At 43.3% G+C, this 72089-nt stretch overlaps 2 protein-coding genes across 3 annotated transcripts in view; both read right to left on the bottom strand.

Moving 5' to 3' along the window:
* Positions 1–579, bottom strand: part of LOC308096851 (caspase recruitment domain-containing protein 19-like) — a 10512-nt gene extending 9933 nt beyond the window's left edge. For both annotated transcript variants that reach the window (XM_080444322.1, XM_080444323.1), the window contains exon 1: positions 440–579. In XM_080444322.1, coding sequence (XP_080300448.1) covers positions 440–446 — 7 coding nt within the window. In that variant the 5' untranslated portion in view covers positions 447–579. The remainder of the gene's footprint in view (positions 1–439) is intronic.
* Positions 580–23222: 22643 nt separating this feature from the next.
* On the bottom strand, positions 23223–42595 carry LOC308097502 (uncharacterized protein). Its single transcript, XM_080445311.1, has 10 exons — positions 42462–42595; positions 41551–41609; positions 37545–37635; positions 34991–35069; positions 34115–34216; positions 33940–34008; positions 33465–33533; positions 33258–33326; positions 33056–33124; positions 23223–24314 (listed from the first exon to the last, which is right to left on the bottom strand). The coding sequence occupies exons 3-10, from the start codon at positions 37599–37601 to the stop codon at positions 23557–23559; spliced, it is 1272 nt and encodes a 423-aa protein (XP_080301437.1). The 5' UTR covers positions 37602–37635; positions 41551–41609; positions 42462–42595; the 3' UTR covers positions 23223–23556.
* Between the last annotated feature and the right edge of the window lie 29494 nt (positions 42596–72089).

The following is a 72089-nucleotide window of genomic DNA, read 5'->3' as shown; positions in this document are numbered from 1 at the left end:
GCGGCTGCTGCCCCAAATCATAAGCCAGTGCTTCCTAAACCTTAATAGCTGAAGACGACAAGACCCAAAAGATAAATCAGAATCAGATGTTTGCCTGGGACCCAAACTTGTAAAAATAGCAGATCTTCAGTACTTCTTAAAAATGTGTTTTCTAATTCATGGATTTAAAAAATATATATCTTTTATTTATTCATGAAATTCTTTTGGGGAAAAAAAATCATTGAACTTGTTTTTAGTCTAATTTTTTTATGTTTTGAAATAATGATAATTATAAAACTAAATGTAGGAAACAAAATATGAAGTGATAGTAAGGCCTACTTGTGACCCATAAAAATGTGTCCTCGACCCACAAATGGGTCCCCGACCCACTGTTTGTGAAACAAACTAGGCTGCTTCTACAACTCAGAGAGTGCCGTAAAGTGTCTGTCAACACACTAACCTGTCATGTCGATCAACTGGGGTATTAGCCTATATTCTTTTTTGATCGATGGTCTCTATCTGCCGCCCGGGTAGAACGTCCAGCTCTTCCTAATGGCACGACCTGTTCTGCCCAGACTGCCCATAGAGTTATTCCTCTGCCCACCACACACGTCATGTCCTCGTATGAGTGAATAGGGGAAGGGGACAGTGGTGGAAAGTAACCAAGTACTTTTACTCAAGTACTGTTTAAGCTCAATTTTGAGGTATTTGTACTTGAGTATTTCCAATTTATTTCCAATACTTTTACTTCTACTCCACTACATCTCAGGATCCAAATATTGTACTTTTATTCCACTACATTTATTTGAAAACTTTAGATAGGCTACTAGTTACTAGTTAAAACATACATTAAAGGGATATTTCACTTTAAAAAAAAAAATTGGGTCATTTTATCATCTACTCAGGCTTTTGTGAGCCCCCCAGACCATATTTAAGTTGCTTGATTCAGTATTTAGATATTTGATATTCATTTTATCAGACACTCCCCCTATACAAACCCATTATAACTTCAAACTCCATTTTTAACATGTTAGATTCATCGAAAACACCCGTCCTTGGTTCTGCATGGTGACTCACCCTGCCCTCCTAATACGCGAGGGGGCCGTGTTTTTTCGATAACTTTTTTCATTTATTTTTAATATTCTTTTTGGAAAATGAAAAAATTTTAATACAATAAAACATTTAAATAAAATAAATGAAAAAAGTAATCGAAAAAACACGGCCCCTCACGTATTAGGAGGGCAGGGTGAGTCACCAGAACCAAGGACGGGTGTTTTCGATGAATCTAACCACTTCTGCCCTATGCTATACATTTCGGCCATTTGAAAATAGCAGATCTACAAGCTCACCAAGGCGTTGTGATGTGATGCATTGTGAGCTTGTAGATCTGCTATTTTCAAATGATATTTATACATTTGAAAACTTGAAATGGGACATTCTGCAGTACTTTTACTTTTGGTACTTTAAGTATATTTTGAATTCCGGACTTTTACTTGTAACAGAGACGTATTTCTATATAAAAATGTGAGTACTTTCTCCACGCCTAAGACCGCCGTCTCCATCTATTTCTCTGTGGTTTCCCCAAATCCCCAGTCCGTTCCCAAATCACGCGCCACGCGTAGGGGATCAACTTCACGTGATTCCCTTGTTGTTTGTTGTTTGACCTGGCAAACACTCGGATGTGTCTCAAAGAATGTGATTATTGGCAGAATCGCGGAAAGTTTAGAATATGTGGCGGTCCCGTTTTCATTTTTCACAAGAGCGGTGGTTGTTGCAATGACCTGCACTACAACACTTCACCATATGTTGCGCTATGACAAAATAAACCCATAATGTATAACATGTAACAACGTGTGCGTTCCGTCACCCGGTGAAGGAATGGGGATTCGGCCACGCCCCAAAATACCCATATGTGTGTCTCAAAGAATAGCCTATATAGAGGGCGGACTGCCCCGCCCCCACCAATTCATTTCAATGAAAGTTGCTCACAAGTGCAAGAAGCACCCGGAAGCACATCTACTTCTTGGATTGATAGATAGAGTTAAAATAGAGCACCATAGAGCACCGAAGTCTGACGTAATTTACACATCCTAGGTTTGTCTACCTCATTCGAGGTTTTCCACCCCCATTCTGAATCCCCATAGACGTATTTAATATCGCGTCAAATAAGAACTGTGTTCCAAAAATAAACAAATGACCCTGGCGGTTTTACTCTTATGGATATGAAGCATCAACTGACGGTGAGAAAACGCTAATGTTACTTCCGCCGAATTAGTTACATTTTTGCCAGAAACAGACTGTATCAAATATAAGTGACTGACTATCATAAACGATACAGAACCTCCTCCCTGACAATATCGCCAAGACAGTTTGTTTATTTTTGGACCACAATTCTTAGACGATTCTATGATGACCCAATGTTATTCTCCATAGAGAAATTACTTTACCAACCTGGGGATGAACGAGTGACGTCAGGACTTCTGTACTCTATAGTGCTTGCCAACGTGTCGTCACCACGGGGGGCGTGGGAAAGGGCGTAGGGAGGAGTTTAAGTCCCTCGAGCCCAGAATGACGTAGTTCCGGTGGCCATCTTGGATAACTATAACAACAGCTCGTATCAACAACAACATTGACAGTTACTCACGACGTGTCCTCAACGCACAGTCAAGTGTACAACGAATTTATTGGTAAAGGACAGAAGATGGACCGGGCATTGCGTGACAGAGACATACCGTACAGAGAGAAGCTGAACGCGGACGCAAAGGCACGCTACGTGGAAAAAAAATCATTACATCTGTGCCCCAGATCATGTAATGACGGTGCCCAGTCAGAGTCACAATCATTAATTTCATAGTTTACTGTACCTGAACATATCCATGTTTCAATTTGATTTTACTATACTATTTTGAGATGTGTCGTGATACAAAACAAAATCATTGTTTTTTTACCGTGCAGTTATGTGCAAAATATGTGATTTTGGAAGTGGCAATGAGAGGCAAAGAAATACAACTTTTAACTTTTAAATATGAATTATAAGTGATTTCTTTTTAATGATGACTAGATATATAAAAAATGTTTTGCCATGCAACTTTGAGGTGTGAGAGAGAGAGAGAGAGAGAGAGAGAGAGAGAGAGAGAGAGAGAGAGAGAGAGAGAGAGAGAGAGAGAGAGAGAGAGAGAGCATGACACTTACTTGTTTCATGCTCTCTCATTGGTTCTTCAGGTTCCTGTTTAATAGAAACTCCTGGCCTCTAAGCCCCCAGAACCCAGTGGTTTCATTGAAGCCAAATGGACATGGTGGCCATTCATGGTAGTGCAGGCGCGTGCAGGCCTGGGGCCTCAACACATGAACGCGAAAACGGTTTCGACCAATGGGCTCGACTCACGAGCATGCGCACGAGCTTACGCACGGGGCTGCGCGCTTCTGTGACGCAAAACGCGTCACTGTGACGCAAAACGCGTCACAGAAGTGACGCGTTCGGAGCCCCAAATAGGCCGCGCCCACCAAATTTCCAACCCGGAAGAAGGGTTCAATTGAGCCCATGCGCTGGGTGAGCAACTCAATGCAAGTGGATGGGAGGAGATTTCTGGTGCCCTCTCTATTATTTTTAACTCTATGCCTGGCCTGCACTATAGCCTGGCTCCACCCCTTGAATCGCTTGCCTCGCATTCAGGGTCTGACGGTGTCGAAGGCGGGGGTTTCTCGGTTGAAAATCTGTACGACGAATCGGGATCGGGATAATCCAGTATGAACCAATCGCCAAATAATCCAATTTTGGCCCCCCACCTCAGAACCTCGGCTGCACTGAGAGGGCTTTCAGACTGAATAATGGAGTGAAACGAAATGAAAATTCAGGCTGAGTGTCAGGCTAGGCTGGCACTGGAGAACTCATCTTCACCTGCAGGCTGGACTCCTCATTCTGGTCTGGAATGAAAATATAATGAAGAATTTAATAATAAGGACTTAGATTTGACATGGGTGTAGATGAAGGTTGAATGTTAAACAGAGGGAACAGAGGGTGTAAAGTTTTCTTCTGATATTTAACACCACCAGGACAAAGGTTATGTTTGTTTTTGTGTCTGTCGGCAGCAGTCGCGTAACGAGGCAACAGTAGGCCCCGCCGCGAGGTGGTCACAGCGGGCCCTCATGAACGCGCACGCGCAAAGCGGTTATTAGTGGTTTTTCGCGGGTTTGTGACGGATTTCGGGTACATAAACAACGGTTTTGTAACCGACCAAACATTACTGAATGAAGGAAAAACACAGAAAACGGCCATAAAAGACAAACATCTATATAACGGTCATCCCCTCCTCCCATAAAATTAACGTGACAGTCATGGTCCGAATTTGAGATATTATGTTGCGACTTAAAATCAACCTTGGTTAACAATTACAATGTTAAAGGAGAATTTTGGACTAAAGTTTTCTTACCTTTTCTATGACGTTATGATATCTTAGGATGAATGGTACAGTAGAAAATGTTCATAACTCCACCCCTGAGCCGCCACAGCTTAAAAGGTGAGCGGATAGGCCTTAGGTTAGATCACATATTTTAATAGCTTTTTTAAATTATTTTTTTGGTGAGATCTGACGTTCATAGTGACAGAACACTATGCAACCAAAAAAAAAACAGAAGTCTCGCTAGACGAGATTGAAATCTCGACATTTCAATCTCGTCTAGCGAGACTTCTGTTTTTTTTTTCTTTTTGTTTTTTTTTGGGACAGTGTTCTGTCACTATGAACGTCAGATCTCACAAAAAAAAAAAAAAAAAAAGCTATTAAAATATGTGATCTAACCTAAGAAAGAAAAGGTAAGAAAACTTTAGTCCAAAATTCTCCTTTAAGGGGCCCACCCAGGTTTATTTTTTAATACATAATACATTTTTCAATATATATATATATATATATATATATATATATATATATATATTTTTTTTTTTTTCTGGGTGGGGAGGGGTGCCCCCTAACGTCATGGGCCCCAACGCAACCGCGTTGTCTGTGTGACGGTAGTGACGCCCCTGGTCGGCAGCAAAATCTCACAAACTAGAATACAGCACAACTTGTTTCTGATACTATTTTGTAGGAACTATTCATGGGATGACACTAAGGCCTCAAAAGCCCTTTGGACAAGTACAAGGTCACTTGCCCGAAATATAAATGGCAGATGACAAATGAAAGTATTAGAACAACAAGAGCACCCTTAGGGTGTGAGCACACTTTGTATGTGGGACCTTACCCTGGATCTGTACCCACTGGTGTTGCATTATTGTTTAAAAAAGCATTTGTTTGAAAGAGTAATTGTGAACATGTAGTCAGCAATGTAGCTGTGTTTTGGAAAAACAGATTCATTAGAGATGATTAAAACACATATCTATTGAAAAATACGGACTAATACAGTGCACACAGGTTCCTAATGTCGAGTTAACATCCAGGACTACAGGGTCAGACTCAGCACTTATATATATATATATGTTTTTTTTTAACATGTACGGAGAAGTACAGGCTTTCCGCACGGATGTCCAGTGACATTTGGGGGGTAAAGCCCAAGACTATCATAGATACAAAAGTAAAAGTCAGACACGATAAAATACAAGCTTCGAAGGTCGAAGAAATATGGTCCAGAGATATGGTCCAGCTTCAAAACCAAATTCCTAACAGCATTAAATAGTTTGGCACCCAAGAAAACCATCAGGGTTAAAGGCCGCTCGGAGCCATGGATGAATAGGGGCATACAGATTAATAGGAAATTGAGAAACAAAAGGTGAGGTTCGCAAATGTAAATCTGAGCTTGTCAAATGCTACCGAGGATCTCAAAACCCATACTGTGGAACTCCAAAAACGGAGCAAAAACTAAGAAATAAGGTACTTGACTTGATCAGAACTTCCCAAAATAAACTAACTCTGACAAAATTGACGAAAACAGAGAGCTCTGGAAGTTATTTAACCAACAACTAGGCTGCAGTCAGAAACTGAAAACCAGATTTGCAAGCATCAACATTAATTCGGACGACACTCTCATTACAGACAAGCTGGATGTGCCTAATCGCTTAAACAACTTTTTTACAACCATAGCCACAACACTGGTTAACATACTGCCCTCTCACTCTGGGCGTTATGGTGTAAAGCACATCCAAGCGTTCTACAAAAATCTAGATGTACGCAAAGATGATATTAAACTCACCATGGTGACAACTGATGATGTGTTTAAAAAACTGAGCGCCCTTCAACAAAACAAGGCCACTGGCCAACTACTATTTGATCGACCACATCAAACATGAGGTGGACGCGGGCAATTGCGGAATGGTCATGGTGGACCTCCAAAAGTAATTTGACACCATAAACCACTCTATACTGCTTGATAAGCTGAAAGCAATCGGTTTTGATAGCACTGAATGCAGTCCTATCTGGAGGGGAGAGAACAGGTGGTGGAGGTGAACGGAACCACGTCCTCGCCCCTCCCAGTGAGCTGCGGCGTTCCTCAAGGAAGCATACAAGGGCCTTTACTGCTCCTAATATATGTGAACAACATGACATCAGCATGTGACTGCAATTTGTTCTTTCGCGAATTACTCGGCACTCCTTGTCTCGGGCAAGGACCAGTTGCAGGTTGAAAAAGCCCTTGGCTCTGATCTCTGTATAATCTGCACCTGGCTCGCTGATAAGAAATTATCATTGCACCTGGGTAAAACTAAATCCATTCTCTTTGGGTCCAGAATAAACCTCTGCAAGGCCAATGGCTGAGTGACAATGTGATCACAAGGAAAGTAGAAATTACCGACCTGGGTTGTATTTTAGAGCAAAATCTTTCCAGTGAAAAACATTTGTTTGGGTTATCCTTTTGCATAAATCTGCATTGTGATTTTTTTTGCAAACTGTTAATAAAGTATTCAATCAATCTGTTGAGTTATCATTTGTAGTAATTATTTGTTTTATAAGAGGCAAACGTAATGATGACTGTTTGTGCTGCCTCTAAATGGCAGATTGTTTAAGATTCAAAGTTTAAAAATGTTTAAATAATTGTCATTTAATAAGTCAATAAGTTATGCTAAAAAGTGATGTTCTTTGTAACATATCATAGTGTTTATACTGCCATCTAGTGGTGGAGGTAAAAAAGTATAAAAACGAAAACGAAAGTAAAATGCACTCAGTAAAGCCAGCATTTCTCCAGTGAACAGTGAGCTGTGCTTGTGGTCTGCTGAGAATTAATCTTAAAACGTTTTTGCCTTGGATATTATTTGTCTTTTAAAAAAATACCCTGCAGAGACTTCAGTAAATTACCAAGAAAAGTCAAGCCTTGTTTGTTTATTGGAGGATCCCAGGATTGTTAACTAGCTGTCTAGCTTCACATAGGCACGTGTTGCAAGGGCAGTATAGTAAAAAGACAAGAAGCACGGCGGGCTCAACCACACAAGATTATAATCAGCAATCATGAGTACACGCTCAGGAAAGAAATTCACAGTGGATGCTAATGATGATCAAGAAGAGGAGAAGGAGGATTTGGAACTCCTGACACTAACAAGACAACAGGAGGAGCATGAGGCATCCCAAGCAGATTCCGTCAAGTCTTCTCACAAGTTGTCTCACAAGTCTTCTCACCAGTCTTCTCACAAGTCGTCTCACAAGTCTTCTCACCAGTCTTCTCACAAGTCTTCTCACCAGTCTTCTCACAAGTCTTCTCACCAGTCTTCTCACAAGTCATCACGATCCTCAATATCGTCTTCATACCTTAAAGCAAAGGCTAAGGCAAAGGCTGCTCAGGCTGAAGTGGCATTTGCTGAAGAACAAGCCGCAGTGATGAAACACAAGGCTGAACTTGACAAACAGATGGCTGAACTTGACAGACAGAAGGCTGATCTTGACGCCAATCTACATGTTCTCCAGTCTCAGAGGGCTGCTGCTGCTGCCTCCGCCGAAGCCGCAGCCTACAAGGTAGCTGAGGAGAGTCAATGCGGGGAGGAAGACCAGGAGCCCACTGTTCTACAACTTCCTCAACCAACCCTAATCCAGTGTGACATTGTTCCTGATGATACGACGGAGATACCCTCACCAGAAATCGCACATTATCACTCCCACATACAGCCAGTTGCCGAGAAGATTCATCCTGTGGACCCAGGATGCCATCTGTGATGGCCGTGTATTATGGAGCTGATTTGGGTGTGGTGTTCGTTCAATAAAAAACCTCACTGCTAGGTGAGGGCAGCTAGTTCCTTGAGAAGCTGTGTATGAGAAAGCTCTGTGTCTCCTGTCTCCATATCTATTCTTTATTTATTTCCCCTGTGAGTTCGGTGTTATTATGTGTTGTATATGGTTCTCATGCAGAGACGTTGCAGTTTGACCTCTGCTAACAGGTTATGGGCCCAGAGTAAACCAACAACACTAGACTAGACGCGTGTTGTATAGCACGCTGTGTCGTGGCACCATGAGGAGAGCAGCCGAGCCAAGTAGCCGCTGGTCAAGACTTTTGTTTGACGGGGATGAAAAGAATTACGAACTATGGGAGATTACGTTTTTGGGCCACCTTCGCTTGCAAGGGTTGAAAGAGACAATTTTAACAGAACCTGACACTGGAGGAGAAGGAGCAGAAGAAGGAGCAGAAGAAGCGCTGCAGGTTGACACAACGAAAAATGCGGAAGCGTATGCGGAGCTAATCCAGTTCCTGGATGATAAAAGTTTATCGCTGGTGATGCGAGAGGCATCCGACGATGGTTTTAAAGGGGCTCCCTGAGTCTTTTAAACCGTTTGTTATCCATGTCACGCAAGCAGATGAGCCAATACTGTTTGCTGAATTTAAGACGAAGCTGCAGAGCCACGAGGATACGGAGAAGATGCGTGCTCCAGTCGAGGAGGACAACGTGATGACGGCGTGAGGACAACAACGGGCAGCGAGACCCAGAGCAGCAGCAGTTCCAGGTGAACGTGGAGCTGAACGGGCAGCAGCGGACGTGGTGTGCTACAGGTGCGGCCTGAGAGGACACATGGCCCGTGCTTGCCAGCGCAAACTGTGGTGTAACCACTGCAGAAGCACCACACACCGAGACACGACCTGCAGAAGGAGACAGCGCCGAGATGACGCACGGAAGGTTTCCGAGGAGGCGACAGATGACCAGGACGAGTATGCGTTCCGGGCGAGCGACCGGGCATCAGACTTCCAGCCAGGCCGGGGCGTCGATGCGAGGGGCCTGATGGTCGACTGCGGGGCAACCTCGCATATTATTACAGACCTTGACAAGTTCAAGAAGTTCGATGACGAGTTCCAGGCCGAGTCCCACCGTGTGGAGCTGGCCGACGGCACAAGGTGCAAGGGCGTAGCAGAGCTCCGAGGGGACGCAGAGGTCCGCCTGATGGACAGCCGTGGGCGCCACCTCAAAAACAACGCTGAAACAGGCGTTGTATATCCCCTCCTATCCACAAGAATTTTTTTTCAGTGAAAGCAGCTACTGCCAGCGGAGCGACCGTGATCTTCAAGAAAGGGAAGGACGTCTGATACACAAAGACGGTACGAAATTCCACATTCACGTGCACGATAGATTGTATTATTTGCACACTGTAAAAGATGATGCGAAATGTGATGACCAAGTTAAGGGCTGTTTTGATTTGCAAACTTGGCATGAAATATTAGGGCATTGTAACTATGATGACGTTCAGAGGTTGCAAACTGTTGTAGATGGCATGACCATTAAAGGTTCAACAAACAAACCTCCACATTGTGAAGTGTGCACTCAGGGCAAGTTTACCCAAACTAGAAACAGGGACCCTGATGTGAGAGCTACTACACCATTAGAGCTTGTACACACAGATTTGGCAGGACCTATACAACCAGAGTCCAGAGAGGGGTACAAGTATGCACTGTCATTTACTGATGATTTTTCCAGTGCAGTATTTGTCTATTTTCTTAAAAATAAAAGTGACAAAGTGCAAGCCACTGAGAGATTTCTTGCCGACACAGCCCCATATGGTAAAATTAAACGTCTCAGATCTGATAATGGCACTGAATACACTGCAAAAACTTTCAAAACTTTACTGGTTAAAAATGGTATTCGACATGAGACCTCAGCACCATATTCTCCACACCAAAATGGAACAGCTGAGCGAAATTGGCGTACACTTTTTGATATGGCACGGTGCATGTTAATTGATAGTGGGCTTCCAAAATGTTTGTGGCTGTACAGACTGCAGCAGTTATTAGGAACAGGTGTTTTAACAAGCGCACAAAGAAGACACCAGTGCAGGTGCTGACAGGGAGACGACCCAACCTGTCCAGAATGCAAAGGTTCGGATCAGAGTGTTTTGCATACAAACAGGACAAGAGGAAACTTGATCCAAGGTGTGAAAATTTTGTTTTTATCGGGTATGACAAAACCAGTCCAGCATACATTGTCTATTTTCCAGACAGCAGAAAAGTGCAGAAAAATAGATTAGTCAAGTTTGTTTCCAAGACTGGTGTAGAGCAACAGACTCAGACTAAAATTGCACCTGATGATGATGATGATGATGTTAATCTGAAGGTGGAGTACAGGGCCAATACTAGGCAGAATGTAACTCCAGAAAGTGACCAGGTTCCAGTCAATGAGGCTGGAGAGAGTAGCCAACCACAGGCAGTTGAGGTTGAAGCTAAACCTGAGCCAAAAAGATACCCTTCTGGTAGACTGAGGAGAAAGCCAAGTTACCTACGTGATGTTTCTAAGGATGCATCAGATGAGGAAACTGATCAGGTCCGAAGTAACATTGACTATTGTTACAGAGTGACATGTCACATACCTGTAACTTTCACAGGAGCCTTAAGCTCAGATAACTCAAAAGAGTGGGTCCATGCGATGGATGAGGAAATGCAATCGGTTAAAGAAAATAACACATTTACCCTAACCAACTTACCTGAGGGTAAGAAAGCAGTGGGGGGTAGATGGGTCTATGCTATGAAGAACAACATTGATGGGTCTGAAAAATACAGAGCTAGGTATGTGGCTAAAGGGTACAGTCAAAAGATGGGAGTTGATTATGAGGAGACATTTTCTCCTACAGCTAACTTAACGAGTATCAGAGTGTTGATGCAGAAAGCAGCACAGGAAAACCAGATTTTGCACCAAATGGATGTTAAAACTGCCTACTTGAATGCACCTATAGATTGTGAAATTTATATGGAACAACCAGAGGGTTACAAGGTGAAATCTAGCACCAATGAAAATTTGGTTTGTAAGCTAGAAAGGTCATTGTATGGGCTAAAACAATCTGGCAGAAATTGGAACAAGGTTTTGCATGAATACCTGACCAAAATCCACTTTGTGCAAAATCAAGCTGACAATTGTGTGTACACCAGAGAAACTGAAACTGAAAAAGTAATCATTGCGAACGCAGCAAGTGGAGCTTACTATGAAACCGTGCTCGGGTTGTGTGTGTGTGTCTCTGTGTGCAGTATTGTGTGCGTGCACTGCCTGTGTGCAGCCGCCAGAGTGCGCCAGAGTGCACTACAGTGTGGCTGAAATCCACCTGCCCCATACACTCCTCTGAGAGAAATATAGCAGCTACAGTCAAAAATAACAAGGGCCATGAAGAACGCAGGAATGTAGACAATGCTCTGATTAAAATGCACAACAGCCTGCAACATGCCTAAACCAAACACATTTCAAAAACTACAAACACAAAAAACATTCTTATTGTTATTTTCGAGCTGCGTTCGCTTCCCGCGTTCGCGCGTCTTACTTGTGATAATATGGGTTGATGACTTAATCATTGCTGCAAGTGATGAAAATGCTCTGAGAACTGTGAAGAACATGCTTGCTTCAAGATTCCAAATGAAAGATTTGGGCAAACTTAGACATTTTCTAGGTATTGATTTTAACCAAATTGATAACTGTGTAAAAATGTCACAAGCAAAGTATGTGGAAAAAATCCTAGAAAGGTTTGACATGCAGGATTGTAAGCCTAGATCGACACCTTTTGAACAAAAACTAAATTATACTGATGGTGCCGACATGATGCCTGATGTCAGAAAATACAGAGAGGCAGTGGGTAGCCTCATTTATTTAACTGTCTGCACAAGACCTGATTTAAGCTATGTTATAAGCAAACTGTCACAGTACTTTACAGAGCCAATTGATGAGCAATGGGTCACAGTTAAACATGTACTGAGGTATCTTAAAAGTACACTTGACAAGGAGTTGTGTTACAGAAAATCTGATGAGACACTAGGTCTACAAGCATACAGTGATGCAGATTGGGCGGCTGATGATGACAGACGTAGTACAACCGGTTATTGTGTAAGCCTAACCAAAAAAGGCACTTTGGTTTCATGGAAGACCAAAAAGCAACCCACTGTCGCACTGTCCACTTGTGAGGCAGAGTATATGGCTCTAGCCGCAACAATACAGGAGTGTCTTTACCTTAAACAACTTCTAGAAGGTCTCGATGAATATGAGTATGCACTACCTAAGGTTTACGAAGACAACCAGGGTACAATTGCTTTGGCAAAGAATCCTGTCAACAGACAGAGATGCAAACACATAAAGTACCACTTCATTAGGTCTACTGTGAATGATGGTAACATTGTATTAGAATATTGTCCAACTGAGGAAATGGTAGCAGATGTGATGACAAAACCTGCTACTACATTTAAGTTACTTAAGTTTGCTGAATTTATGTTTGGAATGTGAAAGAAAAAAAAAACTTTGTACAATGTTCATGATGATAACAAAGTGAGAACAAGTGGACGTGTTGAGTTATGCTCTCATTTGTAGTAATTATTTGTTTTATAAGAGGCAAACTTAATGATGACTGTTTCTTTATGTTGTATGATTTGATTATTGATACTGATTGATTGAACGATGCCATCTGTGATGGCCGTGTATTATGGAGCTGATTTGGGTGTGGTGTTCGTTCAATAAAAAACCTCACTGCTAGGTGAGGGGCTGAGGGCAGCTAGTTCCTTGAGAAGCTGTGTATGAGAAAGCTCTGTGTCTCCTTTCTCCATATTTATTCTTTATTTATTTCCCCCGTGAGTTCGGGACGAGAGACGTTGGGACGAGAGACGTTGCTGTTTGACCTCTGCTAACTCAATAAAAAAAAAACCTAAAGCAAGTAAGTGAACAAAATTAAGTCACTCCCACATCTTGCGTTAGTACCTACACGCTGGCTGAACACAATGGGGGAGGTGTACTGTGGTAATTGTAGTGACTTGACACACACACACACACACACACACACACACACACACACACACACACACACACACACACACACACACACACACACACGTTAAAGAAATGAAATTAGCTGCAGTATTTCTTAGCAAGTAAAGCAAGTTAGTTAAGTAAATTCAATAATTACTAAGCGTTTGTGCCTGGCTGCTCGCGTCCGAAAGTCCAGGTTTGTTTTTTTCCGTGGCATGCCTTTGTAGTGGTGGTAGAAATAAGTCTGTGGCGTGTTGTTTATTGCAAACAACACGCCACAGACTTATTTCTACCACCACTACAAAGGTGAAATATCTATGTCCGCTAGTATGTTTGCACAAAACGTCAATAAAAGTACGATATGATACAGTACCTGTGTTCTAGCCTTAGATCAAGACTATCGTAGTCGTAGATGTATTTTCGAGTATGACTTTTACTTTCGTACCTACGACAGTCTTAGCGACCCCCCCCCCCCAGTTTGCCCTGAAATGTCACCAGTAAAGCCCGTATTTCTCTGAACATGTACAAATGCAAAATAGAAGGTGCTTACCTGCTTGCCCCAAATGTTAACTAGGTGTCCGGAGTATTTGTGCAATGTATTAGTCCATATTTTAAAATAAAGAAGTGTTTTAATCTCGTCTGTGGCCGATTCTGTCGGAAGTTCCCAATGGGCTGTAGTAGCTGTAGTATACAACCCTCGTAGACGTATCTATGATTCTGACGTTTTCAATCGAGTTGTAGGGTTCACGCCCCATGGAGACATGGACTTTCTGCACTATGCCCCGCAGATACTCCAAACGTGTACAAATTGAAAATAAAGGTGCTTACCCCCAAGCCCCAAATGTTAACTGTCTCTACACGGTAGTAGTTTAATGTAATAATCCATATCTTTCAATAAAGAAGTGTTTTAATGCCGTCTGTGGCCGATTCTGTCGGAAGTTCCCAATGGGCGGTAGTGACGGGTTGTGACGGGGCGCATCCGGTGAAACCCGGAATTACACTAAATGTAAACAGGAAGTAAACGACGGTGAAAAAATGGCGTTCGGCCACAGACGGCATTAAAAGACTTCTTTATTGAAAGATATGGATTATTACATTAAACTACTACCGCGTAGAGACAGTTAACATTTGGGGCTTGGGGGTAAGCACCTTTATTTTCAATTTGTACATGTTTGGAGTATCTGCGGGGCATAGTGCAGAAAGTCGATGTCTCCATGGGGCGTGAACCCTACAACTCTCGTAGATTGAAAACGTCAGAATCATAAATACGTCTACGAGGGTTGTAGTATAGCTGTTTGGCACTAAAAATTGTGCACTTTTTGGTAGAAGGCTGAAAGTTTCAGCATAGTTAGTAAATACCATAATATAAATTTTCAGACGGGGAGGGAAGTCAGATTTGGCCTCTGAGAGGTCAAATCCAAGATGGCCGCCAGTCTACTGGGTATAAATGTCTAAATACTTTAAAAAATACATTTAAGGCGTTCTTTCCAACTAAGTTGGGGTTGCCCATTCATTTGATGATATGTTGGAGATTGCCAGAACCCAAGAACATACATTAAGTCAAGGTCAAGGTCAAATTACATAGTAATAAGTATATTTAAGCTTTGACACTGGGTACTGCAATATAGTGAAACTGTTTTGTGACAATGGGAATAATACAAAACAAATGAACAGATTAAACCTATGGTGGTAATCTATTTTAATACTAAATTCATGGTAAGTAATCAAGGTTCAAGGCTTCTTTATTGTCACATCTTGCGTACAGGAAAGAGAAAAACAAGACCAAAAATAAGTTGTGATAATAATGATAATGATAATAATCAAAATTTAACAGTCTCCACAACAGAGGCACAGTGCAGTACAGTACATTAAAGAGCAGCTTTGGCACACTTGCATCGTCCAGTACACCCTTTCGTGCAGCGACAGCGGATTAATTCATGGCACGATTTGGATGCTTCAGAGAGAGTGGTCCAAAATGGTTGCCACCCAGTTGTTTCCTTTGTCCAGCCCCATTCAGATGGCTCTGGCTCTGGTTCCAGTACCAATGCCTGGTTCCAACAGTTTGCCTGGTAGCAAGTGCGCTTGATGTGTTGCTTGAGTGCTGCCTGGGTTGGAGGAATGCTGTCTAGTGTTCTTGACTTCTTCGTGAAGAGCTGTTTCCTGGCATCATTCACTTCCATGCACTCACTGGTTCAGTCATACATGAGCACCACAAATCGCTCTAGCAGGAACATTGATCCTTCACTGACCTCACTTGGCAACTGTAGGAGTTCACTGAAAGCCTCATTCACCTCTGGGAATGACTTCCAAGTTTCCCAGGCAGTCTTCTTTCCTCTGCCAGCAAACGCAGATACAGTGTCACACCCGGTGAAAGCGTGAAAGACTGGGAGAGTCAGACACTGTGTTGGAGTCATTGTGGCAACCATTTCATGTACCGAAAGCTTGATTCAACACCAAAGGCAACCCACAGCTCATCAGGACCTATCTTGATGAATGAAGCCACAGCCAGTACTACCACATCAGTATCAATGTGGTATGGTATGGTCACTTTCTTACACCCCTTTTGCACAGCATCTGCATCTCTTGCGAATATGGGGCAAGGCAGGCCAACTGAGGACTCCAATCCCATTGGTTGCATGAAGTTCCTTGCCCTCTACTAGAGGAATGTTAATAAATTAATTGTCTGAACCACATCAGGTGTGTCATTGTTGGTGTTGCCTATATATGAGACCATTGATTGTTACACTGCCATTTGTTGATTCTGAGGAAATCACTGAATTTTTTGGGCACATTTTTACCTTGACCTCGACCTAATTGCATTTCCTTGAAATCTGGTGATCTCGATAGTATTACCACATGAAAAGGCATCCCCTATTTAGTTGGAAATGATACTTTAAACGTTTTTCTACTGTGTTTGGTTCCAAACTTAAGTTGGACTAGCGGCCATTTTGGATTTGACCTCTCACGGTCCTCAGAGGTCAAATCTGACTTCCCTCCCCGTCTGAAAATGAACATTATGAGCATGAGCATATACTAACTATGCTGAAAGTTTCACGCTTCTATCAAAAAGTGCACGATTTGCTCAAAAACGGGAGTTAAACAGCTATACTATTGTATACTACAGCTAGGGCTGTAGTGACGGGGCGCATCCGGTGAAAGACGGAATTACACTCAATATTAACAGGAAGTATACGAGGGGGAAAAAATGCCGTTCGGCTACAGACAGGATTAAAACACTTCTTTATTGAAAAATATGGACTAATACATTGCACAAATACTCCGGACACCTAGTTAATATTTGGGGCAAGCGGGTAAGCAAGCACCTTACATTTTGCCATGCGCGTCAATCCCGGGGGGGACGGGGGGGTTTCGTCCCCCCCTAGCTTCAGATTGGACCCCCCCAAGTCAGATTGGATCCCCCCAGACCCCCCCCAAGTAATTTAGAATAATAAATACTTATTTAATAGAATCTGAACCCACTTTTGAAATCATGCACTGCACTCATAAACACGATGTATTTTAAAGGATTTATTTGCCCCCCCCCCGTGTAAATCCCAAAATGGTTTGGTCCGCAGCACCGCCTTCCTTCACTGCACGGGGAAAAAACACTCGCCCCAAAACACACTCGCCCCTATTTTTTTCGCCGACCGAGGCCGCCGGATATACCCGGGGCGAGTGTGTTTTGGGACGAGCGTTCTTGTATTCTATACCGACCATTCTATACTTTAATTACTTTTTTTAAAGACTTATTACATTGCTTTCAAAACAGTGGTTTTTAAAACAAGTAAAAAAATAAAAAAATACCCTTTTGCTACTCACCAAAACAAAGACGGTTTTATGGAGTTGAAAGCCTACTTTACTAAATGGGAACACTGTGAGCCCCCACCTCACGTCTAAAATACAGTTTTTGGCCAGAAAAGAAAATATTTCACCGGAATTAAAACCTGTTTTTGGTTACTCCACAGTGCCCTCTACAGATATGGTCAATGGAATTTTCCTATTGACCAGATTCTTCCTTCCGGTGAAATATTTTCTTTTCTGGCCAAAAAGTGTATTTTAGACTCAGAGTGTTCCCACGTAGTAGAATAGGCTTTCAACTCCATTAAACCGTCTTTGTTTTGGTGAGTACCAAAAGTGTATTTTTTATTTTTACTACAGACGAGAGGCTGGCTACCGCGGTGCGAGGGGAAAGAATGGAAAGTACCATAACGTTAAGGAGAACTCCTTCTAACGCTATGGACCAGAGCTAGACAGGGATAACTTTGTAGCTCTTGTGTCCTCTGATAAGCGATTAACCCTTTCACACTCCATGGCTTTTCTCGGGTAGCCTAATGTTATGCAAAGCAGCCAGGTTGAGGCCATTGTTTAAGGTGTTAAAGACGGCTCGCCCCTGACGGTGCGTTGTTGTGTTAATGATTGACGGCTCGCGGGCGGCTGACGGTGTGTGCTCGCGCGTGCATGTGGAGCTGCTCGTGCTTGTGGAGCACGCGCGAGCCCCCAGCCCCCATAGTGTCAGAACTAAGGGGTCGCCGACCCCCTGAGCACCCCCTAGAGCTCACCCCTGACACCGACCACGCAGCAACATGTGGTTTCACCGGTTTGTTTACAAGTTGAATTTGGGGAAGAAAATAATCAGGAGCTCAACAACATAATGAGAGGATACAAGAGCTATCTGTGCTAGTAGCCCCTACGGAACCTCTCCCTCCGCTAAGTAGCTCCGAGATGAGGTCCCTCTTTAATTCCTGCCGGCTGCGGTAGACATTTTCGCACATTTTCCAGTTTTACATGTTTCTTACCCCTTTCTGCACATCGTATCCAAAAAGCAAAGCAATTGCGCCACTCTCTCAGATGTTTTAAGCTCTAGCGGAACATAACAGCTTCCAACGTGTTGAAGAAAGTATTTAATTTGCCTCGGTTTTCATCCGGTTCCATGTTTTTAAGACATTGCGCAAGAGTTGCGCCCGTAGAGATAACATTACTGATTACCCTACTGGTCAAATGTTGAATTGCATCTTCTAATGCAAAATATTATGGAACCGGATGAAATCCGATGCAAATTAAATACTTTCTTCAACACGTTGGAAGCTGTTATGTTCCGCTAGAACTTAAAACATCTGAGAGAGTGGCGCAATTGCTTTGCTTTTTGGATACGATGTGCAGAAAGGGGTAAGAAACATGTAAAACTGGAAAATGTGCGAAAATGTCTACCGCAGCCGGCAGGAATTAAAGAGGGACCTCATCTCGGAGCTACTTAGCGGAGGGAGAGGTTCCGTAGGGGCTATCTGTGCTAGCTGCAAAGTGTGCATATTTAAGCAAGTATTTTAAAACAGTGAAAGCTACCGAGGAAAAAGAAACAGAAAGTGATAGACCCCCGCTGACTCAAACTAACGACCACGGGACTGACGGAGTTATCATCAAATCCAAAGATTTGTTGTGAATAATTATAGGTAGTTTGACCAAAATCGAAGTGAAGAGGAGGACACGGAGAATGTCGGTCATCAGTGATCAAAGGATTGATTTAGCAGCTGCAATTTTGATAATGTTAGGAGCAATGCAATGGACCTGGACCAGCCCAGGCAACAGTGACACTACGACCAGGTAGGGTCCAGTGTTTCCAAATGGACTGCAGTCTGCACAGAACCCTATCCATCAGATCGAAAGTAGACTATTTTTTTGCGCCCAAAAGACCATGTATTATGCAAGTACTGTACATAATGAAGTTGACCAAAGTTTCTCAGCTGCATTATATTTGTTATTAGTGTTTGTCTATCCTGAAACAAACCAACTCCAAGTGCGGCTGCCTGGTGATGAATAAATTTACTAAGTTAATATAAAGCAAACTTCATGTTCTGATCAAAACTCACAAGCCTCTGTGCCAAACCTTCTATTAGTTATACTTTACAGTAGCTATTGATAATCGTAGATGGTTGATGCTCAATTCCTCTGCTCTGCTCATTATTTGAAACAGCCAGTGGTGGGTAAAATAAATTTTATATTACTCCTACTTGGCAGTTGGCTGTGCCTCGGCCTGTGTTTTGCCTTGAGGTGATCAGGGCTACTCATCTCCAAGTCATTTAGAATAATAAAAAAATTAATGTTAAAATAGTATTTTGATATTAAATCAGTAAAATTAGGCAAAATAACATAACCCTAACCTAACCCTAAAACCAAAATAAAGTAACCAAAATCCAAGAAAGAAACCTCCCAAATCCGCCATATAACCAAAATGTTTCGCTTCGCGCGCGAGGGACCCCCTCCAGCCTCAAGACAGATTGACGCCCAGGCGCGTATCGTCATTGGGGCCAACGAGGCCATGGCCCGGTCTGTAAACCCAGCTTGTCCCTGTGTAGGGGCAAGATCCAGGGGAAAATAACTAAAAATCAACATTAGCAGCCCCTCACCCTATTCTGTTGTAGCCGACCACAGAAAGTCTCCTTTGTTTTCAAATGGGGCTCATTTGCATTCGGCCGAATTGTTAATGAGTGGCCATTAAAAACCAGTTTAGCCGTCAAACCGGTTCTGGCCCGGTTCTGGCCCGGTCAACGTTAGAATCCACCAAACGCCACTGTTGACGCCCCTGCATTTTGCATTAGTACATGTTCGGAGAAATACAGGCTTTACTGGTGACATTCAAGGGCAAACTGGGGGGGTGGTCGTTAAGACTCTTGTAGATATAAAAATGTAAAAATCGATACATCTACGAGTCTTGATCGAAGGCTACCTGTGTTCAGGCTCTGCTCTGCCTGTGCTTAGACTTAGAGTATGTATGATGCATGTATGGTATCCAGGACTATATCATTTATTAAGGGTTAATAACAGAGACAGCAGGATGGCAAATCTATTCAAGAATGACATTGTTTCAGTAAATTAAGGAGGAAGCCGGAAAAGTACTAGGGTTGAGAAATAGACTGTGAGGCGCACAGCCTTGCACCTTATAGGGTAAGAGAAAAAGCACAGTTAGATTCAAGTTAAAATAGTGCAGTGAGACCTTTTGCTCTGAACAGGTGCCCCTATAGGAATATACCCCTTGAAGCTGCGACCACTGTTTTAGGATGAAAGGTAAATAGAGAATACCCAGAGTCACAAGGACAGCTGACTCAACCAGTTGCTATGATTTGACCTGTTCAAAGTATTAACATCTCTTTTTGTCTAAATCATTCATACAAGGTTGAATACATATATGTGTGGTCTTATATTGAAGCTAATAAGATGTTAAACAATGATTTCATAATATGAGCTTGTGTAAAAGTGCAGTTTGATAGATAAATGTTCTGTGTTAAAACCAAGACAGATTGTGTGATCCATTGTGTTGACTGAGAAGGACCACCCCAAGAAGCCATCTGCTTCTAAAAACCTGTTTGTAAGTGGTCAGGAAGGAGGACTGGGAGGAGGTCCTATGTCAAATGTCTGTCTGTATAAAGTACAATGTTTTGGTGATTTAAGTTACACTCTGTGGATTGGCAATGCAGGTGTCACGTCTGTGGAAATAAATACATTTCTATGGACAAACCCTCTTTCAAACTGGATTCTTGTGTATTCTTGCACTTAGGGAATAGTTATGGAATAGTGTTTTTTCCTGTCTGATCAATGGACCATATACGACACATGTGTTGTGCAGTAGTCGCGGTTATTATGGAGACTATCTGCTAGCCTGGCTGTGCTGTAGGACCTTTGCAGGCTAACAGTCTGTGTTAGAGGTGGCAGGTTTAATTAATAAATGTTGATTTAACAATACTGAGATAAATTAGAACACATCTCTACAACAAACCCGTCAACAATTCTCGGGAGCATGTAGGCAAAATAGAAGGTGCAGTATTGTTCTTACACAACTGCAGCCTGTGGTTTCCACGTCTCCTGCCTCCATTACAGTATCTCCACCCACACATTGTACCAAGAATTAAGACATTGCTTGGTTTAATACTCAAAAACACACAAAGCTAAGCTATCATGTTTGTAGGTTAGTACACAACCAACTTTGTTGCTGTGGAACTATTGGTACGCTTCTGAGCCTTTCAGATTTCCCATCAATTCCACTAAGTATTAACACATTTTGCTGTAATTTATTTTGGGCAATTTTGCCACGTCATCCTCACAGGTGCGTATTACGGGTGTGGGATAGACAACACTTCCCATATCAGTTAAGTCACTGAACATTCCCATTTGAATGGGATTGCAGTTAAAAGTTAGCAAAAAATAGGGGGCACGGTGGCACAGTCGGTAGTGCTGTCGCCTCACAGCTAGAAGGTCCTGGGTTCGATTCCCGCAGGGGACGCTGTAGGCACTGGGGGTGTGTTCTCTCCTCCGCGTCATCAGTGCCCATACCCTAGGTGGGGTTGGCGAAAGGGCCTTTCTGTGTGGAGTTTGCATGTTCTCCCCGTGTCTCCTAGGGTAGGTACCCTCACAAAAACATGCAGTAATCCTGGTCACTATACTGCCTCCCCCTGGCCAGCCGGGGCGCCTGATGGAGGGGAAGAGAACTGGTTGGAATAACGTGTTCCTTCCACACGCTACGTCCAACCAGGGAAACTCTCCCCTGTCAGGTGACAAGAAGGTCAGTTGGCTCTCATGCATTGAAGGAGGCATGAGCTCGGCCCTGGCCTCCCTAGGTTGGCAGAGGTTAGGTAGTGCCCAGGATTACATAGACAATTGGCACTGGGTGTAAAAAATAGGGTTACAAAATCGTGGGATAAAAATGTAAAGAAAAAAAAAGTTAGCAAAATTATATATCTTTGAGTCTGTAGCAACAGGATAGAATCAGGTTTAAAATCAAAGCCAAGGCATGTCCAACTATAGTATTGTATAGCACATTTCATACAAGGGGGGAAAATCACAGGATATATACAGGTATTATACAAATGAATATTGTTTTATATTGAGATATAAAGATATACAAGATATAAAACAAAACAACTAAGATGGCTGAAAAGATGATTCTGGACATTGATATTATGGGGTATGGAACTATATTGCATAGCACATTTCATACACAGGGGAAACAAATCACAAGATGCATAATAAATCTACAAATGGAAATATTTTTTATTATATAAAACAAAACGACAATGGTCGCTGAAAAGATTACTTTTTTTTAATTTAGATTTATTTGCACAAAAACATTAAAAACAGGATGAAAAGAAAACTTAAACATACTTCAGGAGAAGTTTAGAAGCCCAAAGTCTTACACATTATATCCACTATGGTTATACATTTCACAATAATGCGAAAAATGTGTATCCTATAATAAAATTGGCTAATGGGGGAGGCGTGCTGACAAACCATGTCATCACGCTTGCATCACTATGACTCAGCTATAACCATATAAGGAGTTCCCAATACAACTACGGAGTGTGTTGTCTAACCTCAAAGTGTAGTCATGGCATCAGGCGCAAACAAATGAGTCAGCTCCATGGAACAACACAAGAATCTAAAAAACTATCAAGAGGCATAGATACAAACATACCTACTAACTACATAATTATATTATAGGGTATGACATTTCTTTGTCCCTACAGACGAGTTTGGAGTGGTATGATGGATTAGTGGGTCTTGTAACATTGTAAACATTAATAGCAGTCCAGGTAATGTCTATTTATCAGTTCATGTATGATTTCAATGTTTGAGTACATCCATGTACCAATTATGAATTAATTGTTTGCTGCTGCTGATGTTACATGTGATGCAGATGAGAACCCAGCAGTCCTGGCATGAATGGCAATTCTCCTTCTACAGCACGGCCACCAAGGTATGGAATAGTCTAACCCCATCCCTCAAAAAATGCAGTTCCCTGGGCTCATTTAAAACAGCCCTAAAAACTCATCTTTCTGGAGGCCAAAAGAGGAGGTAGCACCAGTTTCCCAGTAGACAGACGACCCCCTCCCCTTTTGTTTGAGTGTGAGTGTGTGTGTGTGTGTGTGTATATATTTTTTCATGCTTTTTTTTTTACATAGTGGTATTTTTTCTCTGTATTTTTATATTGATATTTGAACTGTTTGGTTGCTACTATATGTCTATGAAATTAATACCAAGGACCTTTTTGGTCGGACCTTTTAGACAAAAGTATTATAAATGTAACTGTGTTGTTTTACATTCTTTTTGCCTAATCAAAATCAATCAATATGGAATTAAGTGGAAGCTTCAATGGATCATGATTACACGCCCCTCGGCTAAGCTTCATCATAATGAACATGAAGATGTAATTTAGTGAGGACTTTGTTATAATTGGTCGGTCTTACATTTTCAAGGAATTCCAAGATACATTTTTGTTGAGGAATAGAATTAAATGTGCGTATTGTGTAGCATCAGGGAGTGTGTGTCACTAAATCGTGTTAAGTATCTTACAGTATGGCATACTTTGATGTGGGACTTTGCATCAAAGCTTTTCCAAATATGGTTCATGGTTGTAAGGTTCGTGCTGTTTAGTTGCACTGATGAGTCCTAAAATTTTGTTTCCATCTAAACATTTTTCCACATTGTTTGCATTTAAAAGGTTTCTCTCCTGTATGGATACGCTGATGAAGTTTTGAGACTGAACGGGTTAAAAAACTCTTTCCGCATACAATACATTTAAATGGCTTCGCTCCAATGTGAGTATGGAAATGGCGAGTATGATAATTTAGGCTTACAGAAATACTGAAACTCTTATCACACTGGTCACAATGGTAGGGTTTCTCTCCTGTGTGAATTCTTTTGTGACCCTTTAAGCTCCCAGCAGTACTGAAACATTTTCCACATATGGAACAGCGGTACGGTTTATCTCCCGTGTGAATTCTTAGGTGTGTATTTAAGTAACCCATTTGACTGAACATTTTACCACATTGATCACACAGGTAGGGTTTCGCTCCTATATGACTTCGGAGGTGCATTCTGAGAGAATATTTTATGCCAAATCCTTTCCCACACTGGTCACATTGGTAGGGTTTCTCTCCTGTATGACTTCTCTGGTGTTTTATGAGATCACACTCAAAGCCGAATCTTTTCCCACACTGATCACATTTGTAGGGTCTCACTCCTGCATGAATTCGCATCTGGTGTGCTTTTAGACTATTCTTTTGGCTGAACCTTTTCCCACACAGATCACAGTAGTAGGGGTCTGTATGAAGTTTCTGGTGACATTTTAGTATGGAGCTTGTACTGAATCTTTTCCCGCACTGGTGACAGTAGTAGGGTTTCTCACCTGTAAGACAAAAAAACATAATTTATAAAGATTTTTTTTTTTAAATAACATGCAAGCTGGGTTCTATAGGGTGAACCCCAAGCTCATATGATTCATAATGCCATAGCTGAATGGGTGGAAAGTAGTTGTCTGAGGATCAAAATCCCCAGTTCACACCACAGTCTGCCCAGTATGCATATATTATTTTTTTTAATTAAAATTTTATCCCACGATTTTGTAACCCTAATTTTTTACACCCAGTGCCAATTGTCTATGTAATCCTGGGCACTACCTTCCCTCTGCCAACCTAGGGAGGCCAGGGCCGAGCTCATGCCTCCTTCAATGTATGAGAGCCAACTGACCTTCTTGTCACCTGACAGGGGAGAGTTTCCCTGGTTGGACGTAGTGCGTGGAAGGAACACGTTATTCCAACCAGTTATTTTCCCCTCCATCAGGCTGGCCAGGGGGAGGCAGTATAGTGACCAGGATTACTGCATGTTTTTGTGAGGGTACCTATCAACCTTTTTGGTGCCAAGGCACACCTGGCATAGCCAAAATATCCCAGGGCACACCTAGATATACGGTGCGTGTGTGCGTGTGTGTGTGTATATATATATATATATATATATATATATATATATATATATATATATATATATATATATATATATATATATATATATATATATATATATATATATATCAAAATATTTACTCTCATGTACACAAGATGTAATAAAGAAACCTTACAAACATTACAAAATGTCTTTGGCCTACAAATATACAAACTTGGGTCAGTGCTGACTGGAGGAGTCTGATTTCCTGAACACCCTGGAGCGATTTAGAAGCACTTTATAAGAAATCTAACACTTATGTTGATTTAAAGTTAGTACAGTTAGTTAGTTAGTGTTTTATTGTCGGACATTCATCATCATGGCAGGTTATAATATGACAGCCCCTCTTGGCTCTTGGCCGCCGTATCGACCCGTTCCGACCCACAATGTAGTAATACTGAGTGCCAAAGCATGTACCCTGTGCCCTTTTTATACAGTACCAGGTAGGCCAACATATTTGCATTCCTATGGGTGATGGTCGCTACACTGAATGGACTCGGGCGTGGGCCGTGGCTGTGTGTGAAACGGATGATGGCCGTATCGATTGACGGACGATCGCCGCTCGCTATTGTTCTCGAGGGGCTGGGTTCACACTTTCTTCAAACGGCACGGCACACCTCAGCAGTACTCGCGGACCAAAATTGGGACGGTTGATAATCACTGCCCTAGGGAACACGGGGAGAACATGCAAACTCTACACAGAGAGGCCCTTTTGCCAACCCCACCTAGGGTATGGGCACTGATGACACGGAGGAGAGGACACGCCCCCAGCGCCCCCCTGCGGGAATCGAACCGAGGACCTTCTAGCTGTGAGGTGACAACACTACTGACTGCGCCACCGTGCCCCCCCAGTATGCATTTTTAACAAATTCCTCATGTAGACTTCAAGAGTCTGAGTGTGTGTGTGTGTGTCTCTCACTTCAAACTCACAAAATAAGCACGTGCATGTGCGTTAAGGACTCGCTTAACCTTTTTTTATGCCCACCGCGGAACAAAATATTCACGTGCGCGGTCAGTCAGACAGTGCGTGTGGGTGTCAGACATAGAGACAGAGAGATTGTGTCACCGACCACACATGTTCTTCTGTACGTGGTGTTCTTCTGTGCCGTCCTCTGTTGTCGCGTTGCGTTTGTCATTAAATATGTAGCCATGAGCATGACCACAATATTTGTAGTAATAGCATATATCCTATATTGTTGGCTACTAGATCTAGATGTGAGGGCCACGTAGTGGCCCGGACCTCTAGTACATACATATATACTGTACATGTGTGCATTTCTATTGCTACTTTTTATTGCTGCTACAATGTAGCAGAGGAACCAGAACAAAATGGTTACTCTCATGTACACAAGATGTAATAATAAAGAATCCTTGAACATTACAAAATAGCACATTTGGCCTACAAATATACAAGTAAGACGCGCGAACGCTGGAAGCGAACGCAGCTCGAAAATATTGTGTATTTACGGACTTAATCCGTGTTATTTCACTGTGATGGGGAGAGAACATTGACTGTGTGTGTGTGTGTGTGTGTTTTGCAGGCTGTTGTGCATTTTAATCAGAGCATTGTCTAAATTCCTGCACTCTGGCGCCCTCTGGCGGCTGCACACAGGCAGTGCATGCACACAGAATGCACACAGACACACACACAACCAAGCATTCAATGTGTTAAAGGACTCTGATCCTAGGCTGTCAAAAACCCTGACTTTAGCTGAATTCATTGCAGCTTTTGGAGTCTACAGAGACTGCATTTGTGAGATGTACCCCCAGCGCAGAGAGGAATTGGACACATACATGGCCATTATAGCCGATCTGGCTTTATTGTATGACGGGTCGTCATTTTACGAGTATCATAAATCATTTTCATCCAACGCTGCCATGCACATCCAAAAGTTTAACCAGCGCTTGGATTGGTCTGTGGTTGACTTGTCACTCATCAGTAGACACTTCACTGGCCATAGATTTCTATGCTGCTCCGTTTGTGGTTCTTTCAACCATTCAGCTAATTTATGCCCCAAAACCGTAGTCAAACACGAGTCGCTTCAGCAGCAGCCCAAGGCAAATTCGACCCCGATAAATTCTGAATGGCAACTGAAGAAACAGGTGCGGTATATACTGGGAAACCACACTGCCATATGCAATTATTTTAATGAGAGTGTATGCATATTCAAATTCTGTAAATGTATGCATGTCTGATGTTGGTGCGGGGACAGTCACCCGAGATCTGTCTGCCCACGGAGAGTCCGCCCTGTAAAATCAGCTAAATAACTACGGAGCACCCATATACCCATGTTAATGTCCCTGCTTTGTCCAAGGCCCTCAAGATCCATCCTTTTGTTAATCATATTATATTATTGACTGGTCTAGTTCAAGGTCTTGTTCTTCATCTTTTAGATGATTTTCTGGTCGTAGATTTCCCTCATTCACCTCCATTTCGTTGCATTTCGATTTTAACACATTGACTGCTAAGGACCTAATATTAAGTCATCTGAAATCCAACGCTTTACCGCCATTGACGTAAATCTACGTCATCACGTTGTTTTCAGTGATTATGCTAGAGGGCGCTCTTCGCCAACCTATGAATGCTGCTTTGACTTCCAAAGAAGAATAGACCCGTAAATGACGTAATTTAAAAAGAAATTCACCCGGTTTGCTGCAATGTTATCAGATTTATAAAAATACATTTCTCTCTGATTTCTTTTCCCAGATTGCATTTTTGGTGAAAACAAGGTACAGTACATTCAACTGCCGATAACTTTTTTTTTTTTTATCCGGTAGATAGGAGACCCTCGTCCTCCCCAAGACAGCTTTTTTTTTTACATCAATGTCTACATCGTGGGTTCCGTGGGTTGTCAAAATAAGGTAAAAACGCTGGCGGTGGTGGATTAATTGATTAATTAAAGAGCCTACACCATGAATTTGAACCTTTTCTCTTTTTTGTGTGTTTTTGTCTCCTTTACCTCTCTTCTATCCCCAAAAATACCCCAGTTTGAGCACTCAGGCTTTCACAGCATATCTGGGACCAATGTAAATTGGTCTCAAAACAGGCCAAACTGATTTTCCCCCGTCTGTGAAGTCACAAGCGATCCAATCCCTCCCGTTTCAGTTCCAACATAAAAAAAAAAACTTTTTCCACACAGAACCAGGAGATAATATGCATACAAACTGGCTCAATAGCGCCACGTGCCAAATCAGGACAATGTCGTATTGCAGGTGAAAGTGCTCTATAAGTCAGAGAGAAGTTAGTTGGAATAAGTATATCTGAGGCTTGATTTAGGCTCAAACCTTTTGAAAAACGTTTGAGGGACATAAACAATATGATATTAACTCATTCAGTGACACATGACGTCTAAGACGTCACGTGGCCTGACGCCCTGAGCGCCACATGACGTCTTTTTTGTTTGTTTGTTGGAAAAACATGTTCAGAACCCAAGATATGATGATTTGAAGATTTGCTGCTCCATTCACTCTTTGTTTAACTTCTTACTGAAAAAGGCTTTTTTTACAATGAATTTTGGCTGTCCATAAATAAGCTGGGCACTGAATGAGTTAAATATTATATATTTTTAAATTCATGGTGTAGATCCTTTAATACCTGGCAGTTGATGTGTTAAATGTAAGCGATTGTCTGCAAGGTCTTTAGAACTCAGCTGCCAAGATCATGAGGAAAGGCTTGTCAAAAAGCATTATGATTCAGCATGATTTTTCTTTTCCTCTTTCTGTTTAAGTTTTTCAATTAACCCTATCCCCATTCAACATTCTTGCGCTTTCAAAGTGCATTCCTCAGAATCCCGTAAGCTTCAACCCTCTTCAATTAAAGCCAAGTTAGCTGGCATTCAATGTAATCTTCGGTGCCTGGACCCTTCATCATGTAGTATTCTCAGCCATCCTTCCATTAGTCTGCTGCTCAACGGCCTCAAAAAAGATCAACCACAAGGAAAAGATAAAAGATTGCCTATTACTATTAACTTGGTGCACCAGTTGGTGTGTAGACTTAGGCCGGGGTGCTTTTCTAATTATGAGGATAAAATGTCAGAAACCATTATTCTCACTGCTTTTTATGGTTTCTTAAGATACAGGGAATTCACCACTCATTCTCTCTCTTTAGATCCTCAGCATGACCTCACCATTTCTGACTTAACCTTTGAAGATAAAAAAGGGGTACCTGTTATTATATCTAAGACTAATACAGCTTTTTGCCCACAATGATCCCCTGTTTCTCATCCCGGTGGCAAAGCTATGACAAGATCCTGGTTTGCCAGTACTGTCTCCTGATTCTCTCTACTCTCTTAACTCTACTCTCCTCATTCCCTACACATTGGAGCAGCCACTACTGCAGCCCTGAAAGTGCCGGTCGCGACCTTAAAATCCTTGGGCCGGTGGTCCTCAGCTGCCTATGAACGCTATGTGCGCCTAAACCGAGCAGAGATTTTGCTGGCTCAGAATGTAATGAGTGCAAGTACTTTGTAATTGCTGCATCTGAGTGGTAATACATATGTTATTACTATGCATATCTGGTGGTTGCTGGGTGAAGTTCAGTTGGTTGCATAAACACAGAGCTCATGTAAAATAGTTTCAGTAAAGTAGAATATTCCTCTAGTAGGCACTAGAGGAATTGCTGGGTGAAGTGCAGTTGGTTGCATAAACACAGAGCTCATGTAAAAATAGTTTCAGTAAAGTAGAATATTCCTCTAGTTGGCATTAGAGCAGGGATGGGCAACTGGCGGCCCGCGGGCCGCATGCGGCCCGCACCGTCACTCAATGCGGCCCCCATTATTTTTTTATTTTTTTTAAATCACAAAGAAAAACAAAGTAATCTAAACATATCCGAAATGGTGAACTATTGCCTTCAACTGTTCCAAACATGCAACTTTCCATGAACCATTTTAATTACAACAGTCCACCAGTAGAGCGCGCTCTTGTTTATTTTAATAGAAGCCTTATTAAAGGTAGGGTAAGTGATATTTTTTGGTTAAAACAAAAAGTATTTTGTTAAAAGGTTAAAATACTATATTCTGATAGTAATCATTGCTATAGAGTGTTTTTTCAGTAACAGATGTCTCCCTGTCTCTCCAGCTCTTTAATAAACAGAAAATACATTTTTCGGTAGGTGTCAAAATATCAGCCAATCAGGAGAAAGTACAAATTTTTAAGCTTAATTTGTATAGTGTTCCAGTTCCAATTTTGCCTGCTCATTTCTTAGTGTCATCACTTCCAATTTCATTTGTTTAATCTGTATCCTGATTGAGTTCTCTGTCCTGGTTGGATAAAATTGGAAATGAAACTGAAACGAAAATGCATTTTCTGTTTAATAAAGAGGTGGAGAGACAAGGAGACTCCTAATACTGAACAAACACTCTATAGCAATGAGTACTATCAGAATATAGAGCTATTTAACACTTATTTTGAACAATGCAAATCACTTACCCTACCTTTAACTATAATTCTAGTGTTCATTTTTGTATATTTTTAAGCCAAGGTTACAGCAATACTCTGAAAGGCATACTCAGGAATGTGAAGTTTTGTTTAGCAGTACAGCTGTAGTAAGTTGATAGAAGCATTACTAAATGCTAAATAAAAACAAAGTTATAACAAATAATAATAGTTAATATCCCTTATTTATCACATATGTGACTATTATGGGCTTTTTGAGTAATGGGTACTACTGGCGAGAGTGTCGATAAACAGGGGCGGGCTGGGACCAAAATTCAGCCCTGGCATTTTGGTCCGAACCGGCGCACCGCCCCCGGACCCCCCCCCCCCCACCGAACGGGGGGGGGGGGGGGGATAAACAATGCGGCCCCCCAGAGTGATTGAGGAAATAGCTTGGTCACAAGGTGAGTTTCACCCCACACATATTCCTCTAGTGCCCTATCGGCGAATGCAGCCAAGGCCTAACATCGAGTTCACGTAATGTTAAAATATCCTAGCATGATCCAGAATTGCATTGCTGCACTTCGTCACTGTGTCTCCTCTGGGAGTCAAGTGGGATATCTGCTTGGATGTATCGGTGATAGTTCACCGTAGGGCGTTCTTGTTTCTGCGTGTTGGGGGTTGTTATTGTACTGTATATCTATCTCCCTGCTCTTAATGGTTAATGATGGTTGTCTAATTGTGCTGAGCAGGGAGAAAAATTTAGCAGAGCCTGAACGGCAAGATAAAATATCATAATTATTCACACTTGTATTCTCATTCTTTAATAAAATATTGGTTCAATCTATTCATGAGTTATCCGACTGAAATAATACATAGCTTGCAAGCTAGTTCAGGCAAAATAAACTCGAGAGGTTACACGCATGCGCATTACTATGTGGGTGTTTACGGATGCGTTATTCCAACATTGTTATGCAAGACCCAAACGTCATACACTGACGTTAGCATAACTTGCTGGAATGGCAATGCGAGAGATTTTATGATTTTTCGAATATTCGTTACAGTATTACAATAGTTACAATATAATCAGCCCAATGGTGGCAATTTAGGATACTAGCATAAACTCAGGTGTATTATTGCGATTATTCAATATTATTTAAGACAATGATGACACAAGCTTGTTATGAAAGTTAAGTTCTAATGGAAAAACATGAGTACTTATTGTACCAGATGTGTGGGATCTCTCTAATGACCGTCGGTTCTTTTCAAAATATTTGTAGGCCTATGGCTTACTTTCAACCAAAATATAGGCTAATACTAATAATAGTAATAGTATTAATACTTGTAATGGCCATTGGTCACACCACCAGTTTGTTTTACTGTAAACTTAAGAGTGGAGGAAGCCAGCAGCGCAGTCTGCGCAGAGTGCTGCTACACACTGCCCCCCCCCCCTCCGTCTCCTCTCTCAGTCTCAGACACACGTGGTATTGATTGATTGGCAATATACAGAACACAACTAAAGATGAACAAATAAAAAAAAAAGATACAAAAGTCGCGACCAACATGAAGGGGACTGTGATTAATGCAATTAGTGTTCATTGAGTACACCCTTGCATTAGCCTAGTCAGGGTTAAGCCTGACCAGCTGTACCTACTTTGTTGATTAACACAGTAAAAAAAAAATCCCTCATAATAGGTGCTCGTGGTTTAAAAAACTTTGAGAACCCCTGATTTGAATTGATTTCAATGCTGCTAATACAGGCTACATGATGGTGGTTTATTTTTTGTTATTGTTTTGTAGCCTACTGTTATACCTGTAGAGTCCTTTTGTATCATGTGCATGCAAAAGTGCCTTCCAGTCAGAGTCCTGCAACGGGCCGGGTACCCGCGGATACCCGACGGGTACCCGCGTTTGACGGGTGAAATTTTTACTTTGATATGATCACGGGTCCGGGTGGTACTGAACTATTCGCGGGCGGGTATCATTTTATTGTGAAAATCAGAGAGCACGTCACTTGTGTAACTTAACACAGCACAACTGCATGGAGCACGCTGGTCAGTTATCTTAACTCACAAAAACACATTGAACATCATGTTAAACCTTCAAATTAAAACCTTCAAATTAAAACCATCTGACAACGTAAACAACGACACATGTGTGCTGTGTAGATGCGCGTTCGCGCGCGTGGCTTAAGCTCGCTCCTCCGTCTTCACTTGATTTCTGTACGAACCTGACCACTGAATGTAGCGCTGTTGTTGAAGGCTGCTATCTTTTTCAACACACTTTTCAATAGGATTTACATTTTACTCTGCATGTAATCACGGGTAACCGGGCGGACAACGGTTCGTTTATTTGACTGGGTCTGGTTCGTATTTTGAAATAATCACGGGTGACGGGTCGGTCTACGGATCCGAGTATTGACGGGTGGGGCGGGCGTGGGACTCTGCTTCCAGTAAAAGAAAATAACGGAATTCCATTTGTCTTTTTTTTGCAGGGGGGGGGGGGGGTTTCTAATTTCATCATGGTCAGTTTCTGGCATCCCTACACAGGACGCAGGCAGTCTAATGAACGGCACTGGGGGTTCTGAGGTTGTAGGTAGAGTACGAGGCACAAAGCTGAATGCCATAGATCAGCCCAATGGTGGCAATTTAGGATACTAGCATAAACTCAGGTGTATTATTGCGATTATTCAATATTATTTAAGACAATGATGACACAAGCTTGTTATGAAAGTTAAGTTAAGTTCTAATGGAAAAACATGAGTAGTTATTGTACCTGTTGTGTGGAGTCTCTCTAATGACCGTTTCCGCTTACGTGACAGTCGGTTCTTTTCAAGACGTTGAGCTGAGAAGGGAAGATAGTTGGATGTGCGGTACTTGAATGAACAGCAATGATAGACATGGAATATGTAATATTTGGTGGTGTTTTGGTGTGGATGTTGTGTGTACAGGGTTATTGGGAAAAGATCAGTAATTACCTTTTGCCTCTGGCGTCTCCAATGAGCGTGTTTGTGTATTTCTCTGGCGTTGTGTTTCCAGGCGTTGAGCTGAGAAGAGATGATAGTTGGATGTGAGGCGCTTGAATGGGCAGTAGTGATACATGTGATGTATGTAAGAGCTGATGTGGGTGGTGTTTGTGGGTTGATGTAGTAATTGTGAATATGTCAGTTTAGTGAATCGTATACCTGTGGCCTCCGCCGTCTCCAATGAGTGGGTGCATGCTTTTTTCTGCCGTTGTTTCTCCAGCCGTTGAGCTGAGAAGCGAAGTGTAGAGAGTTGGATGTGAGGTTGTTGAATGAACAGCAATGATAGACATGGAATATGTAATATTTGGTGGTGTTTTGGTGTGGATGTTGTTATTGTGAATATGTCAGTTTAGTGAATCGTATGTCTTACAGGGGTAATGGGAAAAGATGAGTTGTTACCTGTGACCTCTGGCGTCTCCAATGAGCGTGTGCATGCTTTTTTCTGCCGTCGTTTCTCCAGCCGTTGAGCTGAGAAGCGAAGTGAAGAGAGTTGGATGTGAGGTTCTTGAATGAACAGCAATGATATACATGTAATATGTAATGTGTGGTGGTGGTGTTGTTGTTGTAATTGTCAAGCTGGCAGTGTAGTAAATCCTATGTGTGACAGGGTTAATGGGAAAACATGAGTAGATACCTGTGGCCTCTGCCGTCTCCAAAGAGCGTTTCTGTGCCGCTGTCTGCCGCTGTTTCTCCAGCCGCTGAGCTGTGAAGCGAAGAGAGGTGGATGTGAGGTAGTTGAATGGGCAGTGGTAATCCATGTAAGAGCTATGTGTGGTGGTGTTTGTGTGTTGATGGAGTGAAGTAGTAACCTCTGGCCTCTGCCGTCTCCAATGAGCGTTTCTGTCGCAATGTCTGCCGTTGTTTCTCCAGCCGTTGTTGCTTTGTCTGTGGCGTTGTTTGAAGAGGATGGGCTGAGAAGGGAATATATGTCAGAAGTTATGTGTGGTGTGTGCTTCTGGAGGCTGCACTGAGCAGAGGAATGACGTTAGTGGTGTGTGTCTCGACAGAGAATTGCATACACACGTGCAGGCAGAATGTAATGCACCTGAAGGTGTGTTGCTCCCATTGCTGTTTGAAATGAGAAGCACGTAAGCAGAGGCAGACACACACACACACACACACACACACACACACACACACGTGTTTGTGCAAGCGAAAGACACATGAAATTGTGTGTGTGTGAGGGGGGGGGGTGCAAAGAAAAGGGAAAAAGCAACACAAAGCTCTAGTGGCTGGAAGCTGCAATAAAGGGCGCTGGGCCATGCTTACGTTGGTGTTTTGAAGGTGATTGTGTTTGAATGGAAGATGCAAATAGTATGCTGCACTACACCTACTATGCTGTTCGTGACGTACATGAAGTGGACAATGACATAGTCATGTAAGAGTGCTAATGGATTTAGGGTGCGTTGTGTGAAACAGAATGTGTTGGAAAATGTGTGAATAAGAAGAGAACCAATGTAGGCTATGTGCTGGTATTTCAGTCATATTCACTCAAATTTTTGTTAGATTGAGTGAATATGTTATTAGGCAGAAATGTAAGAAATGTCATGCACATGGCTACGTATGGAATGACAAACGCGATGCTTCAATGGAGGAGGGACAACAGATGAGCGCAGAGTCAGACACACTCATGCACAGACACACACGTACAGAGTGAAACAGGTTGAATTTGAGTTGTACATTACCTGATGTGTCTGGCGTTTGCATCATGTCATCACAATACATTGCACTGCCATTCATCTCCGTCTTGGGTTCAGTGGAGTGCTGCATTGTACATTAATGGCAACGTTATGGCATACACCTAAATACCTTAGTTGACCCTTGAGCCCTTTTAATTGTCATTACAATCTCTACAATCACAAACATCTGGGTGATGAGCCTACACAGTCACATAATCCCTCCTTTCAATGTGATGTTTTTGAATCATAAAGGGAATGGCAGCCACACTCTCATTACTTTGCTGAATGTAACGCCCACACACACCCATGCATAACTCCGGGCCATTACAACACGCAGCACCTGTGCACACATTACCGCACCCACAATAGCAAAATGACATTGGTCACGTCTCCACTCCATTCACTAATAACACCCGACGGAAATTACGACGTGCGAGCCGTGCTGGCGATCACGACCAACTAGTTTCAACACTCACCACTGGGAATGTTGATAAAGGCAAAGACCCAGCGAAGAAACGCACGGCTGGTCGCCCTGCTGGTCCCATTGCTGCTGCCAAAAAGAATAAAAGTACTCCGTCTGAGTCATCGTCCGGCAAAGCTAACGACGTTTCATTGTGTCTACACTGCTAAGACTTAAAGCATCAATCGATCATCAGGATCAACGCTCTTGAAAATAGCAGCAAAAGTCCAGTATCTTCCGGTTCGTCTACGGCAACTGCAGGTTTTTTCCAGCGGCAACTACAGGGTTTTCCCCAGCGGCAACTGCAGGTCCTCCAGCAGCCGCTAGTACCACGCCATCCCAGATCCAATCTGATAGGCCTAGTGGTTCGAGTGTTGTCACCGTGTCACCACGCGAAACCTGGGAACAGCGTTCCGGCCCCTGTCACAGGCTCTCCTTTCCTCTTTCCTGCTACTGCCATCACTGAGAGCCTCATTTGTGAGGTGTACCCCCAGCGCAGAGAGGAATTGGACACATGGCCATTATAGCTGATCTGGCTTTATCGTATGGTGGGTCCTCATTTTACGATCATAAGTCATTTTCATCCAAAGCTGCCATGCACATCCAAAAGTTTAACCAGCGCTTGGATTGGTCCGTGGTTGACTTGTCACTCATCAGTAGACACTTCACTGGCCATAGATTCCTATGCAGCTCCATTTGCGGTTCTTTCATCCATTCAGCTAATTTATGCCTCAAAACCGTGGTTAAACGCTTCAGCAGCAGCCCCAGGCAAATACGACACGACAAATTCTGAATGGCAACCGAAGAAACAGGTGTGGTATATTCTGGGAAACCACACTTCCATATGCAATAATTTTAATGAGAGTATGCACATTCAAATTCTGTAAATATATTACAGAATTTATCTCTAGTATGATCGATCCCCTGATCGTTGCTAATCACGGGGGGTTTCACTGTGCTTCCGCGATAAGAAAAAAAAGTCATCGCGACCCCCCGTTGGCTATTTATAGGCTGTTGAAAATAGCATGTCTCGCCAAAAATGCATGCAAAAGGAGGCGAGATACAGTCGTTTTCCCATATACGTTAACCAGGAAGTGAATGGAGGAGTAAATATTGGGATTACATCATCTCCTGGTTCTGTGTGTATCTGGGGATGAAATGGTCACTCATGTGTTAGCGAAGAGTGCCATCTAGTGGAAACACAAAAAATCCCTAGAAACGTCCAAAGACGTTGGCGGTCTGGGCTTTGGATTTACAAACGTCCAAAGTAGTCGTTGGCAGGGAAGAGTTAAAGTGTATGTACGTGGCCAGATCGTTTCTTAGCAGGCTCTAGACACTTAACACATCGGGTGCCAAACACGGTTAAAACCGTGTTTTCAAAGAGTAGCGCTTTGGTGCCGAACACCGCGTTATCAGTCTTTTTCTTTTCTTTTTTTTTTTTCACAAGAGGGGGTCTAGCGCAGCACTGGAATCACCCATGAACACTCTAAAAAGTAAGGGACAGATGGATCACCATGCCAAAAAATCTGGCTCCCATCCGCTTCCATTCTATCTCCTTGCTAAAAACCTCTGTATATCCTTAACTTTTTACAGTGGGCAAAACAAGTCATTCTCGATGCGCGATCGCTCCGCAATGGTGACTCGCATGAGACATGTTGTTGTTCCAGGCTTTAGCCAGGACCATTCATTGCTGTGCACGCATGCATTGTATACGTGCATGTGCTCACTGTGTAGTCCACAGCTCTAAACAGCGCAGCGTTGCCGACGGTGAGATGTCTGGCACCGAACGTAATCTGTTATTATAAAATTCTGGCACCCGATGTGTTAATTGCATAATGAATGATCATAAAATGTTGACGGATTAAATACTCAAACTCAACCAAAATATGCAAATTCTTCCGTCTCTGAATTGTAGAAAGAAAAACTCCCTTCAAACCAAATGTAATCTCCTTTCTACCCCAGAGACACAGGTTTGTCATGTTTTATGAATTTGGCAAGAAGGTTGACAAAATCCATCTAGCATTTTATTGTATTTGTACATTTTATAGTAACAGAAACAACTTAATTTAATGTTTAAGAAAGAAAGAAAAACTTTCTTACGTCCAGGTGGTCTTCAACTTCAACTTCAACTTCAGCGAAGTTCACTGGAGAACACATCTCCACCTGCTGGCTGGACTCTATACAAACTGGACTGGAATAGAAAGAAATGTGATGCGACATGGGTTGTAGATGAAGATTCAATGTATATCAGAGTTAACAGAGCAGGACCCAAAATAACATCCCCAAGCTTCAAAAGTTGATAGATAGCTAGATAGATAGATATATACTTTATTAATCCTGAAGGAAATTTGTTTTGCTCAACGGCTCCAGTGCAATACATTCATACAGATGTCAATAAAAAGAAGCATGGTAAACATTTAAAAAAACATTACACCAATGGGAATGAATACAATAATAAATAAACTATCAGTTATAAGCAGTTAAAAAACCTAGGTAAAAGCAGTTAAAAAAGAGCACAGCTAAAAACAAATAAATATAGATCAGCTGGTCAACCCCCTCCCCCTCCCTCCTCTTTCCCCCAGAGCATCATTATGCAGCCTAATGGGAAATAAGAGTTCCTGAATCTGTCCGTGCTACACTGCAGTGATCGGAGCCTATTACTAAAATTGCTCTTCTGTGCATAAAGTGCTGTGTGCAGTGGGTGGCTGGCATCATCCAGAATGGACAATGCCTTGGCCAGGGTCCTCCTCTCTGCCATAGCCACCACTGGCTCAAGCTCAGTCCCAGTCCCTATGACCTTGCCGGCCCGCCTAATCAGCCTGTCCAGTCTGACTATCTCTCTGTCTGGCATTACCTCCCCAACACACCACAGCGTAGAAGACGACGCTGGAAACCACTGACTGGTAGAACATCTGCAGGAGCTTCCTGCAGATGTTAAAAGAGGCCAGTCTCCTCAGGAAATACAGCCTGCTCTGACCCTTCTTGTAGAGACTGTTCGTGTTTGCTGACCAGTTTATGATCAAGCTGCACTCCCAGGAACTCATAGGACTCGACCACCTCAACCTCCACCCCCCCGATGGAAACTGGCTGTGGGGTGGGGCGGGTTCTCCTAAAGTCAATAACGATCTCCTTGGTCTTGGAGACGTTTAGCTGTAGCTTGTTCAGCTGGCTCCAGCCCACAAAGTCCTCTATCACTTTCCTGTACTCCCCCTCCTCTTCCCCCTTAATACACCCGACGATGGCTGTGTCGTCGGAGAACTTCTGCAGGTGGCACATCTCCGAGCAGTGTCTGAACTCTGCTGTGTACAGGGTAAAGAGAAGGGGGGCCAGCAGTTCCCTGTGGGACTCCTGTGCTGCAGATCATAGTGTCGGATGTACATTCCCTCAACCTGACAAATTGTGGTCTGTCGGATAGGTAGTCCATGATCCAGGACACGAGTTGTGGGTCAACATGCATGCTGGTCAGTTTATCTCGTAGTAGGGGGGGCTGTATGGTATTAAAGGCGCTTGAGAAATCGAAAAATAGTATCCTCACCGCACCACTTTCCCTGTCCAGGTATGTATGAGGCCCGATGGAGTAGGTAGAGAATGGCGTCCTCCACCCCCACCCTCTCCCGATATGCAAATTGCAGGGGATCCTGGGCATGTTGCACCTGGGGTCTGATAAAGTGGAGAATCAGCCTCTCCAGAGTCTTCATCAGGTGAGAGGTCAGCGCTACAGGTCTGAAGTCATTCAGTTCACCATGGCGCCCCTTCTTAGGCACCGGAACGATGCATGATGTTTTCCACAGTGTGGGAACCTTCCCCAGCCTCAGGCTCATGTTGAAGATGTGCTGAAGAGGGTCTCCAAGCTCAGTGGCGCAGGCCTTCAGTAGCCTTGGACACACCTTATCGGGGCCAGCCGCTTTCCTGGGACGGATTCTCCGCAGCTCTCCTCTGACCTGGTCTGCTGGGATGAGACGGGTGGGGGGAGGGGGGGTGAACAGTCCATGTTCAGTTTGGGAGGAGAGGGGGGGAGGAGGGGGTGTGGAATTGGGGACTTGATGGGGGGCGGGAGGGACAGGAGGGGGGACAACCCCGGAGTCAAACCGGTTAAAGAAGGTGTTAAATTCATTTGCCCTCTCTCTGCTCCCCTCCACTGCACCCCCATTCCCCTGTTTGAGGCCTGTGATAGTCTTCATGCCTTTCCACACTTCCCTCATGTTGTTCTCCCTCAGCTTCCTCTCCACCTTCCTCCTGTAGGTGTCCTTGGCCTTCTTGATACAGTGCCTAAGCTCCTGCTGTGTGCACTTCATCTCCTCCTCCTGGTCTGGTTCTTAAAAGCCCTCTTTTTCCTGTTCAGAACAGCCTTCACCTCACTGGTTACCCAGGGCTTGTTGTTGGCGAAGCAGCGCACTGTCCTGACCGGAACAACCACAGCCAGGCAAAAGTTCATGTAGCCCGTCAGGCAGTGTGTTAAGCCCTCAATGTCCTCACTATGTGGACCCTGCAGTACACTCCATTCAGTGGACTCGAAGCAGTCTCTGAGGGACTCCTCCGCTTCTGGGGTCCACTTCCTGAAGGACCGTGTTTTGACGGGCTGCCTTTGAACTAGTGGAATGTACTGAGGTTGTAGATAGACCATGTTGTGGTCGGACTTACCCAGTTGGGCGAGGGGGGTGGCCGTGTATGCCTCTTTGATATTAGCATACAGCAGATCAATAGTCCGGTTTTTCCTGGTTGGACAATCCACAAACTGATGGAAGGCAGTGAGTGTCCAGGGTCGCGTGATTAAAGTCTCCCGATATGACGATAAAGGAATCTGGGTGCTGTGTCTGTAGCCTAGCAACGGTTGAGTGTAGCGTCTCACACGCTGCCCCTGCGTCAGCCTTCGGGTGGATGTAAACACACACGGCAATAACATGTGACATTTCCCTAGGAATATAGTAGGGTCTTAGGCTAACAGCTAACAGCTCTATATCGCTGGAGCAGATGATCTCCTTCACAGTCACATGGCCCGGGTTACACCATCTGTTATTAACGTACAGTATAAGACCCCCACCTTTCGTCTTCTGCCACACTTTGGTGTCTCTGTCCGCCCTCGCGAGACTGAATCCCTGTAGCTCTGCAGCGGTGTCTGGTTTGCGGCTAGTTAGCCATGTTTCCGTCAGTATGATCAGGCTGCTTTCACAGTAAATCCTCTGCGTCTTGACCAGCCCTCGTAATTCGTCCATTTTCATACTAGTCAGCTTGTTGTTTGTTAGCCCGGTCTTCACCTTGGCACCGGCTCTACACCCCCGGTATTTCCTCCTCAATTCCCCGGGGATCGGGTGGCGGGTGCCAGCGTGTCCCGTTTTCCTGAACGCGAGCAGATCACCGCTCGAATAAACGAGGTTACTGCCGCTACGATATACAATGTTCTTATCCATAGGATATATAAAGAGCCAAGGAAACAAAAACTCATAGAACCTTGGATTGTATAGCTGCCTGTGCATGATGGAAGTCCAAATATTGTCCATCTTCATATTGATCCCTAATTTTGATGCACCAGGGTTCTTATCCGTGTACTGTTAATTATGGCAGCTGTAAGTTCCCCCTCTCTCTTGATACCAGTCATGTTGACAGTCAGTCGGTTCCATGTTAAAGGTAGTAGAGGCTAAGTTAGTCAGATGATTGGTGCTACCGCAGAGAGAAGAGATGGTTTCCCAGAGCGCTGTTCAGAAATATCATGTTTATTTTTTTAATAGAGTGACTACTATGGTGAGAAGTGTAGGCCCGTCCTGTTATCAAATATATCCAATCCTTTAGTCTACATATTTGTGGGGCACTGCAAACTCTTTAGAGAACTTTCCCATCTAATTAACCATAGAAAATATCCATATGGAAAAATATTTCAATTACATTTTAATTAAGCTGCTAGCATATTTTGAGATGTGTTGTGATACATTTTTTAAAAACAAAATCATGTTATTTTATGGTGCAGTTAGGGGCAAAATGTGCTTTTGGAAGTAGCAATGAGGGGCAAAAAACACAAACTTTTCAATATGAATTTTAAGAGATTTTTTTTTGAATGATGACTAGAGAGAGAGAGAGAGAGAGAGAGAGAGAGAGAGAGAGAGAGACTTACTAGAAACAGTCCTGGCTGGCACTGGAGAACTAATCTTCACCTGGACTTCCCAGACTGGTCTGGAATGAAAGAATAGAATAATTAATTTAATAATAAGGACTTTGATTTGACATGGGTGTAGATGTAGGTGTGTGTGTGTGTGTGTGTGTGTGTGTGTGTGTGTGTGTGTGTGTGTGTGTGTGTGTGTGTAACCTTCATTTGTGTGTAACCTTCATGAGCAGCACAGCTGAGCACATGCAGCCATGAAAAATGAGGTACATGGGGGGCTCCATGTCTCCCCATAGGAGTCCCCTCTAACAGAGGTGTTATAGTGGCTCCCTATGGGGAGACACAGAGTCTAGGCTACCTGCGTATAGTAGATGTCCATTACCTTTAAAATGATCCCATATCGTAATTATTTGAGCAACAGGGGTGCAATGATACACATTCAAACATCAGCTGATGAGGGTGTTGTTTGATAATCCTAGTATTTACAAAAACGAGAACCCGCAATACCAGTTTGAAAGCTCATCACACATCAAGCCACTGCATCAGGGTTAATAATATCATTGCAACGCAAAAAAAGGACATCTCACTTATGAATGTTAATTGCGGCAGCTTTAAGTTCTCCCTCCTTATTGATGTTGACAATATACATGTAACCCAGGTCACAACTTAATTAAATTAAATTAAAAAAGTGTTTACCCATGGTTTAAGAGGGGCCGAACATAATTGTAACATCCGATCCGTGGCCATGGGGTAAGCACTTATATATATATATATATATAAATATATATATATATATATATATATATTTGAAATCTGAACGTAGATGTAACGGACGCCAAGCGCGAAAGTGCAAAGACTATTTTGAACTAACTCTAAAACGGTCATTTCATTATGACCTTTTTGATCCAAGGCTAACACATTACCTGCCACATGCCTTTTCCGTCTCGGATTAAATAATTTCCTTTTTTTCCGCAAAATTGTTGCAGGATGCCTTGCAAAGAACAGTAAAGAAGAGAGGTAGCTGCTAGCCGATTAGCTGTGTGTGTGTGTGTGTGTGTGTGTATGCTCTACCAGCTCAGCGCGTGCGCAGTAGAAGGCGAGCCGTTTGGGCATGCGCGTACAGAGCAAAATATGGGAAGTTTGGAAACGTCTCTCTCTCTCGCTCTCTCTCTATCTCTCTCTCTCTCTCTCTCTCTCTCTCTCTCGCTGTGTGGCTGAGGAGATAGGTATTTGTTTCATATTCTTTATGTAAGTAATTGACAAATAAAGTGATTCTTGATTCTCTCGCAAACACGTGACTCTTTTAGCTTATAGGTAAGTAATTTTAGGGGTTAAAACAAAAAAGTGTTTTGTTTGGTTTTGAACTTTAATGTCATACAAATGATATACACAGCAGAACAAAACTATGTTACATCCAGCTCCTGAATAGTATTGAGAATAATATAAATATACCAATATTAATTATATAAATATAATCTAAACAAAACGTAGAAAAATGCTTAGTGAATAATATTGCACATCTAAATACAATTAAATGTTTGATTATTATCAATATTAAAATGTGCACATCCCTGCCATAAGTGATCAGATGAGAGGGCTGTGAACCCTTTTGAGATGTTCAAGTAGTGGGCCCTGATGCAGAAAAGGCTGGGAACCACTGGTCTATAACATTGTAACTTTATGTTAAGAATAAGAATCCTTTAGTACAGTATGTCCCTTCCCCTCATTGCACGGTGCTGTTTGCTACCTTCACACCACCCCATTCATTCACATCCAGACCAGGGAGAAAGATGGAGACAGACAATGAATGTGTATCAGAGAGAGGGAGGAAGACATTAGAGACTATGAACAACTGCTAATCACATGCCGTGCTACTCTTTCAGGGCTCTAGATCTAAATGTAACTTCATACAACGCTATTATTATTAGGGTGTGCCTCCTGGCAGAGATTTGCGATCTACTGAGCACACCTTTCTACTTGTCTCTTGCAGTTGGAGCTAAGAAGTTAGCTTACTCTACATCTGCATTTTAATCTGCTTATAACACAGTATAATTATAGTTGTAAGAACTCATAAATCCTTGTAATTCTTTATGACAATCAGCTTTTCTTATACAGTATTATATTACTTCATTACTGGACAGTTACAGACATTATTTTTAGGCAATTATGGATCATAGTGTATTAACAAGAAATGACAAAGTCATAATATACCCGCTTGCGGCAGGCTATTTTTGCCCCAATCTGCAGCACAAAATGTAAAAGTTGTCATTAAAATAAAATCTCAGCCATTCGAATGCAACAAAAATAACTCCACAGAGGTTCATTGGTTGGCTACCAATATAAAGTGTGTGTGTGTGTGTGTGTGTGTGTGTGTGTGTGTGTGTGTGTGTGTGTGTGTGTGTGTGTGTGTGTGTGTGTGTGTGTGTGTGTGTGTGTGTGTGTGTGTGTACAATATCAATGATAGTGAAAATAATTGATCTACAATCTCACAGATCTGCTATTTTCACCAGCTGATGTAGTTACTTCATAATGTAGCCTACCCTTACCCAAGTCAAAACTACAGTGTTTCACTTAGAAATGTATGAACAACAAAAATGAAGACACACACACACACACACACACCCAGGAGGACTGGTTGATAGTGTTGTATGCATTGTTCCTGGACAAAAGACCGGTGGTGACCAGTTAGTATTCATTTATGTATGAAAGAAAGAAACTAAGGGTTACTTCCGTAACCCCGGTTTTGTAAATTGCGAACGAGTTGTTCACATATGGGAAACAGCGCCCTCTGGCGATGATATAGAAGCTTCACATTCACTCCCTCAGGGCCAAACCCTTTTTGGCCCGATGGGTCTTCCGTCGCTTTCCGGTAATCCACTCCCGAAGGTATTATAGGAGACCGGAATGCGGAAGTCGTTCTCTTGATACACCAGCTTCCTTCTGCCTACGGTGAAGCAAAAAGAAGGGTGTTTCTGTGAACAACTCGTTCGCAATTTACAAAACCGGGGTTACGGAAGTAACCCTTAGTTTTGCTACATTGCTCTCTCGTTGTTCACATATGGGAGATATAAACCCCCGGAATGTATCTACAAATCGAGATACCACAATACCTGCCCCAATACCGGGCGCCAGGGCCCCGCCCCCCCAGGGGCTTGGCCCTCAGCACCCAGACGCCATCAGACCCACCGGGTCTGAGGCAAGGATCAGGAAAGTAGGGCCCTGACAACCCATTGTCAGCCCTAAGATCTAAAAAACATGCACAGCCTGTCCATCTTAGTGGAGGGCCCTAACAGACCGAAGTCCGCCTTACTGACCTAAGGCCCGGACTTCGGCCTATGACATACTAAGCACAAGGGCATGAACAGATCCTACATCCGTTCTATGCCCCTACCCACCTTCAGGTGGCAGCCACACCCAGGACTGCGAGCGCCGAGGAAGACGCCGCCACGTCCAGGCTAGAAAAACAGCGAAAGTCAAGGAGACTACCAACTCGCTGTCATGTAGACGTCCTGAAAGACACGCCTCTGCAGAGGGCCCAGGACGTCAACACCCCCTAGGAGGCACAAGGGCATGAACCGACCTTACGTCTGTTCCATGCATCTACCCCACCGTCAGGTGGAAACCGCGCCCAGGACTGCGTGCGCCATGGAGGGCGCTGCCACGTCCAGGCCAAAGAGAGCAGCGAAAGTCGAGGTAGACGACTAACTTGCTGCCGTGTAGGCGTCCTGAAAAACACACCTCTGCAGAGGGCCCAGGACGTCGACACACCCCTAGTAGAGTGCGCTCTCAGGCCGTCAGGCACTGGGGCTCCGCTACTAGTGTATGCCAGGCGGATAGCATCCAAAGATCCACCGGGAAGGCGTTGACTAAGCCACCGCCTTCCCCGTGACCGGGGCCCCAAGAAACGAACAACCAGCTGGGTCGGTTCTGGGCCACAGTCCTCCGGACATACACCCCCAGGGCCTTCACTGGCCAGAGACAGTGCAGCCTCCGATCCTCCTCCGGGCAACCGGAGGCAGGTGAAAAGCCACCACCTCAGTAGGCTTTAACCACTGCTAGGTAGTCTTGGGGACAAACGCCGGGTTGGGTTTGAAGACAACCCTACCGTCACCCCCAGCGAACCTCATGCACTCTGGAGTCACCGAGAGGGCACGAATATCGCTCACCCGTTCCGCTGTCAACAGCGCAACCAGGAGTACCGTTTTGAACGTGAGGAACTTTGGTTCCTCCGTCTCCAACGGCTCAAAAGGAGGACGAGAGAGTGAGTCGAGCACCAGGACCAAGTCCCAACGCGGCGAACAGGGACCTTGAGACAGGATGTGCACGCAGCGCACTTCATGAACTGGCCCACAAGGGGCTGTTTTACGCGGTTTTCCCCTCGAAGCCAACCGTGGCTCACTGAGATAGCCGCCAGGTACCCTTCGATCGTGGAGAAAACGTTTCCCAGATCCTACCTATCCTGTAGTAAGATCAGGACGTCTGCGACCGAAACCTGGAGCGGAACCACGCACAGCCGGGGACCGTCCCAGATACCATTCCTCGCACACGCCCTACTTTGTCCCGTAGAGAGACCTAGTGGAGTGTGCCCTAGCGGCCTGAATAGTATCCGCTAGTGGTGGGAAAACAGTCATTTCAGCGAACGAACGACTTTGTCCACGTTCACGGCAATGAATAGTTCAAATGACTCGTTCACGTCTAGTGTAAAAAACGCCCTCGTGGGAGCGTTTTTGATTTCTACGTCGCACGACGCACGTACAGCCCAACCTCCCGTCCTATAGCGGGGGAAGGGGATGGGGGCATGCACTATAGTGTGAACGTAACTGTCCCAGAAAAAGAACGAACTCGTTCACATTCACGGCAAGGAACTAGTTATTTTGAGCGAGTCGAACCTGAACGATACCCCACTGGTAGCCACCATTCTAGGTGGAAAACCAGTCGCAGTCAAGTTTTCCCTCCACGGGCCAGACCCACAGTTCCTATTTCTGCGGGTCTGGGATGAAAGGTTTCGCCCCTCGCCTGCTGTCGCGGATCCCTGCGTAGCGGGAGGGGCCAAGGTTGCTCGTAGAGGAGGGGAGATCTCCCCGATCTCCAGGAGCCCCATACCGGAGCCACCAGCAACGCCACCAAGCCTTGGAGTCTGATCCGTTCCGGAGTGGAGTGGATCAGTTCCAGCGGAGGGCACGCATAAGGCAGCCCCCCCGGCCATTCGTGCGCCGGGGCGTCCAGGTCCAGCGGAGCCTGCTCTCTCATTGAGAGGAACAGCGAGCAATCTGCGTTCTCCTCCGCGGCAACTAGGTCCAGATCTGGTCCGCGACCCCGGTGCGGAAACCAATCTGAATAAAAGTCTCGCCTCTGGACAGAGGATCGGTACCCCTGTTCAGAAGGCCAAGTACATGAGAGGCGCTGATTGATTCCAAGTGTGCGTAGCACCACAAAATCAAACCTACGTGCCAGACTGTTCAAGGCAGGAGATCTCGGACCTCCTTGCTTGTTGGTACAGGCCATGGTCGTGGCATTGTCCGTCCTGACCTGAACGTGACGTCCACTGATGTGGGGCTCAAAGTGTTTTACCGCCAAAAAGGACTGCCATCAACTCCAAGCAGTTAATGTATGCTGTCCTCATGCTGCGGTTCCACAGACCCCTGGCCGTCCGGCCCCCGAAGGTGGTGACCCACCCTGTGAGGCTGTCATCGGTGGCGATCGTCATTCTTGAGATGATCCTCCCTACAGGGACGCCCTCCGACAGGAAAGGAACTACTTTCCCTTGTTGGAGGGACTGCATGCATGCCGCGGACACTGTCACACGGCAAAAAACCTGAGGGAGCCCAACCAGAGAGTCCGCATCCAGTGCGATACCTATAAGGTAGCGTGATGGGACTGGGTGAGCACACACTTCGTGCACATCTCGCAGTTCAGTGTGAAACCCGGGGAGGTCATGTGCGACACCACCCGTCTATGGTGATGACATGCATCCTGAACGCGAGTCCGCACTCAGCAACCAATTGTTCTATGTAGGTTGCGATTTTCATGAACATCCTGGGACTCAAGACCTTTCAAACGTGAGGACCAGGTACCTGTACACACGACCCTCGAACTCGAAGCGCAGGATTTTCCTGTGCGGAGGGTAGATAGGGATGTGGAGAAGGGCGTCCTTGAGATCTAGTGAGCTCTTAGATCCAAGATAGGACGTAGCCCCCCCCCCTTTCTTCTTGACCAGGAAGTATCTCGAGTAGAAAACGAGCCGGCTTTCTCCTGGTGACACTGTCCTTACGGCGTTCTTGCGTAAAGGGAGGCAGTCTCCTCTCGCAACGCACCGCCGCTTGACCACTAGCGTGTAACAACAGTGCTCTGTTGGACATGGGTGGTCTGGTCTGGTCTGGTCTGTTTGGTTACTACTATATATGTCTATGAAATTAATTCAAGGACCCCAACGGAAACAAGTCCGCAAGGACTTTTTTGGCCGGACCTTTTAGACAAAAACATTATAAACGTAACTGTGTTTTACATTCTTTTGCCTAATAAAATTTTCAATCAATCAAACAATGGTTGAAAAAGCAGTATGTACCGCCAAACAGTTCATTTTAGTGAACGAACGATTTAATTCACGTTCACGGCAATGATTTGTTCAAAAGATTCGTTCAAAGAATCGTTCAAACCGCCAACAGTTCATTTCAGTGAACGAACGATTTAATTCACGTTCACGGCAATGACCAAAGATTCGTTCAAAGATTCGTTCAAAGATTCGTTCAAAGATTCGTTCAAACGATTCGTTCAATGATTCGTTCAAGTTCGGTAGCGCTTGCGGTCCCAGTGGGGCGTAAGGGGCTACTATGTGCATGCAACCATGTGCATCTGATCCCACTAACATGACTGCACAATGCACAGTCGCAGGAGGAGTTAACCAATCCGCCTGTCATGTGTGCGGTGTGCTGGGGGGGCATGAACGAAATCGTGAACGTAACGGTTCCAAAGAGTGAAGAGTGTCCGTTCGTTCACGTCAGGCACTAGTTCTTGTGAAAGAATCGATCATAACCGACACATCACTATACTGTCCACTCGTGTGTGACAACAAAGCTCTGTTGGACATGGGTGGTTTTGTGGGAACTGCGGCCTGTACCCCCGTGCTCTCATATGAAGCACCCACGGGTCGGCGTTGCATTCTTTGCATCGCTCGATGCGGAGTGACAGAGGATTTGGAGGGGTTGTTATTAATGTCGGGCGTACGCGAGCCGCCATCTTGGCTGTACTCGTTGGCCCGGCAACTATGTTTGTTGTTACATCTGTGTGTGTGTGCGCGGCCATTTTGAGAGCCGCCATCTTGGCTGTACTCGTTGGCCCGGCAACCGTGCTTGTTGTAACATGTGGGCTCGGGTGCGTCGCCATTTTCGAAGGTGCCACGTGTTTGCCCACGGCCAATTTTTGTTTTGGCACGTGTTTTCCAATGGAGGCAGCCATTTTTGGCCACCTCCGCCGACAATACAACAACGTATGGGCCTAAGTCTTACCTTACGGCTCATATTTGGTGGACCAAGGAAAATTTTGACGTGACCCGTGTAGCATGTGACGGTTTAGGCCCGTCACTACGCCTACGTTCCGTCCAACGACCACCAACCGTTGGATGATGATCGTTGGCTCATTTTCATTTCAGATGTAAAACTTACTTGTTGCAATTTGTTTCTTAATACACAAACACTTGTCATAGAAAAAAACATTCTGAGCAACAATAACATCGGACACAGATACATGCACGTTCAAGTAACTTGTACTTCTGGAGTGTGTGTGTGTGTCGGGACTTCTTCCAGGGGCTAGAGGAACGATCCTTCGCCGTTTCCGCTGGCTCCAGTGAAGACTTTGCTGTATTTCGTTGCGATTCCATGTTTTTAATACACAAACCTTGGTCATGACAAACAATCGAGCAAACAACAGCAGGGGGGCACAGAGGCATGCACGGTCATGTAAACTTGCACCCTGATATGTGTGTGCGTGTCGCACAAGTGCATGCACATTCACGTTGTTTAGTAATTCGGGGCTCGGGGCGCAACTTTCTGTCGCCGTTAGCTCCGGTGAGGATCTCGTCCTCTTCACACATTGACAACAATAACAGCAGGAGACACAATAGCATGCACACTCAGGAAATCTGCTCTGGCCTGTGTGTGTGTGTGTGTGTGTGTTTTGCAAAATCTTCTTTATAGCATACACAGTCAGACGATCTGCTCTGGCATGTGTGTGTGTGTATCTTGCAAAACATTTTTCTTTCAAGGCATGCACAGTCAGACAATCCGCTCTGGCACGTGTGTGTGTGTGTTTTTCAATCTTCTTTCTTTCGGTGCTTGGCGAGCGATCCTCCGTCGCGTCTGCCAGCTCTGGTGAAGATCATCTCTTCTTTATCCGGCCACTTTATCCAGGTGCAAAAGCCCGCGTCTGGGAGGAGGGGGCCTCTCTTGTGGGATTTGGAAAGGCGGGGAGGCGGTCGCTGTCCCTCCGGTCGCGCTGCTCGCCTCTGGTTGGCAGCGGGTGGGGCGGAGGAAGACTGGGAAAAGCAACTGGACCTACCTGCCGGATCTGTGGTGAACCACCGTACCCTTCCGTGGGGTGACGCACAAAACCGAGTACTCTACCAGCCCATCCTGTGGAGTATTAGTTGAGAAGATCTCCTGTGTGAGGCGTCGCATCTCAGCTAGCGCTGGTATAGCGGCGTCTCCGGTCTCGAGTTGCTTTTTAATTACACAGACACTTACTTTGTCATGGAAAAACATTTCGAGCCACACAAACAAAAGGAAACACATAGGCATGTACATTCATCCAGATCTGTACGCTGAAGTGTGTGTCGCGGCTTCTTCCAGGGCTGGGGAGCCTAAGGGAAGGGGGCTGGGAGCAGGAACGTCGTCGCCGGTAGTGTTGGCGGTAGTGTTGGGCTCTCGTCGAGCCATCGTAAAGGACGTAGGTGGCTAGGCTAGGCTAGGCTAGGCTAGGCTAGGCTAGGCTAGGCTAGGCTAGGCCAAAGCCACTGAGCAAGCTAGAGGCCAGGCTAAGCTAAAGGCTAGCTAGCCAAGGTAACTAATCTGGTTAGTTTAACGTCCGTAGAATGCTGTGTTTTCCTCATCCGGAAAAGCACAGCGGGGATAGGAGGGAGAGAAGGAGGTCTGGGGAACTCTGTGGACCGAGAATCCGACCAGTCGCTCTAGAGTTTTGATGACCCGCAGATCTCGTTCTATTGTAGATTTGTCGTGAAGCTCCTTCACCGTAGGCAGAAGGAAGCCAAGAGAACGACTTCCGCATTCCGGTCTCCTATAATACCTTCGGGAGTGGATTACCGGAAAGCGACGGAAGACCCATCGGGCCAAAAAGGGTTTGGCCCTGAGGGAGTGAATGTGAAGCTTCTATATCATCGCCAGAGGGCGCTGTTTCCCATATGTGAACAACGAGAGAGCAATGTAGCAAAACTATTTTCACAATAAACGAAGTGAGTCCATAGAATACAGGTAGCGTAAGGGCATGTTAAAAACATCAACAGTGGTGGAAAAAGTACTTTAATGTTTTACTTAAGTAAAAGTATTAATACTGCAATGTAACCCTAACCCTTTATAAAAGTGAAGCTCACAACTTGTCTTTTGATTTCACTGTTTGAAACAGCTAGGCTTGAGTTGTAATGCATAACTGCAAGTTTGCCCTTTTCACTACTGGCTTACATGAAAGAAAAACCCAAATGGGTCCATTTGGTTTCATTAATGTCTTTTGTAAATGAAGTATTCAATAAAACATCATAATAAAAAATAGCAGATCTACAAGCTCACAAGGCGGCGATGCGTTGTGAGCTTGTAGATCTGCTTTTTTCTGATAAAATGCAGCTGATTTTAGCGTCATACCTTACATGATAAATGTTGCTACAGTAACCTTGGTTGTAGTGTGTATTCATTCATTTGTAAACAGGGCAGTCATGTTGAAAACAGCAACAGTGGTGGGAAAAGTACTCGTACTAGTGTTGCCATGTATACTAATTACAAGCGACCTTGTTTTCTGTGAAGTTGCTTGTAAATGTAGGTAGTTGCTTGTTATTTGTTATTATTTTGTTGTGAGCTTGTAGATCGGCTATTGCCAAGTCGTCTATTATCAAATAGCCGATGCATATAGGTTTAAAGTGCTCATGTAGCCTAATAGTCACTTAAGTCTTTGGGCTTGTTTTCATTGACCTGGTTGCTTATTTTTCTCTCAAAATCTGGCAACCGTGTCATTGTTTAGACCAACGAAGAAGAAAATGGCGGAAGTGATCCTCTTTTCCAAGGCCCGTGTGAAAGACAGTATTATGTTGAGAAAATATAAAGTCATTACAGCACCATAACATGGTTAATAAATTTTATTTTGGGATGTACAATACATGAAAATTACGAGAGTAATAACGCGAATTGCGTCGATAACTAATGGGGAGCGGACATTAGTGCGCTTGGCTAAAAACAGTTAGTTAGTAACATCATACAAGCTAACTATTAGCCAAATTAGGCTAGCGCTCGGAGGACTGCATAGTCCCATAGCTTGGGAGGACGAGGCCGCCCGTTCAGAGTATGGGAAAGTATCCCATTGGCTTAAACGACAGCCAATGACGCAAATCTGTCGAATGCAAATGAATCTGTCGAATGCAAATGAATCTGTCGAATGCAAATGAATCTGTCGAATGCAAATGAATCTGTCGAATGCAAATTTGTCGAATGATGAGTCGTAGGTCTGCCTCTTCATAGACCCGCAGCTTTCGCTAAGCGGGTAAAAATATTCATACAACAGGACAACAGTCATACAGACACAAAAGCATAAAAACATAAATGGAACCATGACAGAGGTCAGTGCCAAAACAAACCTCTTGGAAATAGTGCTCAGATTCCATGGAAAGAAACGTCATGATTATTTTAATTCAACATGTTTAGGCACACTGTAGGCAATAGATAGATGACAAGAAAAAATATTTCTATACTTTTAATAACCCTGAGTAGTGATTTGGATGTGTTAATGTGACTGACATATATGTTCATCTCACAGCACTGACTGTGTCTGGGTTCTGTTCTTCCTGCTGTTGAACTCAGATAAGAATATCACAAACACTTGATTAGAAATTACTCAATTCATATTAACCACTTATTGCTGTAGCCTACTTGGTGCGCTCTTTTTTTTTGGATCTACACCTAATCTCTTCTCTGAAAATGGCCAATATACAGGCTCACTAGCTCACGCCTGTGCTTGTAGATCTGTTATTTTTGGCAAACGTTCCCCCCAGAATATAGATGCTGGGATTCAAGTGGTTACAAAACAGTCTCCAGTACATATTACAGTACAGTACTGTATAGTCTATGCTATAGAGCAAGGTAATTATAGTTAACGAAAACTCACAAAATAATGTAAACTAAAATTTTTAAAACATTTTCGTTAACTGAAATCAAAAGAAACTAGAAAAAGAAAAACGATAACTGAATTAGAAGGGGAACAAAATCTAAACTAACTAAAAGTAAACTAAACTGTATTTACATGCAGACAAACACAGATTATAATAATAACATGAAAAACTCTAATTAGCATCATATATTCATAGAATAAATATTTAAATTAATTCTAACAAACGAATAATGGATAAAAAAAATTCTTTTCACTTTTCACTACTGAAATTTACATTTTCAGTAAACTGTGGACCAGATAGATGTCCTCTTTTTAAATGGAAGTGTTTCTGTTTCACACTGCTTGTCACTCATTTCTTTAATCATTTACTGAACACTTGTAGGGAGACGGGTCAAAAGTAACAGGGGGCAATTGTAACACACTCCATAATTCCAAACAGAAATAAGTTAGAGGGATGAAACTTCTTCTGTGCATGCTCAGTAGGGTCCTCTCTCTGCCTATGGAAGAGTAGAATGATCCTTTCACCTCAGCAGAAGTTTTCAACAAAAACTGCTTTTGAGGCATAAAAGTATATTTTTGAATGTACAGTATTTTCCTTCTGCTGTCCAAAGTTTAGATGACGGCAAATTTAAACTTGATGAATTGTATCTCTATGTTATTGGTTACAATTTATCAGTAGGCGTAATATAGGTGTTTCAAGCTAGGATATGGGATTTCATCATGGCTGCCCGATTGGGGTCAATTGTAACACAGTAAGGGGTCAATTGTAACATTGTGTTAACAATGCAAGCAGATTTTTTTGTCTGTGATTACATACCTTTATGTTAGAAAATGAACATATTTCACAAAATTACGAAGTAAAAATAAATTTAAATAAAAAAAAATCTAATTAAGATTAGAATGCTTGAGAGAGAGAGAGAGAGAGAGAGAGAGACTAAGAGATAATTCTTAGTGGGTTATTACTTATTTTTACAATTGCCCCCAAACACGTTATACTTGCCCCAGTCACGGGGACATTTGTAACACTGACTTATTGCATTAAAAGTAGCCTAATTGTTATGCTATTGGTATGCTTCTGAGCCTTTCAGATTTCCCATTAATTACAGTATGAACACATTTGGCTGTAATTTATTTTGGGCCATTTCACCACATTATCCTCCGAGGTGCGTATTATGTGTGGGATAGACTCAACACCTTCCCATATCAGTTAAGTCACTGAATATTCCCATTTGAATGGTATTGCAGTTAAAAGTTAACAAAATGATATATCAGGAGTCAGTAGCAACAGGATAGAATCAGGTTTAAAAGCAAAGCAAAGGCAAGTCCAAAAATAGTATTTTATAGTTACATTTCATAGAAGGGGGAAAAAAATCACAAGATATATACAGGTATACAGGTTGATTTTAATTAAACCGATATAAGACAAAATAACTATGATGGCTAAAAAGATGATGCTGGACATTGATATTATGGGGTATGGAACTATTGGGGTATGGAAGCACATTTCATACACAGGGGAAACATATCACAAGATATATAATATACAAATAAATGTTTTTTAATGTTGCTTTTTGTTCAACAGGCAAAACAAAACCAAAACCAAACAACTATGGTGGCTGAAAACATTACTCAAACATTATTCTTCAGGCGAAGTTTATAAGCCCAAAGGCTTGTACATAACTTTCCCTATGGTTATACATAGAATTAAAATAATGTGAAAAAATGTGTATCCTATATTAAGATTGATTGGCTAATGGGAGGAAGGGCGGACGACCACGTCATCACGCTCGTGTCACTATGACTCAGCCATAACCATATAAGGAGTTCCAAATGCAACTACACCCAAATATGGAGTGTGTTGTCTAACCTCAATGTGTAGTCATGGCATCAGGCACAAACAAATCAGTCAGCTCCATATATACGTCTTCACACTCATGTCACTATGACTCAGCTATAATCAAATAAGGAGTTCCCAATGCAGCTACGCCCAAATATGGAGTGTGTTGTCTAACCTCAATGTGTCGTCATGACATCAGGCGCAAACAAATCAGTCAGAATCATGGAGCTCTAGAACAACCTCCATATATGGGTATATGATGACACCAGGGATCTCCATGTATGGGCATTAAAGCGACAAAGACTGACAGATCTATCTATCTATATCTATGTCTATGTCTATGTCTATGTCTATGTCTATATCTATATCTATATATATATATATGGGCATAACGGTTGGATCAGCGGTGCAAACTCTCGTTGGCCTCTTGTACATAAAACTATCTAGAAAACTATCAAGAGGCATAGATACAAACATACCTACTACATGCCTACATAATTATTTCGTTTTTTTTGTTTGTCCCTACAGACGAGTTTGGAGTGGTGTGATGTATTAGTGGGTCTTGTAACATTGTATACACATTAATAGCAATCTGATGTTGACAGATACATGTGATGCTGATAGGTAACCCAGCAGTCCTTGCATGGAGTGGAATTATATGCTTTGCAAGTTTGGAGTGCTATGATGGATTAGTGGGTCTTGGAACATTGTAAACATTAATAGCAATCCAAGTAATGTCTATTTATCAAAGTTCATGTATGATTTCAATGTTTGAGCACATCCATGTACCAATAATGAATACGTTGTTTGCTACTACATGTTACATGTGATGCAGATGAGAACCCAGCAGTCCTGGCTTGATATTGAATTAAGTGGAAGTTTTTCTCATGTAATGAAAAGTTAAGGCATCACTATAGAGACAGTCATGGACTTAAACTGAGATATTAAGCTGCAATGAAAGACAAAATGAACAAAGATGCATACAATTCAATTATTCATTTCACCAAATAAAAGATTTGTTGTTCTTTCAGATTTCCCCTTGTCTTCGCAGATTGTCATCGTCTCCAGTCCATAACCAAAACAAATTCAGCTCAAGCTTCAATGAATCATGATTAAAGGCCTCTCGGCTAAGCTTCATCATAATGAAGATGAGGACATTTATTGAGGACTTCGATTGTTATAATTGGTCTGTCTTAAATGTTCAAGGAATTCCAAGACATTGTGTTATGTATCTTACAGTATGGCATATTTTGATGTGGGACTTTGCATGAAAGCTTTTCCCAATATAGTTCATGGTGGTAAGGTTCGTCCTGTTTAGTTGCACTGATGAGTCCTAACATTTTGTTTCCATCTAAAAAATTTTCCACATTGTTTGCATTTAAAAGGTTTCTCTCCTGTATGGTTACGCTGATGAAGTTTTGATTCTGAACGGGATACAAAACTCTTTCCGCATACACATTTAAATGGCTTCGCTCCAATGTGAGTATGGCAATGGCGAGTATGATAAATTAGGTTTGCAGAAACACTGAAACTCTTATCACACTGGTCACAGTGGTAGGGTTTCTCTCCTGTGTGAATTCTTTTGTGAGCCTTTAAGCTCCCAGCAGTACTGAAACACTTTCCACATTGGTCACAGCGGTACGGTTTCTCTCCCGTGTGAATTCTTAGGTGTATATTTAAGTTAACCATTTGACTGAACATTTTACCACATTGATCACACTGGTAGGGTTTCCCTCCTGTATGACTTCTGATGTGCGATTTGAGAGAATCTTTTTTGCCAAATCTTCTCCCACACAGGTCACATTGGTAGGGTTTCTCCACTGTATGAATTCTCTGGTGGATTCTGAGCTTACACTTAAAGCCGAATCCTTTCCCACACTGATCACATTGGTAGGGTTTCTCGCCTGTAAGAGTTCTCTGGTGGATTATGAGATTACCCTTAAAGCCGAATCCTTTCCCACACTGATCACATTGGTAGGGTTTCTCGCCTGTAAGAGTTCTCTGGTGTTTGAAGACGTTTTTCCCACACTGGTCACGGTAGGTATGGTTTTTCACTGGTAGTTGGGGAGGATCAAGAATGAGGGGAGACAAAAAAAGAAAACATAATTCATAAAAAACATTGTTTTGAAATAACATGCAAGCTGGGTTCTATAGGGTGAACTCAGAGCTCATATGGTTCATACGGCCATAGCTGAATATAATTTGTTTACCCTGAAATAAAGATTGAATTGAATAGTTCACAGTTCACACCCCAGTGACGGACCTCTGACGTCATGCTCATGTCACCGTGACTCATCCATAACCATATAAGGAGTTCCAAATGCAGCTACGCCCAAATATGGAGTGTGTTGTCTAACCTCAGTTGTGTCGTCATGGCATCAGGTGCAAACAAATCAGTCAGCTCCATACTACTATATAATAGCACAAAAGGGGGCATTCCCATATATGGGCATATTCTGATGACAGATACAGAGATTGCCTGGACCCCTTGCAATTTGCACCTTATTGAACCTTCTATTTTCACACCTGGAAGTTAGCAAGACACATGCTAGGCTGCTTTCTGTTGACTTCTCATCAGCCTTTAACACCATTCAGACACACATACTAGTTGAAAAATTAGTTAACAATTTTGGCTTAGAGGGTATGGGTGAATGGTAAATTGTCTGGAGAACTAACATCATCCACGGCTCACCCCAAGGTGTTCTTTCCCCACTCTTGTATATCCTGTATACTAATGATTGTAGGAGTCAACATGACAACAGACACATTGTTAAATTTGCATATGATTCTGTAATTGTTAGTCTTCTGAGTGATAGTGAGGCCAGTCATGGCCCAGTTGTAGATGACTTTGTTTCTTGGTGTGAAGATGCATTCCTACAACTTAATGTCACAAAGAATAAAGACATGTGTATTAGACGATCTCCACCAGCTCCTCAGAGTAGTGTCATAAATGGCCAGACAGTGGATTTGGTAACCACTTATAAATATCTCGGCTCCATTATTGACAATCGTCTGAAATTTCAATACTGAAATGGTGTGTAAGAAAGGTCAGCAGCGCCTCTTCTGTTTAAGGAAGCTAGCCATATTTCAGGTGGATAAGTCACTGATGATTTTCTTCTACAGAGTTTTCATAGAGTGTGTTATTTCATTTGCTGCCATTTGTTGGTATGGAAACCTTTGTGTTGGACAGACTGTTAGAAAGGCCACACTGAACTTACCTAATAACAGTGTTTATTGCCTCAGGGTCACACTGACCTTGATTGATTGATTGATTCATACTAGTTAACTCTGATCACAGGTGCTCCTCATTTAATTAAGCTATATATACCAGCTGTTACTGATTGTGTTTGCTCAGTTCTAGTCTGCGATTCCAGACTCCAACATTGTACATGAGCTTATTAAAAAAGAAGCTAACAAAGGTCATATGATTGGGCCTTTCCATAATTCACCATTTTCCCTTTTCAGAGTAAGCCCTATAGGAGTAGCAACACGCAAATATTCAGGAAAAAAGCATCTGATTGTCGACCTCTCCACCCCTCATTACGGCCCAGTTCCAATTATTAACGACGTAATTACTTTATTTCCATTTCCCCTTAATTATGCAACGCAATCCAAATTATAAAAGCTGCTGGCGCAGGTGCTTGGTTGGGTAAAGCAGAGTGATGCCACTTCACCCTTCTCAGTGGCATCTTTTCGGGGTGAAATGGCGTGGAAATTAGTATTTTGCCATCAAATTAACATTAGGGTGTCGCAGTAGCCCACATATTTTTGATTCATTATCAGAGGCGCTAGATGGATTCTATCAAACACATACAAACTGCGGTTTGTTCTTCATCTTTTAGATGAGTTTCTTTTCGTAGATTTCCCTCATTCACCTCCAGCTCGTTGCGTTTCGATTTTAAGAAACCATAAAAAGCAGTGAGAATACACACCAACTGGTGCACCAAGTTAATAGTAATAGGCAATCTTTTATCTTTTCCTTGTGGTTGATCTTTTTTGAGGCCGTTGAGCAGCAGACTAATGGAAGGATGGCTGAGAATACTACATGATGAAGGGTCCAGGCACCGAAGATTACATTGAATGTCAGATAACTTGGATTGACTGCCATGGACCTAATATTACGTCATCTCAAACCCACGCTTTACCGCCATTGACGTAAATCTACGTCATCACGTTGTTGCCAGACCCAGAGGGTCGGCCTACATGAGGCTCTGCCCCCTTTCGTCCATACATGGGCGAAAAAGACCGGCTGTATAAAAGGGACCCTTTCTTCTCCATACATGGGCATAAAAGGGACAAAGGCTGACACGTCATACGAAGTCCGTCATACGAAGTCCTTATAAAGTACTAGGAATTTATTCTGGGTCTGGCAGAACCAGGTCTCCTGGTCTTGTTTTCAGTGATTATGCTAGAGGGCGCTCTTCGCCAACCTATGAATGCTGCTTTGATTTCCAGAGAAGAATAGACCCGGAAATGACGTAATTTAAAAAGAAATTCACCCGGTTTGCTGCAATGTTATTAGATTTATAAAAATAAATTTCTCTCTGATTTCTTTTCCCAGATTGCATTTTTGGTGAAAACAAGGTACAGTATATTCAACTGCCGATAACATATATATATATTTTTTATCCGGTAGATAGGAGACCCTCGTCCTCCCCCAGACAGCTTTTTTTTTTACATCCACGTCCACATCGTGGGTTCCGTGGGTCGTCAAAATAAGGTAAAAACGCTGGCGGTGGTGGATTAATTAAAGAGCCTAAACCATGAATTTTTACTTTTCGTTCTTTTTTGTGTGTTTTTGGTCTCCCCTACCTCTCTTCTATCCCCAAAAATACCCCAGTTTGAGCACTCAGACTTTCACAGCATATCTGGGGTTTTATGTAAATTGGTCTCAAAACAGGCCAAACTGCCCCCGTCTGTGACGTCACAAGCGATACAATCCCTCCCGTTTCAGTTCCAACATTTTCTGTTTTTTTGGGCGGTGAAACCGCCCCTATATGTGAGGTTTGGATATTTGCACACCAAATCCTGCGCTGTGATTGGCCACAAATGTACCCCCCTAACCCTGCACCGTGATTGGCCAATCACAGTCTATTCAAGACTGTGATTGGCTAGGGAAACATGACACATGTGCATAGCCCTATAAATAGGACCATAACTTTATAAAAAAAACATAAATTAGTATTTTTTAAGTTATGGTTTCTTCCACCACTTTTTCCATCACTTCTTCCATCACTGTGATGACCACTGTGACCACACCGCTCACGTCACACTGGGTGTGATTTTTTCTTTAAAAAATGAAGAAGAAAAAAAATCACACAGAACCAGGAGATAACATGCATACAAACCGGCTCAATAGCGCCACGTGCCAAATCAGGACAATGTGGTATTGCAGGTGAAAGTGCTTTATAAACCAGAGAGAAGTTAGTGGAATGAGTATATCTGAGGCTTGATTTAGGCTCAAACCTTTTGAAAAACGTTTGAGGGACATAAACAATATGATATTAAATATTATTATAATTCATGGTGTAGATCCTTTAATACCTGGCAGTTGATGTGTTAAATGCAAACGATTGTCTGCAAGGTCTTTAGAGCTCAGCTGCCAAGATCATGAGGAAAGGCTTGTCAAAAAGCACATTAAAAGCATATGATTCAGCATGTTTTTTCTTTTCCTCTTTCTGTTTAAGTTTTTCAATTAACCCTATCCCCAGTCAACATTCTTGCGCTTTCAAAGTGCATTCCTCAGAATCCCGTAAGCTTCAACCCTCTTCAATTAAGATACGGGGAATTCACCACTCATTCTCTCTCTTTAGATCCTCAGCATGACCTCACCATTTCTGACTTAACCTTTGAAGACAAAAAAGGGGTACCTGTTATTATATCTAAGACTAATACAGCTTTTTGTACACATGATCCCCTGTTTCTCATCCTGGTGGCAAAGCTATGACAAGTTTGCCAGTACTGTCTCCTGATTCTCTCTACTCTCTGAACTCTACTCTCCTCATTCCCTACACTACTGCAGCCCTGAAAGTGCCGGTCGCGACCTTAAAATCCTTGGGCCGGTGGTCCTCAGCTGCCTCTGAACGTTATGTGCGCCTAAACCGAGCAGAGATTTTGCTGGCTCAGAATGTAATGAGTGCAAGTACTTTGTAATTGCTGCATCTGAGTGGTACTACATATGTTATTAGTATGCATATCTGGTGGTTGCTGGGTGAAGTTCAGTTGGTTGCATAAACACAGAGCTCATGTAAAAATAGTTTCAGTAAAGTAGAATATTCCTCTAGTTGGCATTAGAGGGATGGCCTAATGGTGAGTGCAGCCAAGGCCTCTCATAGTTCACAATAAGTTAGTATGCCCTTGCTGATCCCAGACGCTTGTCTTTGTGTCTTTTTGGGGGAGAAGAATGGGATCAGCTTGGTCACAAGGTGAGTTTCACCCCACACATATTCCTCTAGTGCCCTATCGGCGAATGCAGCCAAGGCCTAACATCGAGTTCACGTAATGTTAAAGGGTCTACACCATGAAAATAACTTTTTTCTTGTTTTTTTGTATTTTTTGGGGTCCCCAGTGTCTCTTGTACCCAAAAAAATGTTTTTTTTTTTAATTCAGTCATTCCTTCTCATTTCATGGATTTCCAGAATGGGCGTGTCTGAACAGGCGATCTCAGAATGGAAATGTTTATGATGTCATGAACATTAATGATGGCAAACCCAGTGTTAAATGAAAAGTGCCCGAATCGCTCGGAAACTTTTCTACCCCCCCTAAGTGGGGGTCTACGAACAAATACTTCGGGCTCGGATTTTGGCTCCGCCCCCCGGAAGTGGGTGAAACAGGCACCTCAAACACTTGGTGGAATTGTTCAAAAATGTTCAAAGTGTTTTTTTTTCGATTTTGTATTTTTCTTAGATGCTTCTTTTTATGCAGAATTTTTCCATATATATATATTTTTTTTAATAATTTTTTTTTAATATATCTTTTTATTAACAGACAGAATTGCTCAGTAGCCCCCCCCCCCCTGCACAATAGGACGTTTTGGTATTGCAGCTGAAAGTGCTGTATAAGCCAGAGACAATTGACTTGGGATGAGTATATCTGAGTGATGATTTAGGCTCAAACCTTTTGAAAAAGGTTTGAGGGACATACACCATATGATATTAAATATCAAATATTTTTTTTAAATTCATGGTGTAGCTCCTTTAAAATATCCTAGCATGATCCAGAATTGCATTGCTGCACTTCGTCACTGTGTCTCCTCTGGGAGTCAAGTGGGATTATCTGCTTGGATGTATCGGTGATAGTTCACCGTAGGGCGTTCTTGTTTCTGCGTGTTGGGGGTTGTTATTGTACTGTATATCTATCTCCCTGCTCTTAATGGTTAATGATGGTTGTCTAATTGTGCTGAGCAGGGAGACATTTTTTGCAGAGCCTGAACGCCAAGATAAAATATCATATTCACACTTGTATTCTCATTCTATAATAAAATATTGGTTCAATCTATTCATGAGTTATCTGACTGAAATAATACGTAGCTTGCGAGCTAGTTCAGGCAAAATAAACTCGAGGTTACACGCATGCGCATTACTATGTGGGTGTTTACGGATGCGTTATTACAACAGTTTTATGCAAGACCCATACGTCATACGCTGACGTGGCAAAACAAAAAACGCAACCCACAACTATCAATATTTACAAGCAACTTTACATAAAAATAAGCCCAAAGTCGCTTAATAATAAGCGGAAATGGCAACACTGGTAAGATTTGGTGTTCTCGCGATACTTTGTTTTCCTGGGCCGAGTATTTCACCAAGGTCGCAGTCGTTGTTTGTTCTGAGCTGGTCCACTATGGCTCTCATAAGCCACGTTTTCACTACAGTGCCAGAATTTTTCCAGAAAAATAATTAGCAAAACTTGCTGGAATGGCAATGGGAGAGATTTTATGATTTTTCGAATATCCGTTACAGTCTAAGGATTTTTAAAATTGGATTTTATTTATATATTTTTAAAATATTTGTATGGCTTAGTTTCAACCAAAATATAGGCTAATACTAATAATGGTAATAGTATTAATAATTGCAATGGCCATTGGTCACACCACCAGTTTGTTCGGCAGGGTTGTTAAGCCTGACCAGCTGTACATACTTTGTTGATTAACACAGTAAAAAAAATCCCTCAATAGATGCTTGTGGTTTAAAAAAAACTTTGAGAACTCCTGATTTGAATTGATTTCGATGCTGCTAATACAGGCTACACGATGGTGGCCTACTGTTATACCTGTAGAGTCCTTTTGTACCATGTGCATGTAATAGTGCCTTCCAGTGTCTTTTTTTCGCGGGGTGGAATAATCGAATATTATTCGCCAGGGCTGTCCGATTTTGATCATGGTCAGTTTCTGGCATCCCTACAGGACGCAGGCAGTCTAATGAACGCCACTGGGGTTCTGAGGTTGTAGATAGAGTACGAGGCACAAAGCTGAATGCCATAGATCAGCCAAATGGTGGCAATTTAGGATACTAGCATAAACTCAGGTGTATTATTGCGATTATTCAATATTATTTAAGACAATGATGACACAAGCTTGTTATGAAAGTTAAGTTCTAATGGAAAAACAGGAGTAGTTATTGTACCAGATGTGTGGGATCTCTCTAATGACCGTTTCCGCTTACGTGTCAGTCGGTTCTTTTCAAGACGTTGAGCTGAGAAGCGAAGATAGTATGAGGTAGTTGAATGAGCAGCAATGATATACATTTAATATATGCAAGAACTAATGTGTGGTGGTGTTTTGTATTGATGTAGTAAATGTGAATATGTCAGTGTAGTGAATCCAATGTATTACAGGGTTAATGGGAAAACATGAGTAGTTACCTGTCGCCTCTGCAGTCTCCAATGAGCGTCTTCGTGCCGTTTTCTGCCGTTGTTTCTCCAGCCGTTGCACTGAGAAGGGAAGATAGTTGGATGTGAGGTACTTGAATGGGCAGTAGTGATACATGTAATATATGTAAGAGCTGATGTGTGGTGGTGTTTTTGTATTGATGTAGTAAATGTGAATATGTGAGTGTAGTGATTTCAAAGTATTACAGTGTGAATGGGAAAGCATGAGTAGTTAGTTACCTGTGGCCTCCACCGTCTCCAATGAGCGTCTCCGTTTCCTCGCGTGCCGTTCTGTGTCCTGCCGTTGAGCTGAGAAGGGAAGATAGTTGGATGTGTGGTACTTGAATGAACAGCAATGATAGACATGGAATATGTAATATTTGGTGGTGTTTTGGTGTGGCTGTTGTTATTGTGAATATGTCAGTTTAGTGAATCGTATATCTTACAGGGGTAATGGGAAAAGATGAGTAGTTACCTGTGGCCTCTGCCGTCTCCAATGAGCGTCTCCAATGAGCTTTTGCCTGCCGTTGTTTCTCCAGCCGTTGAGCTGAGAAGCGAAGTGAAGAGAGTTGGATGTGAGGTTCTTGAATGAACAGCAATGATATACATGTAATATGTAATGTGTGGTGGTGGTGTTGTTGTTGTTGTAATTGTCAAGCTGGCAGTGTAGTAAATCCTATGTGTGACAGGGTTAATGGGAAAACATGAGTAGATACCTGTGGCCTCTGCAGTCTCCAAAGAGCGTTTCTGTGCCGCTGTCTGCCGTTGTTTCTCCAGCCGCTGAGCTGTGAAGCGAAGAGAGGTGGATGTGAGGTAGTTGAATGGGCAGTAGTGCTCCATGTAAGAGTTAATGTGTGGTGGTGTTTGTGTGTTGATGGAGTGAAGTAGTTACCTCTGGCCTCTGCCGTCTCCAATGAGCGTGTTTGTGCCGTTCTCTGGCGTTGTGTTTCCAGGCGTTGAGCTGAGAAGAGATGATAGTTGGATGTGAGGCGCTTGAATAGGCAGTAGTGATACATGTGATATATGTAAGAGCTGAAGTGGGTGGTGTTTGTGGGTTGATGTAGTAATTGTGAATATGTCAGTTTAGTGAATGCTATGTATTGCAGGGGGAATGGGAGAAGATGAGTAGTTACCTGTGGCCTCTGGCATCTCCATTGAGCATGTGCGTGTTGTTGTCTGTCGTTGTGAGCATCAGTGATGTAATAAATGTAATAGCTAATGGCTGGTGGTGTTTTTGTGGCGATGTGGGAAATGTGAATATGGGAGTGTAGTGATTACAAAGAATAACAGTGTGAATAGGAAAGCATGAGTAGTTAGTTACCTGTGGCCTCCGCCGTCTCCAATGAGTGGCTTTGTGCTGTTGTCTGCCGTTGTTTCTCCTGCCGTTGAGCTGAGAAGGGAAGATAGTTGGATGTGCGGTACTTGAATGAACAGCAATGATAGACATGGAATATGTCATATTTGGTGGTGTTTTGGTGTGATGTTGTTATTGTGAATATGTCGGTTTTGATTGATTGATTGATTGAAATTTTTATTAGGCAAAAGCATGTAAAACAACACAGTTACATTTATAATGCTTTTGTCTAAAAGGTCCGGCCAAAAAAGTCCTTGCAGACTTGTTTCCGTTGGGGTCCTTGAGTTAATTTCATAGACATATATAGTGCAACCAAACAGTTCAAAAATCAACATGAAAATACAGGTAATACAGAAAAAAATACCACTATGTACAAAAAAAGCATTAAAAAAATATATGTACAAAAAAGGGGGGGGGAAGCATGGAAAAAAAATAAAGAATTATATACAAAAAAAGCATGAGGAAATACAAAATATGTACAAAAAAGAGGAGGGGGGGGGTCGTCTGTCTACAGGGAAACTGGTACTAGCTCCTCTTTCGGCCTCCAGAAAGATGGGTTTTTAGGGCTGTTTTGAATGAGCCCAGCGAACTGCATTTTTTGAGGGATGGGGTTAGACTATTCCAATCCTTGGTGGCTGTGCTATAGAAGGAGAATTTGCCCATGTTTGTTTTATGGGTGGGTGGTACCAGATTGTTGTTTACGCTCCCTCTAGTTTCGTGGCTGTGGGTGTCACTAACTTTTTCGAGGTATTTATACAGATATGCGGGTATAGGGGGCATATCGGGCAAATCTGCATTTACAATTTTGAAGACCAGACCCATTTTTAGTTGTTTAACCCTGTCTTCCACCCTCAGCCAGCCTAGGCTGGCAAAGTGAGTGGGAGAGAGGTGGGTCATGGGCCCCAGTCCGAGAAGTAGTCGGATCAGTTTGTTTTGGGAGGTTTGAAGCTTAGTCTTCAGTGACACTGAGGTGTAGGAGTACCAAGAGGAGCTAGCATAGTCAAAAAGGGGCTGAATCAGGGCCCCTGAGAGGGTCCTGAGGGCCTGAGGGTTGACAAAAGAGGAAACTCTGCCCATAAATCTGGTTCTCTGGTTTACTCCTTTGACCACCTTTGCTGCCATGCTTTCACCTGTCAGGTATTTGTCAAGAATAAATCCCAAATAGGTAAACTCTTCTTTGCTAGTGATGATTGTGTCATCGACTTTGACCTTGAAGTCAACTACCTTCATTTTACTGAGGGAATGTTTGGTCCCAAATAGGATGGATTCAGTTTTCCCAAGGTGTAGAGACAGTTTGTTATCAGTAAGCCAGGTACGGATTTTTGAGAGTTCAGAGCTGAGAGCTTCCTCAACTTGCAACTTGTTCTCACCTGATATCAGGAGTGCCGAGTCATCAGCGAACAGGAACAGTTTGCAGTTACAGGCAGCATTCATGTCGTTAATGTATAGAAGGAACAGTAACGGCCCTAGAATGCTGCCTTGAGGAACCCCGCAGCTCACCGGGAGGGATGAGGACATGGTTCCGTTGATGTCAACCACTTGTTCTCTACCCTCCAAGTAAGATCTCATCCAATTTAGTGATGTGCAATCAAAACCAATCGCCCTCAGCTTATCAAGTAGAATTGCGTGGTTTACAGTGTCAAACGCCTTTTGGAGGTCCAGCATGACCATGCCACAGTATTTGCCCGAGTCTACCTCACGTTTGATGTAGTCGGTCAAATATAGTAGGCATGTGTCAGTGGAGTGGGATGTTCTGAAGCCTGATTGGAATTCAAACAACAGTTTACGCTCGCTGAGGTAGCTGTTGATTTGTTCTTGGATTGATCGCTCTATAACCTTTGAGATGGAACAAAGGATGGAAACAGGCCTATAGTTGCCAGGATCTAGTTTGCTTCCTTTTTTAAATAGAGGGATTACTCTTGCCAACTTGAATTCTTGTGGGACGTGACACTGACTGATGGATAAGTTTGTAATGTGGGCTACTATGGGAGCAATGGAGACCGCTGCGTCTCTGAGGAATCTGGTGGGGATGTTGTCAAGGCCGGTGGCCTTGTTAGGCTGAAGGGCGAGGAGTTTGTTTTGCACATCATCACTCAATACAGGTTTGAAAAAGAAGGAATCTTTTTTAGCCCCTAGTTTCTCATAGTGAGCTTGAATGTGGTCGGGGCCATACAGCCCTGAATGCTGAGGGAGTTTGCTTACCAACTGGGTTGCAACTGTGGTGAAGAAACTGTTAAAACAGTCCGCTACCAATTGCTTGTCGGTAGTGAGCGAGCCACTTGAAATAATGCAAATGTTTGTAGATTTAGTCTGAATTTTTCCGTTGCAGCCTAATTGTTTTAGTGCCTCCCAGTTTTTGTGGGTGGCTTTTGTTTGCCTCTATGTTCTCATTTAAGAAATTCTTTTTGGCATTTCTGATCAATTTAGTAACTACATTTCGTAGATTTCTGCACTTTTCAAGTAGCTGCTCACTTTTGTTTTTCCTGAACTCGGAGTAGCTTTTGTTCCTGAGTTTGATGGCATTCAAAATGTCACCCTTCATCCAAGGTTCTGTGCTAGCTTTGACCCTCACCACCTTTGTGGGTGCGATGTTATCAAGTACACACAAAAAAGCTTTTTTGAAACAGGACCAGGACTCCTCCACAGAGGTGCAATTTAGGACATGGGACCAGTCAATTTTTCCAAGAGCTGTTGTTAGAAGATCACTTGAGTAGTGTTTCATAGACCTGCAGCTGATTGTCCTGTGACAATAAGCTCCAGGTCCGTGAATCTTCCGAGTGCAGAAAATGATATTGTGATCACTTAAGCTACACTCAATCACTCCACTCTTGGAAATTCTGGATTGGTCCGTCGTCAACACTAGGTCTATGATTGATTGAGAAGCAATGCCTACCCTTGTAAAATGCTTTATCAGCTGGGTAAAGCTGTGCAGGTCACAGAACTTTCTGAGGGACTTAAAGATAGCTGAGTCTTTCTTCAGAACACAGGTGTTAAAGTCACCAATTAGTACCGTCTCAGAGTTTCCTAAACCTGCCACATGATCCTCAATCAAGTCATAAAAAGCATTTTGATCTGGGGGTCTGTAGATGGCGCCAATTATCAGTGGTTTTGCATGTGGGTATAACATTTTGACCCAGACCGATTCAGTGGGGTTGTTATCCATATATGGGATCACATCGTAAATAATGTCTGATCTCACATAGATTCAAACCCCACCCCCAGAGAGATTTCTGTCTTTTCTGATGACATTGTAGCCCTTTATTTCAATCTCAAAGTCTTTGATGGAATTATCCAACTTAGTTTCTGAGAATGAAATAATGTCTACCTTGCCACTTCCAAACATGGATCTCAGCTCAGACATTTTTTCAGGGTTTTTAAGACTGTTAACATTCAAGTGAACAATGTGGGTACCTCTAGTAGAAAAAAGGGCATCCAAGTCTTCAGTTGAGTAGTAACCATTGTCCCTTACAGTCTCTGGGGGGTCAGTGGGGGGGGTCGGAGGTGTGGGTGGGGGAGGGGGGGACTTTGTGATGTCCGCGGGGGGGTGTGGAGGTGATTTGAGGCCGCATATCCTTCCTTAGATCTGCCGTGGGGGAGGGGGGGTGGGGGTGGTGGATGTGGGGGAAAAGCTCTCTGTTTCCACGCCGATCCCACAGGGGAAAACCATGTAGTTGTCCAGTGACCGCTTGGAGAACAGGGAAAGGAACTCCGTTTCCCAGCATTCCTCTCGGTGGGATACTATGCGGTTGTCCTGGTGTCGACTGGTGGTGGTGGTGGTGGAGGAGGGGGAGGGGGGGTGGGGGTGGGGGAGGGGTGAAGCTATTGTCCCACGTCGACGCCAAGCGGTGGTGCCAGGTAGAAACAGGGGGAAAAACAGTTTTCTTGTGCTTTTCTCTGGGAGATACCCTGTGGTTGTCTTGGGCCCGTGTGGCGCATGAGGAACTCCTCTTGGTGACGCTGCTGTTGGGGAAACCCTTGTCTCGTCATCGGCCACATTCCCTCAGGCGGTGGTCGTCTGCTTGAGAATGCAGGACTTGGAGCCAGCATGGATGTCAACCGGGACAAATAATCCATCCTTGTTTCTCCAGCTCTTTGCTGGGGTTCAGTCTTATCAGGTGAGGTGGGCCGTTGCCAAACAAAGTTATTTGTCTGCATGTTGTGGACCGGACCCTGTCGGGCTCTTCCGTCGCGTTCGAAATCAGCTGTGAAGTTGCTTAGGCCGTTGAAGTTGTGATCATAGCGAGTCTCCGTGCTCTTCACGGTCGGTGGGCCGGGATTAGGGTGTACATTTCCCGACAACAATAAACTCAACCAAATAATCTTTCTTACTGTAAGGCCGTCCAGCTGGTTTGGTGGCCTTCTCCGTGTTTGAACCGATTTACTCGCGCCCACATTGTGGGACTCGATGAATATTAATCCCTGCAAAATAGCAGCGTAGAACAGCACCAGATTGTTGCTGGCAGTGATGATCTTCTTGAGGCGGAGGTGTTGTTTTCGCCGTTGAAGAATAGAGCGCGGGGTAGAATCCAGGAGCGGATAAAAGGTGCGACCGTCCTCGGTGATAGCCATCTCACGCCGATTCACGTTTAGTGAATCGTATATCTTACAGGGGTAATGGGAAAAGATGAGTAGTTACCTGTGGCCTCTGCCGTCTCCAATGAGCGTCTCCAATGAGCTTTTGTCTGCCGTTGTTTCTCCAGCCGTTGAGCTGAGAAGCGAAGTGAAGAGAGTTGGATGTGAGGTTCTTGAATGAACAGCAATGATATACATGTAATATGTAATGTGTGGTGGTGGTGTTGTTGTTGTTGTTGTAATTGTCAAGCTGGCAGTGTAGTAAATCCTATGTGTGAAGGGTTAATGGGAAAACATGAGTAGATACCTGTGGCCTCTGCAGTCTCCAAAGAGCGTTTCTGTGCCGCTGTCTGCCGCTGTTTCTCCAGCCGCTGAGCTGTGAAGCGAAGAGAGGTGGATGTGAGGTAGTTGAATGGGCAGTAGTGCTCCATGTAAGATATGTAAGAGCTAATGTGTGGTGGCCTTTGTGTGTTGATGGAGTGAAGTTGTTACCTGTGGCCTCTGCCGTCTCCAATGAGCGTCTCCAATGAGCTTTTGTCTGCCGTTGTTTCTCCAGCCGTTGAGCTGAGAAGCGAAGTGAAGAGAGTTGGATGTGAGGTTCTTGAATGAACAGCAATGATATACATGTAATATGTAATGTGTGGTGGTGGTGTTGTTGTTGTTGTTGTAATTGTCAAGCTGGCAGTGTAGTAAATCCTATGTGTGAAGGGTTAATGGGAAAACATGAGTAGATACCTGTGGCCTCTGCAGTCTCCAAAGAGCGTTTCTGTGCCGCTGTCTGCCGCTGTTTCTCCAGCCGCTGAGCTGTGAAGCGAAGAGGTGGATGTGAGGTAGTTGAATGGGCAGTAGTGCTCCATGTAAGATATGTAAGAGCTAATGTGTGGTGGCCTTTGTGTGTTGATGGAGTGAAGTAGTTACCTCTGGCCTCTGCCGTCTCCAATGAGCGTTTCTTTCGCAATGTCTGCCGTTGTTTCTCCTGCCGTTGTTGCTTTGTCTGTGGCGTTGTTTGAAGAGGTTGGGCTGAGAAGGGAATATATGTCAGGAGTTATGTGTGGTGGGTGCTTCTGGAGGCTGCACTGAGCAGAGGAATGACGTTAGTGGTGTGTCTCGACAGAGAATTGCATACACACGTGCAGGCAGAATGTAATGCACCTGAAGGTGTGTTGCTCCCAATGCTGTTTGAAATGAGAAGCACGTAAGCAGAGGCGCGCACACACACACACACACACACACACACACACACACACACACACACACACACACACACACACACACGTGTTTGTGCAAGCGAAAGACACGTGAAATTGTGTGTGTGTGAGATGGGGGGGGGTGCAAAGAAAAGGGAAAAAGCAACACAAAGCTCCAGTGGCTGGAAGCTGCAATAAAGGGCGCTGGGCCATGCTTCCGTTGGTGTTTTGAAGGTGATTGTGTTTGAATGGAAGATGCAAATAGTATGCTGCACTACACCTACTATGCTGTTCGTGACGTACATGAAGTTATGGACAATGACATAGTCATGTGAGTGTGCTTATGGATTGAGGGTGCGTTGTGTGAAACAGAATGTGTTGGAAAAATGTGTGAATAAGAAGAGAACCAATGTAGGCTATGTGCTGGTATTTCAGTCGTTGTGTTTTTTGTTAGATTGAGTGAATATGTTATTAGGCAGAAATGTAAGAAATGTCATGCACACGGAATGACAAACGCGATGCTTCAATGGAGGAGGGACAACAGATGAGCGCAGAGTCAGACACACACATGCACAGACACACACGTACAGAGTGAAACAGGTTGAATTTGAGTTGTACATTACCTGATGTGTCTGGCGTTTGCATCATGTCACCACAATACATTGCACTGCCATTCATCTCCGTCTTGGGTTCAGTGGAGTGCTGCATTGTACATTAATGGCAACGTTATGGCATACACCTAAATACCTTAGTTGACCCTTGGGCATGACCCTTGAGCCCTTTTAATTGTCATTACAATCTCTACAATCACAAACATCTGGGTGATGAGCCTACTCAGTCACATAATCCCTCCTTTCAATGTGATGTTTTTGAATCATAAAGGGAATGGCAGCCACACTCTCATTGCTTTGCTGAATGTAACGCCCACACACACCCATGCATAACTCCGGGCCATTACAACACGCAGCACCTGTGCACACATTACCCCACCCACAATAGCGGCAACTACAGGGTTTTCCCCAGCGGCAACTGCAGGTCCTCCAGCAGCCGCTAGTACCACGCCATCCCAGATCCAATCTGATAGGCCTAGTGGTTCGAGTGTTGTCACCGTGTCACCACGCGAAACCTGGGAACAGCGTTCCGGCCCCTGTCACAGGCTCTCCTTTCCACTTTCCTGCTACTGCCATCACTGAGAGCCTCATTTGTGAGGTGTACCCCCAGCGCAGAGAGGAATTGGACACATGGCCATTATAGCTGATCTGGCTTTATCGTATGGCGGTCCTCATTTTACGATCATAAGTCATTTTCATCCAAAGCTGCCATGCACATCCAAAAGTTTAACCAGCGCTTGGAT

This window comes from Gymnoscopelus braueri, assembly GCF_963280865.1.
Source record: "Gymnoscopelus braueri genome assembly, chromosome: 12".
NCBI classification, from domain to species: Eukaryota; Metazoa; Chordata; class Actinopteri; order Myctophiformes; family Myctophidae; genus Gymnoscopelus; species Gymnoscopelus braueri.
This window is presented reverse-complemented; position numbering and strand designations above follow the sequence as displayed.

What these genes read in the sequence shown, in the direction of transcription:
- LOC308097502 (XM_080445311.1), bottom strand. Translation starts at nt 37,601, where the DNA reads ATGTGTTCTCCAGTGAACTTCGCTGAAGTTGAAGTTGAAGTTGAAGAC. An exon ending in GCAAACGCCAGACACATCAG is followed by an intron (nt 34,217 to 34,990) that starts GTAATGTACAAC and finishes TTCCCTTCTCAG; the next exon opens with CCCATCCTCTTCAAACAACG. An exon ending in GGAGACGGCGGAGGCCACAG is followed by an intron (nt 33,327 to 33,464) that starts GTATACGATTCA and finishes ATCTCTTCTCAG; the next exon opens with CTCAACGCCTGGAAACACAA.